We start from the raw sequence: 72,089 nt of genomic DNA, 5'->3' as shown, positions 1-72,089 counted from the left end.
TCGTTCCCACTGAGCAAAACTAGCGGAATTCCTGCTTTGTCCGCGCTGAAGAATGAACATGTTCATTCTTCAGCGCGGACAGGGAAGGAGCGCGCGCCTCCCATAGACTCCCATTATGAGAGGGAGGCTAACGGCATTCCGTGGCGGACAATTCCGCTGCAGAATTCCGCTAGTTTTGCTCAGTGGGAACGGGGCCTTACTGAAGTAGACAGAGGTGGCAGCAGAGAGCACTGTAGCAGACTGGAAAGAATACGCCACTTCCTGCAAGGAGATATGAGATCCAGCACTCCCAATACGTGTAGATGAGAAGGTTAGAAAACTAAAACATAACCTTTAATGATGAAGCTAAAATAATATGTTAAAACCAACGCGTTTCGCGCAGCAGCGAAACACGTTGGTTTTAACATATTATTTTAGCTTCATCATTAAAGGTTATGTTTTAGTTTTCTAACCTTCTCATCTACACGTATTGGGAGTGCTGGATCTCATATCCCCATGATCGTCCCGTAGTGAACACAAGCCTGGCTGTTGCTGCAGGATCCGTGCACCCAACCCCCACCCGAACCATTGGGACATATTTTGTTCACACATGTGTGGTGAGCTGGTCTGAACTTTTTCTTTCTCGTACACTTCCTGCAAGACATACAGCAGCTGATAAACACTGGAATCTGTATAACTCTTTGACGCCATTTGATTTAAAAACATTTTTTTCTCCAAAATACCCCTTTAATTAACCCTTAATGACAATGGATGTAATGTATGCCATGAAAGTCATGGCCCAGATGACACATAGCATACATCATGGTCTGCAGGGGCCCTATGAAGCGAGCTCCCTACGTTTTGGCAAAATTCCTCCACTATTCAATTGCGCACTGGAAAATGACGTAGGATTTTTGCTGAAATGTTGTGATGCTTTGGAGTGTTGATAGATAGATAGATAGATAGATAGATAGATAGATAGGAGATAGATAGATAGATAGATAGATAGATAGATAGATAGATAGATAGATAGATATGAGATAGATAGTAGATAGATAGATAGATAGATAGATAGATAGATAGATAGATAGGAGATAGATAGATAGATAGATAGATAGATAGATAGATAGATAGATAGGAGATAGATAGATAGATAGATAGATAGATAGATAGATAGATAGATAGATAGATAGGAGATAGATAGATAGATAGATAGATAGATAGATAGATAGATAGATAGATAGATAGGAGATATATAGAAGATAGATCATTGATAGATAGGAGATAGATAGATAGATAGATAGATAGATAGATAGTTTTTCAAAATTGTGACCTGTACTGGGTGGGAGGGGGAGTGGAGGAGGGGCATGGTCTGCATAGCGGGGTCTACAGCCCTGTACTCTGACCCAGGAAGTCTCCCTCACCTTCCAAATCATCTGTCCTGCTCATTCCTTCCTGCTCCCTGCAGTCTCTGTCCGCCCTTGTGTTTCCCATCCTCTTTATTACTGTACAGTAACTTATAATACCACATTTTCTGCTGTTTCTGAATGTTTGTTTCACCTGTTTTACATGTTATTGAGAATAATAAATAATTATTTTTGGGGGGTGGAACCAATTGCCTGCATTTCTATGATTTCTTATGGGAAAATTAGCTTTGGCTTAAGAGTGGCTTTGGATTACAAGCACAGTCCCGGAACAAATTATGCCCGTAATCCAAGGCACCACTGTACTACTAGTCACATAAGTTATGCTGTACGCTATATAGGGTACTGCACTTTCTTCATGGGTCATCGAGTCTCTTTCTTGTTCCACATATGGGGTTTGGTTTCAGTATCTGTTCTATATCTATATACATAGAACGTGTCTAACTTCTTGCTCTGCAAACCAAGTTCTTTTTTTCTGTATCTGTTTTAATGCTATAAATGACTGCATGTATAGTTCTATATTCTATATACAATATTGTGACCGGCATAGAGGGGAACCGCTCTCCTTCTTGTTAAAATTGTGAACCCAACTCTTCAGTGCAAACATGTTTGGAGGTCACATAAATGACAAGCAACAGTCTCTTACACAACAGTACTGAGAAACACATGGCTCTATAATTTTGAAGGTTGCACTGCCCCTTGTGGGTACTTTCTGCATCCAGGGCTGGGTATTATATCAGAGGGTGGCTGCCGGGCGTTCTTAGGCCTGTTTAGTTCTAGTAACAGTGTACAGTCTGTAGGGTATATAACAGTCTTGTATACACTAGATACAAAGTTGTGGTTCTCACCACACTCTTGGACGCTGTGCCCACAGATTGCAACATACCTACAGACACACTCCAGTTTTTTGTTTTTTTTTGGTTTTGCTCATGTAATGCACACTGACCATGACTATACCTACAGTGCCATCTGTTTCATCCCAGCACAGCTGCATCCTTACATTGTATTACTATCGCTGTGTCATGTGATCACTGCTCAGACCACCAGAAAATTACATGGCTTCATGTGTCTCAGGTCCTAGGTCAGCTGACTTCCTGTGAACTACAGGATGATGACATCATCACCAACAGACCCCCCCTCTGTGTATGCTGCTGCTATCTCTATATGACCAGGATATATAGTAGTTATACATCTCCCCTAGTAGAGAATCTTAACCCCAAAGGGCACAAGCCAACAAGCACCCAGAAGCATGAACAAAGGCTTGGGCAGCCCTGAAACAGAGAGGCCCGTGTGGCCCCTTAATGCTCCACATGTAATATGTTACAAAGTAATATGATTTATAAAGAAAACTTTTTTTCCTCCGGAGTACCCCTTTAACACTAGCAAATATGCCACATGTGAATGTACTCTAATTCACCAATCACATCAGACCCTAGGGGCCCCTTGCATTATATATATATATATATATATATATATATATATATATATATATATATATATATCCCATTTAAAGCTCCATACAAGTTGCTATGCAGAGTTCCATAGCAAGATCAGTATTTGGTTAAATTAAATCTAAACTGGAAGTATGTAAAATAAAATCTGCAAATAAATTCTACAACCATATAGAGACTATAAGGGACTCTATAATAGGTTTTAAGGTATGTACTACCGAAAATAGAAACATTGCAGAACAATGGTCAGTGAGCCTCCACCCCAGAATCTTAAGTATTTAACTACTAATTACTAACATACCATCAGTAAAACTGTGTGCTGAGCGCCCTCTAGAGGAAGTACATACAAGTTCTCTTATTTGAATTCCACTTTTTTCTGGCCGTCAGCTGTCAGGGGGCAATGGGTCCATCTTGTCCACCCTGATACTCATTTTTTTTTCTATGAATTGAGCTATTAGTCTATTGTCCCTCGCACTGAGCTTCCTGTTGATCTGATCCTGGAATTTCCTGTAAATTTTTTCGGATGGTCATGTGCAAAGGGTTTTGCATGTCGTGCGGACATGTGAATGAACAAAAGTATGTCCCAGGGTAAAAGTGTCAGGCAGCCCAGTGGCACAGCTCTACTCGCAGGGAAGGTCGTGTGGGGAGCAGATAATCTTTGCTTCGCAATCACTTTGTAAGTAATAAAGGCCGCACCTGGAATTTTAGTGTAGCTGTAAATCAAAAATTAAAAAAATAAAATAAAATAAAAAAGCCAAATTTACTGACAATTTATGATGTCTAGCTGTTAAGTCAAGGGCAGTATCGTGATAAATCAGGATTGCTCTACACTGCCACCTACTGGAAGAGGCTACTGCCCACAGGGGGCAGAGGAGAGCTACTTTGTATTCTTTTTTTCCCATGGAGCATTGCTTGTAAGACTCCATAAGCCAGTTTAGTGATCTCCTCAAGAAAGAGGAGGAGACCATGGTTCAGAGAGAATGAGAATGCCAGCTAGACGTGGTATACTACATGGTGGTATATAGACCTATGGGAGTAAAGGGGGGGACTTCCCATACTTAATGTGGCCATTGCATATTCACAGGCTTCAAAGTCTTAAAGGTAGGGTGCATGCCCTGCAGCCTCTTTGTCCTTCTTGGCTATATTTCTCAATTTTGCAGGGACAATTGGGCTCCAAAGGACGAGATGTTTGTGCAACCCCCACCCAGTGGACTGTGTAAGGGTATCACTCTGTCCCAGGGTAGGGGCTTTAGTGCCCTAAATTTCCATTTTCAAATATTGGCAGCTATGGCACGGTTAGGATGGTGGGCATAGCTACAGGGGGTGCAAAGGTAGCACATCAGAGATCTGGTGCCCAATAGGACATAAAGTGTACCTGTCAAGATGTTTGCCGACCTAATCAGTGAGCAGTCGCCCCTGCTACCTGAAGTTCAGGCATGCAGGGATATTAGAATGCAGAGAAGGTTCCATGCACAAGCCCCATTCTCCTCCAGTAGGGCTTGTGCACTGCCCGGTCCAGTTTGCACGCCGATCAGATCAGCAAACGTTCTGAAACATCTTATAGGAAGATTCATATTATAAATGGTGCATGGTAGGTGGCGGCAGCCCTAGAATTATTCCCCAGGAGCTTTCTGTACACCACTGTTTGTTATGTGAGGATATACCCCCGAAGCGATATCATTGTGCCCAGTTCTATGAGTACCTTTATGTCATTACTGTGCCTTATTCTCCAGATACACACACAAAAAAACTCCCCAAAAATTCTATTAAAACTAAAATTTAGAGGCAAATTCAGCACTTACCCCTAATGTTAAAGATTCTGTATTCCCATGCGAAATCTTCCGACAAATAAACCTACATTAACTTGACTTCACATCTCACAGAAAATCAAAGCCTTGTTATCTCCGAGACATTTTCTTTTTACGTTAAAGGCCAATTACAGCCGTCCTAATCCGGTTAAGAAGGGGCCATTACGCTGTTTGAAGTGATGTTTGCTGCAGAGCGGCACATGGCAACCTCTCCGCAGACAACTCATTAGTTATTGAAGTGCCGGGGTCTGTCCCTCCCTGAGAGTTTCCTTACAGCAGATCTGTTCCCATAGTTGTCCTTATGTGCTTCCTGCGGGCTCTTATCTACCACCACACGCTGCATCTTTCTAGGGAACAACCGCAACAAATTGGGGATTAAGAAAGGGAAAAAAAAAGACAACATTTTAAGATCCTGATAAAAGCCATCATAAGCCATTGAAATGTCATTCACCAATGAATGTCTACATTATGGAAGCAAAAAGAATGCTGTTTTTGAAAAAAAAAAAATATAATTTAGAAATTTCAAATTTATAGAAAATAAATTTCAAGTTTATAGAAAAGTATTGAATGTTGAAATTTAGCATGACCAGTAGAGATGAGCGAACCGGGTTCCGGTTTGAGTCGATCCAAACCCGAACGTTCGGTATTTGATTAGCGGGGGCTGCTGAACTTGGATAAAGCTCTAAGGTTGTTTGGAAAACATGGATAGAGCCAATGACTATACCCATGTTTTCCACATAGCCTTAGGGCTTTATCCAAGTTTAGCAGCCACCGCTAATCAAATGCTGAAAGTTCGGGTTCGGATGGACTGGAGCATGCTCCAGGTTTGCTCATCTCTAATGACCAGTTCTGAACCTCCCCAAAAAACCTTTGGGGAAGAGTCAGGAGACCACATAATTAAAGGGGTAGTGCAGCGCTAAGAAATTATTCACAAAATAACACACATTACAAAGTTATGGTCCCGCCCGTGGACCAGGAAGTGTAGTGCATCATACATACCTGATACGTGTCGACCCCCGTCCGCCGTCTTCTGACAGTGATGTAATCTTCGGGGGGCCAGCCGACCCGCTCCTGCCGTCCCTCATGCCCGCCCCCCTCTGCCGCGCCATAACTGTGCTCAGCCGCAATTCGCTGAGCATAATTGTGCTCAGCCAATCATGAAGTGTCAGTGGTGGCTGCAGAGACCACTGGGGGAATGTGATCAGGTGTAAATCATCTTTATTATTTTATTTACACTTTGATCTGCAAATTATTTTATAACATGTTGAAGGACAACAATCAGCTAATCGTGGGGTGATATCTGCCCGATCCTGCCTGATTCAGCAGATAATTGTCCTGTGCGATAGGGTCCTTGTAATAGGACCCTAATAGGGCTTTGGATTTCTCTCTTGCTTCACCTAGCAAGCAATAGCCATGCTACAAAACATAAAGTGATAACATTTCTGGTGGCACTCCCACCATACCCAGACCAAGACAACACCATGACCTGAGCTCCACCATATTTGATAGAAGGCAGCCTACATTGTATGGACCCAACACAGATTTAATATGCCCATACACCTTAGACTAAAGTCAAAAGGAGGCAGGTTTAAGGTATGTGGTGGTCTCCTTACCCTTCACCGAGAGATGATGGTGGTGGAGAGAAGGGTCAGGAGTGTTGGATTTTTACCACCCAACCCTATTGTTCTAGGAGATATAAGCTGCCGCCACAGCTGGCTAAATGTGGCTAAGGGTCCTATTACATGGAGCGATTTTTAACGAGTAACTATAAACAATAGCAAACAAGATTGTTTATCGTTTACCTAAAATTGTTCACTATATTACGCAGAACGATGGTCATTAGTTATGATCGTTACTATGATCGTTATTGCGATCGTTAATATGATTGTTACTCCTTCTGATCCCAGCAAAACAATGAACAACGTGCAATTACACTGAACGATTAGTGAACAAATGCAGAACTTGAGCGAATAAATGTGGAATTACAGTGAATGAATAACAATAACTTTGGGTTCAGATCTATATCAATGATCAACAACATACGAATGATTTTTCGATTGTTGTCTGCAATTGCACAGAACGATTATCGTTCACATTTGAACGATATAACGATTTTTGGCACAATAATCAACTCGTATAATAGGGCCCTTACCCCTGCTCTCTCTATAGAAAATACATTGGCTGTGCTGAACGTTTATATGTATGGGATGGGCTAGAGATATAGCAAAACATTCAGCCAACATTTATCGAAAGTGCCACCTTTTATACATTTTAGATAGCTGTCATTGACCCTTCCTCCCAATCCCCATACACATGTGAGCTCAGCCAAGGTTGCATATGTTACTCATGTCTAGATAAATACAAGCCACTGCCAAATACCAGTAGTGGCAGCTTATCCCCCCTGAGAACAGGAAAACCCACTATGTTGAAACCCAACATTGGGATCCTTCTTACTTGACATCTGCCATTGATGGAGAATTGGGATACCACCATACTTGATACAACCATATTTGATATTATGACCTTTTAAAAAGTCCTGTAAAGTATATGATTAAACTTTAAAGACGATTGGAACGTTAGAGTTTGTCATCTGAACGTTTTTAAGAATTGTTTGGTCAAAAATACAGAAAACTACTATTATATGTGTACTGTTTGGACCCTCCATTCCCCACTGCCGGTCCTCTATTGACCACACATGATGCCTGGTTTGTCATGGTTGCCCAGATGTTCAAGTCATGTGACGACACTTTTTATTACTTTTCTAGTTCCGGCACGTTTATCAGACTCTTCATCTCCCTTTTAAGCTTATAGTACATCGGCACGTGTCTTCTGCCTTCCCGATTGGCCTTGACCTATTTTTACTATAGTCAGATTTAGCTGCTTTCATAGATTATTTTATGTTTTATTGTAAGAGAGACCTGAAAAAGAAGCATATGTGGAGATCTCTATGTAGCTATGGCTTATACTATATTTAGTACAGCATTCCCGAGTGGATTTTAGACAACATAATCTCAGAAGCTTATACAGACTTCATTCAAGTGATTTTGTGTTCTATTTTTATGTCTCGGAATAACCCAAATATCTTTTTCAATAAGCTGACAGCAGCATTACAGGTCTATGCTAACCTGGGCATAGAATAAGTGATGTCACAATTAGGATCAACAATATCAATTCTTGGGGGCTTGTCCGGGACAGCTTGTTTTTAAAGAGGAGTTTTTCAGTTTTTGGGGGACACTAAGAAACTGGACCAATGAGCTAAAGAAAAGTCAATGGATCGGACATAAATTCTGACTGACAGTTATCTTTGTATACATGCTCACTGACTGAGACCGCCCTCTGGACTCCAAAGCCTAAAATAAACAGGGATTTTATTATTTTTATACAATCTTTTCATACAAAACTATATATCAATCAATGCTCAGTTTATCATACGTTATGACATGACCCCAGTAAATTGGACTACACTTTCATAGTGAAAGGCTCCCTTTAACTTACTTTTCAATCAAACATTAATTTCCTATGCTGGAGTATTGGAATTGTTGACTTATCTATGTAAATATTGCCAAACCCTCTTTTCTTTCCCATATGCTGTCATCTATTCTGCCCTGTGTACATGCAATGGTTCTTATAGAGGCAGCCCATGCAGCTGTTATAGGGCCCTTAGAAAGAGGGTCCCAGCTCTGCTTAGTCACTGGGCAGGACTCCAATCTTGAGAGTCAATGCAGTGTTAGGGTGGTATTACACGGGCCGAGCAGGGCCCGATAATACCTGTAAACGAGCAGCGATCTGCTAGATCGTTGCTCGTTTACTGGGCCTATTACACGGACCGATAATCGTTTGACAAGAGCTGCAAGGACATCGTTACCGATGTCCTTGCAGCCCTTGCTAAACTGGCAAACATTACCCATCCACGTTCCAGGGCTGCTCCTGCCGTCCGCTTCTCCCGGGGTCCCGTGTGCGCTCTAGCTTTACAGCGGCCTGTCAGCTGGTAGGCCGCTCAGCCAATCACAGGCCAGGACCACCGCGGCCTATGATTGGCTGAGCGGCCTATCAGCTGACAGGCCTCTGTTAAGCTAGAGCGCGCGCGGGTCCCTGGGAGAAGCGGACGGCAGGAGCAGCCCTGGAACGTGGATGGGTAATGTATATCGTTAGTCGCCGGCCACGCACCGCTATTACACGCAGCGGTGCGCGGTCGGCGCCTAACGAAAATAGGGTCTAACCTATATCAACGATCAGCCGATGATCGTTGTCATCGGCTGATCGTTGCATTTATTACACGGAGCGATAATCGGCCAAATCGAGCCAATTCGGCCGATTATCGTTCTGTGTAATAGTACCCTTAGTGTTAGGATTGTTACCAAAAACGAGATGGAATTTGTTAGATGTGGTACCATTCTTTTAAGGCATCATAATGGGGGACCTATGGGCCCCCACTCTTGTATGTACTCCAGTTATCATAGGCACAGCAACCAGGCAGAGCCCTGGCAACTGTGCAACCAAAGTGCATCTATCAAAATGTTAAAGGGTCATCCAGGAAAAAACATTACCACACATGTCCTCATGTAATTTTGGGTATTACAGTTTGCCTCCTTTAATTCAATCTAACTAAGCTGCCATACCACATGCAACCTGAGAGTGAGAGTAGCGCTGTTTCTGAAAGAAGACAATTATGGTCATTAAATCCTGGATAACCCCTTTAAATTGGAGGTGTCTGTCTAATTTGGCCTAGCACTACAGACAAGGGGAAAAAATTACAGGATAATAAGTAATCTCTAAAAAAAAGTACAGAATTCTAAATTAAACTCTGGATGTGATGATGTATTGAAACCCAGTGATAAATCTGAACCTACTTTTTTATTATTATTTTTTTAAATTACATTTTATGCTTATCTGTAAGGTTTTATTTTTGCATTATCCCCATATACCCAACGCCCCTGTGTAACACACTGATATTCTGCCAACCGTTGAAAGGGCAGAGGACATTGATTTTGCTCTTCTAGCCTTAAACGTCCTGACAACCATAACAAACAGCAATGTATAGAGTCCAGAGCACTAAACAGCCTCCTTGTTTGATAGGAATCAACTATGACCACATGAAACACATAGAAATTAAAGTGTGACAAGTCAACCAGAGAGAAATGCTGCTGAGTAATACAGAGAATGGTTTCTTTGAGAATGCCATCATTTCTTCATGCCGCGCTATGCCCCTCCAGATCTGCACGTGAGGCCCATGACTCAGACTGGAACTGATAAGCCGCGTCTACATTATAGATCTGACACGAGGCCTGTAAAATCTAGAAGGATGATATTGTTCTGAACAGATTGGGCTGAGACACTCCTGTCTATCACTTCTTTCTATCATTCCTGCTTTCCAGTAAATACAGTGGTATATTCTCTCTATTCATAATCAGTCTGGGTGTTTTTTGCCTATATATATATATATATATATATATATATATATATATATATATATATCTTGGATTATGAGCATAATTTGTTCCGGGTTCGTGCTTGTTATCCAAATCACTCTTAAACCGAAGCAAATTTTCTCAGAAGAAATGATTGAATGCAGACAAATGGTTCGACAACACATAACTAATTATTTTATATTCTGAATAACATGTAGAACAGATGAAACAAACAATGAGAAACAGCTGAATATGTGATATAAGTTACTGTACAGTATAACAATCAGCATGGGGAGTATAATGTATAGTAAGAGCATAAACCTGAAAAACAGCAGCAGTTTGTAGATACAGGATGGAACTGTAGATCCCCATAATGTAGTAGTGTAGTACAACAGGCCAGAATAGAGAAGCAGGGCTGCTGTCAGAGGTCTGTGTGGTCACATGACAGCAATGGGGAAGGGGGTGTGTTCATTATGGACCAGGAAGTGAGAATCACAGAGCTGTGCATGAGGACAGTGACAGAAACTTTTCTAAACAGCAGTATGAATGGCTGAGTGTAAGTGCAGGCAGATTATAGCAACAGTGTTTATAGCTGAGTGTCAGTGCAGGCACATTATAGCAGGAATAGAGAGGATGGGAAACACAAGAGCTGACAGAGACTGCAGAGAGCATAAAAGAATGAGTAGGACATATGTGGTCTCATACATACTCTGTCCGGTGAGATTACCTCCACCTCCAGCTATGAAGAGATTACCTCCACAGTCCTGTCCCCTGATGCAAGCCCCAGCCTGAAGTGGATCTTCTATGATTTGGAAGGTGAGGGAAACTTCCTGGGTCAGAGTACAGTGCTGTAGACCCCGCTATGTAGACCATGCCCCTCCCTTACTCCCCCTCCCACCCAGTACAGGGAGCTCTTACACCAAAGCAATGCTCTTAAACCAAGTTGCAATTTTGAAAAACTGTGAGCTTTTCTTGCAAAGCGCTCTCAATCCAAGTTACTCTTAAACCAAGATACCACTGTGTGTGTGTGTGTGTGTGTGTGTGTGTGTGTGTGTGTGTGTGTGTGTATATATATTTTTATTATTTTTTTTTTTTTTTTAATTATTATAATTTTTTTCTATATTTGAGTCCAATTATTATTTTCTAATACTTTGTTGCTAGTTTTTCCATCTGTGACACATACAGGGGGACATTTATGAAGACTAGCATACGAGTACACCAGTCTTAAATAAAGCGCCACCCCTTTGCCCATCTGGATTTACTATGAGGCATACGCCTCTTAGTAAAGCTGGCTGGATCTGCACCTGACGCAGGCATTGCGGGACAAATCTACTTCTCCTCAGCAGCAGATGTAGATTAGTATCATGATTTGCACTTGTAATGGTGCGTTTACACAAAGAGATTTATCTGACAGATCTTTGAAGCCAAAACCAGGAACAGACTACAAACAGGGATCAGGTCAGACTGGGATAGACTGGGATCTATCCTCTTTTCAAATCCATTCCTGGCTTTGGCTTCCAAAATCTGTCAGATAAATCTTTCCGTGTAAACGCACCCTTAGCGGGCCTAAATCATAATAAACCTTGAGGTGAGGGGGGATACAGCTGGCGTATGTCAGGGAGCAGGCAAGAATCTGCGCCATCTCCCTGCCGTAGACCAGGGGCACATCCATGATTAATCTCCCCCTAAGGGCCCTATTCCACCGGACAATTATCATTCAGATTATCGTTAAATCGTTCGAATCTAAACGATAATCGTTCGGTTGAAATGCAGTTAACAATTAACGACCGAACGAGAAATCGTTGATCACTTTATAAGACCTGGACCTATTTTTATCGTTGCTCGTTCGCAAAACGTTTGCAAATCGTTCGCATTGAATAAGACATCGTTCGGTCGTTTGCAATAGATACGAAAGCAATAGCAAAGAAAAACAATCGCAATTACGATCATAAGTAACGATTATTGTTCCATGGAAATGAGTGAACGTTTTCAGGTCTTTCGCAATAGCGGTCGTTTGAGATCGTTAATTGTTAACGATTATGCAAACGATAATCGTCTGGTGGAATAGGGCCCTTAGAGTGTACATGGCCTTCTCCTTAATGGTGCGTTCACACGTACAGGATCTGCAGCTGATTTTCTGCAGCAGATTTCATTTAAATAACTGAACACAGCATCAAATCTGCTGCAGATCTGCTGCAGATCCTGTAGGTGTGAACGCACCCTAAAGGGTTATTCCGGTGAAAGTATTTGTTATCACACCAGCTGGCACCAGAAAGTTATATAGATTTGTAAATTACTTCCATTTAAAGATCTAATGTCTTCCTGTGCTTATCAGCAGCCGCATTGTCTGATCGCTGGAGGTGCTCGCGGCCGCATCTGTTCTGAACACTCGACGGCCACGGTATGACTGCGCATGCTCCCTGGGGATACTGGTGTATTTAAGATTATTTAGGATACTTAAAGGGGTACTCCAGCGGGGGGGGGCTATTTTGGGAACTGGCCGGGGAGGAGATGGCTGAGGGAAATGACGTCCACTCACCTCCCCGGTTAAAGGTGTTTGACGCGGGCTCGAGACGAGATGGGATCTGAGCGAACTTGAAACGGATGCCGCCTCTGTCACTGACTGGATGAGCGGACTTGATACGTCACATCTTGAGCCCGCATCAGACAACAGGAAGCAGTCGGGCACTGGGGACCAGAGCGCCGCGATACGGGACCCGCCGATGGAACCGGGAAGGTGAGTGGACATCGTTTCCCTCAGCCACCTCCTCCCCAGCCAGATCCCAAAATAGCCCCCCCGCCGGAGTACCCCTTTAAGATAAAGGCTACCTTTTAAGCAACTTCTAGTATTTCTTCTATGATTTGTATTGCTGGGCCGCCTTGGATTCAGTTGCAGTGTACTGTATATACATACTTTAATTTGGCCTGAAAATGAAAGGATTGGGGATACTTTAAACAGACATGCCCGATCCAATATCAGGGAAGAACATACATTGGTTAAACAATTCCACTGACATTATAAGGTTTGGCTATATACTGTATATGACCAGCTTTATTTGGCCCTACCCCCCACATGTATAAAATACTGGATTATGCTAAGGATGAACCCCTCAAAAGACATCCATCAGTCACTCCAGTAGCCTCCGCAAATACATACAAATGTTCTACAAATTCACATATAATAACCCAAAGCAACTAGCTCCCCCTAGTGTCAGCCTCAGGCACTCAGAATATTATAATTTAACTATGACATAAGAACATGAACAGTATGGAGGTCCTAGACTAATGTATTGGACCTTGTATTGGTTACTTTCATGCAGTCTAAACCCTTGGTGGTGGTAGAAGACTCTCCTTATCCCAACTCTGTACCCACAAGGTAGAAACACTTTTATAGGCATGCACTTAGGCCACAATGATATCCAGCACAAGTCCACAGCTATAAAAACTGGATGCTCTTCAACACATAATAGCCTCAAACACTCAGTTATTAGCAGAGAATCTTACCGCTTCAATAACCATTACCGAAACAGCCTTGCTAAATTTTTACAAAGCTGGTAAACTCTCACAGGTCATTTGCCAGCGAGCTTAAACTTTATAGAACTGTGAGCCACAGGCTAAAGGAAAAACCAGACTGGAGCCTTTCCAGACCCTCGGAGTCGAGCCTTCCAGAGGGTCTGCAATCAATTAGGACGTGGCTAAGTTTTCAATAACCCTATTGTAGAGGAAGAAAAATTCTATCGCAGCCATGTAACCCAGCTGACAAACTCAACTAAGCTGACTTCACGCTTGTTACAAGAAGACCATTAATGCTTCCAGTGATGAAGAAGCACTTTGTTGTACTCATATTTATGAAGGGAGCCATATATCCGAGGCTTCAAGACGTCACCCATCACCTGTAATAAATAATGTCATGCGGTGGCGTACTCTAATGCCAGGCGGAGAGTGCCAGTAATAATATTGTAATAGAATAAAAAAGATAGAAAAAAGGCAGAGCTCCTGATAGGTAGAGATGAGTGGACCGTTGGACTTTTGGTCCGACGGCATCGGCGCTCTCTCATCATGCCTTTGATCCCGGCCGCATACTTGCGCTCCCGCGAATATGTGGCCAGGATATTCCAGGGAATTCAACAGGAATTCCCTGGAATATCCTGGCCGCATACTCTCGGGAGCGCAACTATGCGGCCGGGATCAAAGGCATGCCGAGAGCGAACTGCTTTCAGACCAAAAGTCTAAGTAGTTCGCTCATCTCTACTCATAGGGTAACACAATGGCAATATTAGGTGAGCCCAAATGTCCTTTATGTTACTGCTTACCTGATCAGGTTGTGCCAAGTCGCAACCCATTGTAAAACCACTCATAAAGTATAACAGTCAGGATGGCGGCGGCGGGGAAACAACCAACTGTGGCATGGTGGGACTGTAAGAGGCAGTTCTATACCTCTGGAGTGGGAATTGGAGTTCAGGTGGAGCTCCTGGTCCAGATACTCCACTGCAGCCTTAGAGCTAATGAGGCTCTGAAACCACCTGGTGGATCTCTATTAGAGACTCCAGAGCTTCCCAGGTGATGGCTCCCAGGATGGGAGAACACAGGCAGTGCTAGGCCTGTGGGAGCTGCAGACAAGAAGTCTGGGTGAGACCAGTGGAGCTGGTAATATTGAGCATTAGGCTCATAAGTGACAGCTAGGGAAGCTGTGGTGTTAGTCAGTGGCTAGACGGCCTAGGTTTTATTTTATTGGCAGTGTTGCCTATGTCTTGTGTTATTTGAACGGATAAATAAAGCTGACTGTGGTCAGTATAAAGCATACAGCACTGACTGGACTGCAATTTGTGATGTGCCAACCGTCTCAGGCCCCAGGAGATGGCGATCCCAGCAAGTGAGTAACCCCCAGATTGTCACACAACATAACACCAATGGGGTACGGATGTGTATCAGAGAATTCAAGGTACGAAGAAAAATCGTTCCTCTATGCAGACCATATGAAATTATGGAAATTTATTTATGTATTCACACGATTCGGGACTCCTCATGTCTCTTTCTGTATTTAATATTATAGTAATAGTATTGGGGTAGATTTATCAAACTGGTGCAGAGTAGAATTGTCTTAGTTACCCCTAGCAACCAATCAGATTCCACTTTTCGTTCCTCACAGAGTCTTTGAAAAATGAAAGGTGGAATCACATTGGTTGCGAGGGGCAACTAAGACAATTCTACTTTACATCAGTTTGATAAATCTCCCCCATTGTTTTGGTTTTTTTTTTTGTTTGTTTGGTTTTAGAACTGGACTCTACCAAACTCTTTACCCAGGACTATGGATTGTCAATGTCAACCATCATTTATCATGAATGAAGACTAGAGATGAGCGCAACTTGAGCATAATCGACTCCGATCATTCGGCATTTGAATACTAGTGGCTAAAGTTGGATGCAGTCCTAAGGAGCCCGGGAAAGCATAGGTACAGCCTATGGCAGTGATGGCTAACATTGACACTCAAGCTGTTGCAAAACTACAATTCCCATTATGCCTGAACAACCAAAGATATGGATTTGTCTGCCCAGGCATGATGGGAGTTGTAGTTTTGCAACAGCTGGAGTGTCAAGGTTAGCCATCACTGGCCTATGGCATACAACTTCTTCAGCTACTGGTATTCAAATGCCGAACAATTGGACCTGAGCATGCTCCAGCTCCGCTGATCTCTAATGAAGACTATGGGGGAGATTTATCAAACATGGTGTAAAGTGAAACTGGCTCTGTTGCCCCTAGCAACCAATCAGATTCCACTTTTCATTCCTATCAGACTCTTTAGAAAATGAAAGGTGGAATATGATTGGTTGCTAGGGGCAACTGGGCCAGTTTCACTTTACACCATGTTTGATAAGTCTCCCCCTATGTATCTAAAAAAAACATTGTATATGCTTTCTATCACTCAAGTGTGCAGGGATGTGTTCCATTTCAAACCCTCTCTAAAAAGAAATGGACCTCCACAAACCTTTCCCGACCATCTGAATAGAAGGCATCTACAAGCGTTGGAGGTCGATGGTCACCTTTCTGACAAAGCTTAGGCAGATCTCTTCTTGGCTTCCACTTTGGCTGCTACCCATGTCCACCAAGGAGCCATAGGCCAAGGCTTCTGCATATGGATCTGGTTTGAGGGTAGTGAGCAACCTAATGGTCACACATCTAAACTAAAGTTTAGAGAACTTACTGAACGTTCGGATTTGACCAAAATATTTTGACTCACAGGCCTGGAGAAGTTGGATTCAGTGGATGCAGCCCTAGGGTATCCTGGAAAATATGGATACAGCCTATAGCCTATGGCTGTATCCATGTTTTCCAGTACTATCTAGGGCTGCATCCAACTTCTCCAGCCACTGGTATTCAAATGCCAAGTGTTCAGGTTTGGATGAACCCAAACATTCAGTAAGTTCGTTCAGCACTACTAGAGATGAGCGAACCTCGAGCATGCTCGAGACCATCCGAACCCGAAGGTTCGGCATTTGATTAGCTGGGGCTGCTGAAGTTGGATCAAGCTCTAAGGTTGTCTGGAAAACATGACTACAGCCAATGACTATATCCATGTTTTCCACATAGCCTTAGGGCTTTATCCAAGTTCAGCAGCCCCCGCTAATTAAATGCCGAACGCTCGGGTTCGGATGGACTCTAGCATGCTCGAGGTTTGCTCATCTCTAATCACTACTTATGACAACCAAAGGTGGACAATGAACACATGAGGGGGGGGGGGGGGGATTTACGAAGACCGGCGTACAAGTATGCCGGTCTTATATTAGGCCCCGCCCCCTTTTCTCTGGCAGGATTCCCTAAGAGGCGTAAGCCTCTTATTGAATCCGGCCGTCCGGGCGCACGAATCTGCACCCGGCGTACCAAATCCACACCTGCTTCCAGCTTCCTGCTTCCAGGCGTAAATCATGATCATTGGGGCGCGGGAGGAGGCCACGCCTCCTCCCCACCTCGCCACGCCCCCGTGAGCTCCGCCAGCCTTCCCATCAGGCGAGCGGGGCATACGAAAGGCGTACGACAGGGAAAAGGGGCGAATCTGCACCTTCTTCCTGGCGTATGCTTCTGGCGTATCCTTTGTAAATCCCCCACATGGTGTATTTACAGCTTGAAAATCCAAATGGAATCATAAAAATTCCCTATATTGCCCAGCCAAATAGCTGAGTTGAATAGAGGTGAGTACACTAAAATGTGCACCTTGGAGGTTTAAACTATTGGACCGCAGTGGCCTTGATTGAGAGGCCCAGGTCCCCTACAGGTAGCCATGGGGCTATCATGCATATACCCAGAGCTCCCTGGGCATTATAGTACCATCCACAATCAGCAGCCCGGATCATTGATAAGAACGGATACTATACTTTGACCTAGCCAACAGGCCAAGAAGCAGAGGGCGGCTACACTGGTACAAATCACTGATACCAGGATAGTTAGATCTTGGGATGAATGTTGAACCACACAACCTGAGGACAGGTAAGACAGTGTTTTTAGACAAAAGCAGTCAAATAACCTTAGATAACCCATTTAAAGAAACCAGCAGAGTACTATTTAACCACCGACAATTTGCAGACGACACTTACCAAGCAAGATGCCAGCACTAAAGCTGTTTTCTTCCCGCCACAGAAAAAACTAATTTGCATAATATTTTCCCAGAGAGCATTGCCTGGCCTATAAGACTCCCTAAGCCAGCTGGAGTCTCTCCACAAGGAAACACTACCCCCAAAGTATGAGAATCAATAAAGTAAAACGTTAGGGCCCTATTACACCAACAGATCTTACGACAGATTATCTGCCAAAGATTTGAAGCCAAACCCAGGAACAGACTATAAACAGAGAACAGGCAATAAAGGAAAGACTGGATTTCTCCTCTTTTCAAATCCACTCCTGGGTTTGGCTTCAAATCTTTGGCAGATAATCTGTCGTCAGATCTGTTGGTGTAATAGGGCCCTTATTGTGATTGTGTGAGGTCAGGCCGAGTTCATACAGGTCAGGGGAGGCAGAGATCCAAAAGCCAATTATCCGATAACTAACACCTTCACAGATTCACAGGATTATAAGAACTTTGTGGCTCAGGTTGTAGTAGTAGGTTTCCATAATCAGAGGTGATCAGCCACAGAATGAGCATAGACCAGCACAGAGAGGACTGCCCCTTTAAGATGTAGCAGAGCTGGAGAAGTAGTGAGACAAATAGAGGTGCGTGACACAGGTATGTACAGTTATATGGGACAAGAAGAAGTCGGCATTGTCATGTAAGACAATCCATAATGATCTCAATGGAGCTTTGTAATTTCCACTTGAATGTCTATGCCAGCTGTGTAGGTGGTATAGACATCTCCTTCTGCTGGACTATTCACATTGCTGGCACCATGCGCACATATATTCCTACTGAGGAGAATCTATAATTTATGAGCTACTTAGAATTTCTGGCCTGGAATCATCATTTACTTCAGAAGATGCATCCCGCCAAACTATACACAAGTGGTTATATTGTGGTAGACATAAAGAGCCTCAGTGCAGCCATTAACCGGAGCTCAGCCATAAGGTACTGGATGTTCTATTACTATTGAGCGTATAATAGGGCCATCAAAGAGAGGAGTCCATTCATCAGTCATTTAGTTACAGGATAGGAAGAGGAAAGTTCATTGTTCTGAGGAACTTCATATCTCACATACCGTCACATATCCTTACCAGAAACGTAAGTAAAGCGGCTGGTAAGATATTAATGGTATGCACTTTGGTAGGAGCAGGCTGTGTCGGGGAGCAGGAGAAGTAGTTCAGCACTAGAGATGAGCGAACCGGGTTCGAGTCCATCTGAACCCGAACGTTCGACATTTGATTAGCGGTGGCTGCTGAAGTTGGATAAAGCTCTAAGGTTGTCTGGAAGACATGGCTACAGCCAATGACTATATCCATGTTTTCCACATAGTCTTAGGGCTTTATCCAACTTCAGCAGCCACCGCTAATCAAATGCCGAACGTTTGGGTTCAGATGGACTCGAGCATGCTCCAGGTTCGCTCATCTCTATTCAGTACCTATCCTCCTCTCACATGTCTGTCTAATGTGTGTAGGAAAACTATCCCCTGACAGATGATCATGTGGGAAAGAAGGATCATGCATATAGGAGTTCAATGCCTAATATTTTTTAAGCTTCCACCAGAGGAGTCTGGTTACCGCTCTCTCCACTCTCCTACATTGTAAACACCTGTATACTCAATGGTACATGTTTGTATACAGAATCTGTAGGAATAGCTTACAGCCACTGAAAGTTATTTATGGGCACCCTTATTTTTTGCCTGTTTTCTATATGGAATATAATGCTCCGTCACTAAGGTCATTTGGTCTTTAGTAACAGCAAAACAAAAGACCAAATGCAGGAAGTGATGTCAGTTGGCCCAGTGAAGATAAATGCTGATTGGCCGGCAGCCGAGCACTGCAGCAGATGAATGCACTAACTGACTAAATGGCCCGCCCACTGGAAACATTAGCAGTACAATGGGGGACTAAATGGAACAACTGTATACATACGGCAAGCATAAACTATATATTTGCTGTCATTTTTACTTTTTATATGTCTTGACAGCTACATTTTACTATAAACGTATTCCTATACTACCCACCAGTTAAAGGAGAAGTCCGGCGAACATTTTTATTAAAGTATTGTATTGCCCCCCCCCCCCCCCCAAAACTTATACAAATCCCCAATATACACTTATTACGGGAAATGCTTATAAAGTGCTATTTTTCCTGCACTTACTACTGCATCAAGGCTTCACTTCCTGGATAACATGGTGATGTCACTTCCTGGATAAAATGGTGATGTCACGACCCGACTCCCAGAGCTGTGGGGACTGTGGCTGCTGGAGAGGATGATGGCAGGGGGATGCTCAGTGTCCCTCCAGTGCCCTGTGTCCCTCAGTGTCCCCCTACCATCATCCTCTCCAGCAGCCATAGCACGCACAGCTCTGGGAGTCGGGTCGTGACATCACCATGTTATCCAGGAAGTGAAGCCTTGATGCAGTAGTAAGTGCAGGGAAAAAACACTTTATAAACATTTCCTGTAATAAGTGTATATTGAAGATTTGTATAACTTTTGGGGGTAATACAATACTTTAATAAAAAATTTTGCCGGACTTCTCCTTTAAGTTGCACCTTGGGACTCCAGGTCCTATGGATTGGTGGACATTTAGTGGCCCTCTTCATTCCCATCCATACATCTATGTATACCCCCTTTAATATAACAGAGTTTCTGTATCGGCCTTCTTGTACCGTCCAGGTCTAGACTTCGTATCAGTCACCACTTCCTCATTGACTTATTGTTATGTTTTTTTTTCTGTTCTTTGAACTTTAAATATGTTAAAAGATAAAAAATTTGAAGACAATGGCAGTGGCTGCGCAGGTTACACGCCAGACGTAGGGAGGGGTCAGAGGTCACAAGGGAAATGTGTAAAGCGCTATCTCCAAGAGCAGGAAACAGGCTCCTATTAATATGGGTTATATGTGGCCCTCAGAGGGTCACCATCCTGCCTGAACTCTGACCTGTCCCTGGCCCAGGACATCATGTGCCTCCAGTTTATAGACGTGTTTTGTAGTTTATCCTTTAGGGAAGAATAACATTGATTCTGCCTTTGTAGTATGTATCGGTACAGGAACTGTGTGCATGTATGCAGGGACAGACGCATAATCTACGATGGTGCTATATTCTTACATCACAGGGCCTACTGGGAACCCTAAGGCACTCAGTGACTGTAACCTCTGACCCCTAAAGGGGTATCCAGCCAATAACACTTATTCCCTAACATCTTGAGAATGAGGTCCTAAGTCTCCCATCGGAATTGAGCGTTGGTTGCACTGTGCTCGCTAATTTCAGGCAGCACCTATAGTCAAGGAATAAAGCAGCGCTGCACGTGTGACCACCAACAGGAGACCCCATACCCCAATCTCGGGAATATGGAAAGCCCTAGCAGTCAGACCACTCCACAATCATATCCTGTAAATAGGGGATAGAAGGTCATGGCTAAAATACCCTTTTGAGACTACATCATAGCGTATTCCTGAGTACTCAGCTGGTGCCATGGGGTGACCACAGAGAGCAAGAGCAACATAGGGGCACTTACTCTAGTAGAGGAACCACCATTAAATGGGTTATTCAGGCTTAGAAAACATGGCCACTTACTTGCAGAAACAGCACTTCTCTTGTTCAAAGGTTGTATGTGGTATTGCAGCTTAGTTCCATTGCAGTGAATATAGCTGACTTGTAATACCACACACATCCTGAAAAAACATCCTCATGAGCTTCATGAATAGAATTCTACAGCTGGAGTGAAGACTGACCCCAGGGCAGTAAAATATATATGTGTATTGACTTATATGTCATTTAGAGTTAGTGACAGCCCCTAGAGGTTTCATAATGGCGGATATTTCGAGGAATGTGTTTTGAAACAATTAATAGTTATGGGAAATGGGCGTGGTCAACTTTTTGGATAACTTGGACTTCAAAGTGTATTGAGGACAAGGGGAAATATAGCAGCTCACTCCCATCATCCATATGACCCTATGGGCCTTTCTGTACAATTTGTAGCCATCACCTCCCCCTTAGTGCCAACAGATGCCACCTGGAGGCCGAGTAATAGAATTACACCCCCGGTAGTAAATCCTTTTATGGCTACCCAGAAGCTGCAGTGACCGGACAGGATTACAATGAGTCATCATGGTTTCCGACTCTTTAATCTGAAGTCTTTCTAATAATAAAATAGGTCGTTGCTATATTTAAGCGGGCGCTCGGCGGCTTCATTCACAAAGATCACAAATCCCGTAAAAGCCGGAGTCGCCGTATAAAAATGGAGGGTTATTTTTAGCTAAGTCAGTAATCCAATTAGTCTGGATTACTATATAAAGCCATGAAACAATCCGTGCGCAGGGGGCGGAGCTTGTCAGCACTTGCTATTACTACAGCTTCTGTCAACAGATCATTCAGGAGTCTGGGAAAGCTGAGTTAGCTTTATAGGGATTATGTAGGATTAGAAAAACATGGCCACTTTCTTCCAGAAACAGCGTCACTCTTGTACACAGTTTAAGGGTGGTCAACGAAGGCAAGTTGTATTACCACACACAACCTAGTGAGAGGGGTGGCGCTGTTTTTTAAAGAAAAAAAGAGTATTTCTAATCCAGGATAACCACATTGAGAAATCCATTTATTATTAATAATAATAATGATAATTATTTGTACAGAACCAACAGCGCTATTTTATTAGGATTTTCTGTGTTATCAGAGGGATAGGATATCAGCTTATCCTCATGGGACCCCACATTAAGGGCAGAAGACCCCTTTACACTTATCCTTAATGCTGGATCTGCTCAAAAATCTGCACCAAAAAGAGCATCAAAACTACAACTCCCAGGATGCCCTGAAAGCCTTTGGTTGGGAGTAGTAACTGGAGAGCAATGATGTTGCATTAACTTAATAGGATTTACTTCATGAAAGAAATCTTGGTAGGGCCTTTCAACCCAGCCATGTGTGCCACTGCACTCTGTAGATAGGGCTTGATGGCCACCAGCAGGTCACTCCTGGTACTGCAGCCTATAACATCACCCAAAAAATTTAGAATTTTAATATATGATCTCCAGTCAGTAATGGGAATAAGAACCCATCCAGCTGTAACAATAATATAAATGTACTTTCCATATAAAAGTGATTTGTTCCTATTTTAATGCCAAAAATATGATTTCCCCCCCCCCCCCAGCCATGTTTTTGCAGTGAATGTAATGCAGTCAGCTTCACATAATTTCATTAAGATTCAGTCACTTCAGTTAATATTAAATCAGAGTGTATTATGTATTTCACGGGGCAGGATGTGTGCAAAGAGCAAGGCTGTAAAATGGGCCCGCAGTGCTCAACCAGGAATGCGCAGCGCTCTGGGGCTCGCTGAGTATTGTTCTGAAAGTTTTTATGGAACCCAGAAGAACAAAAGAGATTGGCGAGTAACATTAGTGAGTAGTCACCACCGCCACGTGTGTGGTCATACAAAGGATTTATGGAAGCCCTGAAAAAAATACTGCAGCTGGTGTGTGTTCTGTGAATGAACTGGCTGGGCAGACGGGGGGCTGACAATCTATAGGGGGATCTGATATTAGACAGAAGGGAAGCAATAATATCTGCCTGTGATAATAACATAGATAGATAGATAGATAGATAGATAGATAGATAGACATAGACAGAGAGGTAGATATTAGATAGATAGATAGATAGATAGATAGATAGATAGATAGATAGATAGATAGATATATGAGAGAGAGAGATGTATTGTCCCAGTGTTCCACTGCTGTATAGCAAGTGTTTAGGTTAGTGGTACTGTATGTACATGCTTTGGGCTGAAGGCTGTATTCTGCACTCCCACCACTAGATGTCACTTTGTATTCTATGCACTACAGGGTTAACAAGGCTTAACACTGGATGTGACTTATGTCATGTATTTTTCTTCGTATCATATTGTCTTGTGAAACTGACTTGAGAACCAATCTGTGAGCTAGGTACCTAACGGTTGTCCCACCTCTGTCCCTCAAGCCTATCAGAGGTTAGATTATGTGTCTCCTAATGTACTTGGCCCCAATCAAAGAGCTCTCTGAGTGATAGTTAATGTGAGGTAGAGCAAGTTTGGGGCACATTAGTAGTATTGTATCTGAGAAAGAGCTGAAAGAGAGTGTCCCCACTGAAGAGACTTCTAAGGGTCTGGCCTGGAGGCAATGACATATCTATGGGGTTCCAAGCTGATTCTTTTTCCTTAAAGTGTCACTGTCGTGAATTTTTTTTTTGCAGAAATCAATAGTCCATGCGATTTTAAGAAACTTTGTAATTGGGTTTATTATCCGAAAAATGCATTTTTATCATTAAAAAGCAGTTTGAAGCTCTCCCCCCTGTCTTCATTGTTCTCCTATGGAGAGAGCTAAAGAAAAGACCAAAACAGGACAACAAAGAGTTAATCTACAAATCCCTCACCCGTTATCTCTTCTGACCATCACCAGTGACCTGTCTGAGCTCGGATTACAGCTGTCACCCAGCTCGGTGCCTGTAATCCTCTGTTATCTGCTTTCTGCTGCCGGCTAACTCCCTCCTTCCTCCTCCCCCCTCCCCTCTCCCTAGAACAGACAGGGGACGTCTCCTGCAACAAGTCACAATTTTCAGATTTTTTGGAGTGGATGAAAAAGAGGAAGGAGGGGGGGACCTGGGAAAAGGCTTTTTACATGCAGATAATGGCAGATTTGGCTAATAAACCCAATTACAAAGTTTCTTAAAATCGCCTGGACTATTGATTTCTGCAAAAAAAAAAAATACGACAGTGACTCTTTAAAGGATAAGTTTGTGAAATTGATAAAAAGAAGGAAGGCAGGGGGTATGGGAAAATAATAAAGTAAACTTATCCGTCCCCATGCCCCGCAGAGCTGCCCAGGGTCCCACTAACAGCCACCAGCCACATGCAGCTCTTCCAACTGCAAGAACATGTACCAAGGTGATCAATTACCCACTCAGCCAATCAGTGACTTCCTCCCATTTTTTACTTTCACAGGACTTCTCCTTTAAGTATTCTCAACCTAGCCATGGCAGGCTAGTGAAACCTGTGGTGAGGCTACTGTAGATGGGGGAACCAAGGCCTATCTACGCTGGGGGACTTTCTTCTTCACGCCTCCTGATAACTCAAACAGATGCCAACAACAGCAGGTAGGTAAGAGACACTAAAGCCAAGAACTCCATGGCAACATGCTAGGTTTTCTTAGGTGTCTCTTTGATGACTAACTATACCCACTAGGTGGGGCCTGTATTCCTGGATCTGTGGTGCCTAGTGCCCATGGACAGCAATAGGCGGATCGTCATAGCTGTGGATGCAGGTACTTTTCAAAGTCTTCACAGCAGAGTACCTAGCAACTAGACAGGAAAACACATCTGGTACCCAGGGAGGTCAAATACCGCTCAGGCTAAGCTCAAGAGGTACATCACCTGCCCTAGCTAACACCACCTAGCTACTCTGGGTTACCGCAGATAGATATGAGAACCACTATTTCCCATGGTTCAAGGAGGCTCGGACCCCATACAACCCCTAAGAGAATTATTAGAAAAACATCATTAGGACAGATGAGATTAGAGCGACTCCAAATGGGCTAGAGGTGTGGGCACATTGCTGGGTCAGTAACGGGCACAGGGCACTAGTTGGGGTGGGGGGAGGCTGTTATTGGGGTCATATCATACTATTACATGACTAGTTCCTTCAGCTAATGATATAAATGCGAATAATAATCATTATTAAAAAAATAAAATGCACAAAAAGCTTATATGTGCACCTATCCCCCGCCAATTGGGTGAAACCTTTCTCACTTGTCTATGTAGTGTCCCAGTACAGGTGGTTCACTGAAAGTACAGTGGTTCCTTGGATTACGAGCATAATTTGTTCCAGGACTGTGCTTGTAATCCAAATCCACTCTTAAACCAAAGCAAATTTTCCCATAAGAAATCATAGAAATGCAGACAATTGGTTTCACACCCAGAAATAATGATTTATTATTCTGAATAAGATGTAAAACAAATTAAACAAACATTCAGAAACAGCAGAATATATGATTTTATAAGTTACTGTACAGGAGAGGATGGGAAACACAAGGGCTGAAAGAGACTGTAGGGGGCATAGCCATAGGCTGTATCCCAGTTTTCCAGGCAGTCCTCAGGCTGTATCCACCCTCTCCACGGAGCGGGCAGACAGCGGGAATCAGAAGCCGAGAGTTCAGGTTCATACGAACCCGTACCTCGGCCGGTTCGCTCATCTCTAACAGGAAGGAATGAGCAGGACATATGTGGGCACATAAATGCAGCACTCTCTGTCCGGGGAGAGAGGGGTTACAGCTATGAAGAGATTACCTCCACAGTCCTGTCCTCTGATGCAAGCCCCAGCCTGACTTGGATATGCTATGATTTGGAAGGTGAGGGAGACTTCCTGGGTCACAGTACAGTGCTGTAGACCCCGCTATGCAGACCATGTCCCTCCCCCCTCCCCCTCCCACCCAGTACAGGGAGCTCTTAAACCAAAGCAATGCTCTTAAACCAAGTTGCAGTTTTGAAAAACCGTGAGCTCTTAAACCAAAACGCTCTTAAACCAAGTTACTCTTAAGCCAAGGTACCACTGTACCTCTGTTAGGTACCACACCAAGAGCTAGGAGCTGTGACTTTCACTCCAACCACTAGGTGTCTCACTTCTCCCCCACAGCTGCAGTATGTAAAGGTTTAGTCTTACTGTTTTAACCAATCAAAGGTGCAGACTTTCTACCCACTCAAGCACTCTTCCACTTCTGTCACTCACCCCTATTTAAGGTGAGATAGCTTCCTGTTCTGAATTCTTTAGTCAGTCTGTATGATGAGAGAGACAGACATGCCAGAAGTACCTGCTTCTTAGGCCAGAGCCCTTAATGGGGACTGAGACTGACTTTCTTCAAGAGAAACTGAGACCACACTATGCCGTGCTAGACCCTTAGAAGTGGGGTAACCGTGAGCTGCGTCAACCCTTGTCTACGCCTGGGATCCTTCTTAACATCAGGACAGTCACCCTTAAAGAAAGGGAAGAGGGACTGATCCCCATTAGAACAAAGTCGCTACATGCCAAAGTATTCTACTGTCTACGCTTGAATACCTGGGGAAACCTTCAGGAGTTAGCTTTACCTAGAGACAGAGACCTAGGACTCATACCACCCCTTCCTGGCGGTCTCTGAGCTGGTGGAGCAGAAGGACGTCATATATGGAAAGCCCATATATATATATATATAAGTAAGTACAAGTACTACTTCTTTCAAGTATTCAAGCTACTAATGGCCCCTATACAGACCCTACACTACCCTTTCTCCTTCTCCTCAACCTAAAGCCTACCTCAAGTACTGTTGTTTTGCACTACCACCTGTGAGCGGTCCCTTGGTATGCTTTTGTACTGCACTGAAGGTTTCATCAGTAAAGATTTAACTTCTGGATACGTGCTGGACTTTGTTTACTTCCTTCCCTCGCACCTGCACCCTCACATCACCCTACTGCCCTTTCTTAAGCCTAGTGTACGTGTGTCCGAGGGTGAGTACTAACATTCCTGACCCCCGTGACAAGGTTACCCCAGAACACCAGAGCCCACCAGCTATTGCAATACCAGCATCCAGCAACCCGGGCCACTGCATCTACGCTGTCCCTAGCCCCAAATTCCATAAACTACATCTCCCAGCATGCATTGCACCTTAGAGCCAACTGCCAGATACCCGCCCCTGTCTTTTAGTATCCTCCCACCACTGGCTCAATCTGCTTCTAGTTTGCACAGTAAACACAGTATCTATCTATCTATCTATCTATCTATCTATCTGTCTATTCATCTTCATAGATAGATTAGAGAGAGATATGAAACAACAGAAGAGACAGAGGTCACAGAAGGGAGGGGAGGACAGAGGAGTGGAGACAGAGTGGACCAGGCAGTAAGGATTTTCAGCAGCTTCAGTATGAGCTGCAGACAAACGGCCCAATTCATGTAATAGAAACCTATTATACTCAATCTTAGATTATGGGTGGGGATTGAACAGGGTTAAATCTTTCTTATTCAGTTTCCCTTTAACTTTCCTTCGTGTTTTAGGTTTGCCCCCTAATATTTTCCTCTAGTTCACTTCCTGTCAGTAGATTAGCCGGTAATAATGTCACACGGGTATTATATAAGATATACACTAAATTATAGTCCCTACACTAGTGTACACTACGAAAGTGTCCTCTTTATGGAGGGTCCCAGTAGCCTAGAGCCAGCCCTGCATACTCACACACACACACACACATATATATATATATATATATATAAGGCTTCTACACAGATATTTCCTATTCCATTGAATCATTACTAAACAATTGGAGAGGAGCCCACAATGGCGCCGTCCTTCACAGCAGAACTCCGCGTCTCAGTGACACATTGTGTAGGATGCGGGTCTCACCTTGAGATTTCATCATTTAACAATTGCAGTCTACAGAATAATAGCGACATAAAGGACTTCCTGCCAGCGTGAATGGAAGCTGCAGTGCGCCCTCTACAGGCTAGAGCCGGACATCATCACAACTGTGAAAATTATTCAGAATATTGTAAAATCTTTCAGTTATGTTCATTTTCATTAAATATTATATTAATGTGAATTATAAAAATGACCCTTCCTCTTTGGCACAATTTCCCTGTAGCGCCTCCACAGGTGAAAGGAAGAATTAGGATCCTGCTAAATGAAGGACTGAAGCGGAAAGCCTAACAGCCATAAAACTTCCATAAAGGAGAAGGTGATCTTTGGCCTTGTCTACTGATAGGTCACTTCACCTTCAGGACAGGTCTCTGGCTTGGCTTATAGAAGGCAATAAGACAATAAGGTGATAACAAATGTCCTCCTGTTGCAACCCACAGTGATCAGTGATTTGTTGGGAAATTTTTAAAGGGAATCTGTGAGCACCTGGGCTGGTCCCGAGGTGCTGACAGTGCAGTGAAGGTGCATGTTCCTTAATGTATGCAGCACCTTTCTTTTAGTCTTTTTTTATTCTTGCCTGTAATGTAGTGGTGAGGTGTTCGTGACGCACTTAGGCACGCCTCACCACCTCTTCCTCCTCCCTCTTTTCTGCCTGGCCCGGCCTCCTGCTATCTGATGACGTTGCTAGCAAGGGCCGCACGCCGACTTGCCAGTATGCACATGCGCCCTGGATCCAGGGCCGGCCTTTGGGGTGTGCGAGCTGTGCACTCCCGGCCAGCTAGGGGGCGCTCTGGCAGATAGAGAGCTGCACTGCACATCTATGGACGTTAGATGTGCTGCCTGTCTGCTGGAGCGCCCTTCCAGCTGGCCGCCCGCCCTCTTTCATGCCTGGTGGGCTTGCTGAGGGCCCCTGCTGGATTGAGGAGGATCCAGCAGTTGCCAGACATAGGGAAGAGACCGGCTCCATCCCCCCTCCCCCTCCTGCACTCTCCGTGGATGCCCCCCCTCCCTCTCAGCAGCTCCCAGGCTGGACATACCACAGAAGATCCAGTGAAGAGCTGTGGCCCCCTCTTCTCTGTCCTGGTCCCCTTCCCCCTGCAGTGATGTCTGCCCCCTCCTTTATACAGCTCTGCAGTCGGTGCAGAAGGTAAGGGGGAAGGCCTGCAGAGTCATGAGGAGAGGAAGATGGAGATAAGTGCAGGCCTGGAGCCTGGAGGCCAGCATGAAAAGTAAGTGTCTGTGAATGTCTGTGTGATGGGCCTGTCTGTGTGCGTACATAGCTCTGTCATGTGTCTGTGTGTGTACATAGCTCTGTCGTGTGTGAGTGTGTGTGTACATAGCTCTGGTGTGTGTGTGTGTGTGTACATAGCTCTGTCGTGTGTGAGTGTGTGTGTACATAGCTCTGGCGTGTGTGTGTGTACATAGCTCTGTCATGTGTCTGTGTGTGTGTGTGTACATAGCTCTGTCGTGTGTAAGTGTGTGTGTACATAGCTCTGGCGTGTGTGTGTGTACATAGCTCTGTCATGTGTCTGTGAGTGTGTGTGTACATAGCTCTGTCGTGTGTGAGTGTGTGTGTACATAGCTCTGTCGTGTGTGAGTGTGTGTGTACATAGCTCTGGCGTGTGTGTGTGTGTGTACATAGCTCTGTCATGTGTGTGTGTGTGTGTGTACATAGCTCTGTCATGTGTGTGTGTGTACATAGCTCTGTCATGTGTCTGTGTGTGTGTACATAGCTCTGTCATGTGTCTGTGTGTGTGTACATAGCTCTGTCATGTGTCTGTGTGTGTGTACATAGCTCTGTCATGTGTCTGTGTGTGTGTGTGTGTGTGTACATAGCTCTGTCGTGTGTGTGTGTGTGTGTGTACATAGCTCTGGCGTGTGTGTGTGTGTGTACATAGCTCTGTCATGTGTGTGTGTGTACATAGCTCTGTCATGTGTGTGTGTGTGTATGTGTGTACATAGCTCTGGCGTGTGTGTGTGTGTGTGTGTGTGTGTGTGTACATAGCTCTGGCGTGTGTGTGTGTACATAGCTCTGTCGTGTGTGAGTGTGTGTGTACATAGCTCTGGCGTGTGTGTGTGTGTGTGTACATAACTCTGTCATGTGTCTGTGTGTATGTGTGTACATAGCTCTGTCATGTGTGTGTGTGTGTACATAGCTCTGGCGTGTGTGTGTGTGTGTACATAGCTCTGGCGTGTGTGTGTGTGTGTACATTTCTCTGTCATGTGTCTACATTTCTCTGTCATGTGTCTGTGTGTACATAGAAGAAGACATTTAAAGAGAACCAATTAGCCCAACTGGGCTGATATGGTTCCCAGGAGCGCTGTATGAAGCTCCTGCAGCAGCCGCAGGACATACCGGCCGCAGTTGCTGCAGAATATTTATACTGGAGAAAAATGAGTTCTATTCCCCAGGCGCACAGGCAGAAGCGGGAAGGTAGTCATCTGGGCGGAGGCCATAGAGGCCAGTAACATACCTCTCTTCCTGTCAATCATCCCTCCGAGCGTGCTGACAGGCAGAGAGTGGTGACTAGACACAGATGGTGAGCCACCCAGATGACTACCTCCCTGCCTCTGCCTGTCACGCACCAAGAGAATAAAACGTGTTTTTCTCTGGTATAAAGCTTTTGCAGCAGCCGCGGCTGGTACGTGCCGCGGCTGCTGCAGGAGCTTTATACAGCGCTCTTGGGAACCATATCAGCCCAATTGGGCTGATTGTTTCCCTTTAAGTTTCATTTCCACTTTGCTGATAGACTGCAGATTTTCTGCACTCAAACCTGCAGAAAATCCTTAGTGTACCTGCCCTTGTATGAATAGACCCTTGGCGTGGAGGCTTATGTGTGTGTCTGCATGTACTGTGTGTGTCTGTGTGTATTTGTGGGTAGCTGTGTGGGGGGCTGGGGTGGTAGTTTGGGGAGCTGAGGGTGGTAGTTGTTTGGGGGCTGGGGGTGGTGATTGTGTGTATGGCTGGAGGGGTTGGTTGTTGTGTATATGGCTGGAGGGGGTAGATGTGTGAATGGCGGAGGGGTAGTTGCATTTATGGCTGGGGGGCAGAGTAGTTGTGTGTATGGCTGAGGGGTAAGGTAGTTGTGTGTTTGGCGTGGGTAGTTGTGTGCATGGCAGGGGGGTCGGGTGATGGGTGTTGCCTGGGGGGCAGGAAGCTTTATGTTACTTTAAAGGTGTCGGGGGGGGGGGGCGCCGAAAGAAAGGTTTCGCACAGGGCGCCATTTACCCTAAGGCCGGCCCTGCCTGGATCTCTCATGTATTGCACGCTCCTGCATCCCGAATCGTGCATGCGCCATAGCGCTGATGAGCGGCGCAACTGTGGGCATACTGGCAAGTCATCGCGCGGCCCTTGCCAGCAACGTCATCAGGAGGCTGGGCCGGGCAGCAAAGAGGGTGCAGCCTAAGTGCGGCAGGAACTCCTCACCACTACAAGTTACAGGCAAGAAAAAAAAACAAAAAAAAAAATACTGCACCGAAGGCTAAAAGAAAAGTACTGCATACATTAAGGAACATGCACCTTCACTACACTGTCAGCACCTCAGGACCAGCCCAGGTGCTGACAGATTCCCGTCAAGTAACTGGTTGATTTCTCTACAGCACCACCACAGGGGACATGAAGTATTACACAGTTTCCATTTAAATCAATGGGCTGTCTTGGTCAATCAGGAAAGAAAAGGTCCGCCAAAGGAAGAGACACTCTTTGTATCTAAACATAAGGATTCTGCATACAGAATCCCCTTTATCACTTCAGAATTTACTAAAAACTGATATGAATATGGATTTTCTAGACCAAACAACCCCTTAAAGAATGGTGGTTTGCCGACCCATGAGATGGTGTATCATTGCTGGACCTCAGGTGCAAAAAACTTTACATTATGCCTTGAATAGTTTCTCCTTCATCTCATGTTAACCAGATTTGCCTGCAGTCCTATGTAAAACCCTATTTCGGAATACTTTACCGGACGACAAACACAGCCCTGCTGTATCCGTGCTTCAGCATTAGGCACTTATATGGCCACTAATAAAATTAATTGGTTGACTGATTGATCACTGACTGTAATAGGATCCAGTAGACTCCATATATACCTCCACATCACCGGTGACACATAAAATATCCAGCTAATAGTCGGAAAGTGCAGAACAGGCAATTTTACCAATTTCCTCCTCCGTTCCGTTTCCTATATTAGATCAGGTTGCATGAATGGCTCGGTAAGTAAGAGATTTAGCATAACTCGGAACAGTAGTCTGGACTCATTCATGGACTCACACACAGGTCTTACGAGGGATTCAGGAACATAAACTGTCGAGACTGCGCAGATCCCTGCGGGTTCATTGCTGGGTGCCAAGTCCGCAGTCATTGGTTTCTATGTGAATGATGGGATTATTATAGCACCCAAGACTTTCTAAAAATGCCAGACACCCTGACCACAACCATTAAGCTGTCTACCATGTGGAGAGCACTTGGCCGGCAAACCCTGCTCTAAAATAAGTATTTCCGAGGGGCCTTTTAAGACATTGCGCTGCTCTCTGCAGGCACTGGTTAATAGTATGGAGCTGTACTCAACACCGCAAAGTGTTTGCATTGGAACCAGTGCTGGAGTTTTACTATTATTGGACTTGGGGAATCACATTAAATTTATTTCTTCCTTCTTTTATAAGCCATGAATGATTTCTTTAGTTCAGTCCAACCTGGGAAGAAAAGTGAATCTACAATTGTGGTGTGCAACCCGGATAGTGTGGAGACGCTACCTGGTAGCGGTGATGTTAGTAATTGTAGTTGTAGTAAATGGGGCGCCCATGGCATTTAAAGTGCATTGACGTAGCCAGACACAGCTTTTTTACAGTAGAAATTGTCTTGTATACAGTAATGCAAAACTGCATGGAGGTACCACTGGTGGGTGATACATGTAGGACTGTATGAAGATGTGACATGAAAGCAACACAGCCTTAGACCCGGCCTGTAGCCCTTGCAGGTCTCAAATAAGCAAAGAGGCCTTTGTGAAATTTATCCTCTCTCATTAGTATTCATCCCCATTCTCAAAAGAATCCCTTTGGCTAGGGCTGGAAAGTTCACCTAAAAGTCTGTGAATTATACAATGTAGAATTAGTGTAGTAAAACACAATGACAGAACTGCAATCCTACAACAACCAGTAACTATTGGGAAAGAAGGATCTGTACCAGGACACTGCACACATTTTACCAGATTCTGCAATATTTCAACAATAAGGGGTTTGTCTGGAATAGTTTTCAATTTCTTTGTTTTTGTGGATAATGTTCTCATGCCAACCATTAGTAGATCCACCCTCTCTTATTACTCCCCTTTTATCTCCAATGCGGACACAGACGTAAGATATTATAGGAACATGGTTGTCTGTATGAAAGTAGCATGGTCTATCTCAGTAGCGAAACTAGAGGGGGGCAAAGGGGGCGGTCGCCCCCGGGCCCACCAAGGCTGGGGGCCCCCCGGGCCAGTCCCCCCCAGTACACTTAAGGGCCGCAAAGGCCGGATGTTAATTAGGCTGCTCTGCCACTTTAAGGCTGCCCGGAAGTAGTGGCCGCTGCACTCAGGGCAGACACTGCAGCTTCCTGTCTGTGTGTCTGCTCACTCTATACCAGGGCAGAAGAGACACAGACAGGACCCCCTCCTCACAGCCCGGGCCCCTCCCCCACTCCCTCACTACCTCCTCCGGCTGCTTCCTGCTCTCCTGGATGTCGGGACAGAAGAAGAGGAGGGGCCCAGAGTCCGACTGTGAGGAGAAGATCAGAGAACTGCACCACATGGCCCCCTCAGAGCTTCCCTGCAATTACAGTAAGTGCTGTGTGTCCTGGGTGCATGGGATGTGTGTGTGTCCTGGGTGCATGGGATGTGTGTGTCCCTGGGTGCATGGGATGTGTGTGTCCTGGGTGCATGGGATGTGTGTGGTCCTGGGTGCATGGGATGTGTGTGTCCCTGGGTGCATGGGATGTGTGTGTCCTGGGTGCATGGGATGTGTGTGTCCTGGGTGCATGGGATGTGTGTGTCCTGGGTGCATGGGATGTGTGTGTCCTGGGTGCATGGGATGTGTGTGTCCTGGGTGCATGGGATGTGTGTGTCCTGGGTGCATGGGATGTGTGTGTCCTGGGTGCATGGGATGTGCGTGTCCCTGGGTGCATGGGATGTGCGTGTCCTGGGTGCATGAGATGTGTGTGTGTGTGTGTGTGTGTGTCCTGTGTGTGTGTGTGTCCTGGGTGCATGGGATGTGTGTGTGTCCTGGGTGCATGAGATGTGTGTGTCCTGGGTGCATGAGATGTGTGTGTGTGTGTGTGTCCTGGGTGCATGTGATGTGTGTGCCCTGGGTGCATGGCATGTGTGTGTGTGTCCTGGGTGCATGAGATGTGTGTGTGTGTCCTGGGTGCATGAGATGTGTGTGTGTGTCCTGGGTGCATGAGATGTGTGTGTGTGTCCTGGGTGCATGAGATGTGTGTGTGTGTCCTGGGTGCATGAGATGTGTGTGTGTGTCCTGGGTGCATGAGATGTGTGTGTGTGTCCTGGGTGCATGAGATGTGTGTGTGTGTCCTGGGTGCATGAGATGTGTGTGTGTGTCCTGGGTGCATGAGATGTGTGTGTGTGTCCTGGGTGCATGAGATGTGTGTGTGTGTCCTGGGTGCATGAGATGTGTGTGTGTGTGTCCTGGGTGCATGAGATGTGTGTGTGTGTGTCCTGGGTGCATGAGATGTGTGTGTGTGTCCTGGGTGCATGAGATGTGTGTGTGTGTCCTGGGTGCATGAGATGTGTGTGTGTGTCCTGGGTGCATGAGATGTGTGTGTGTGTCCTGGGTGCATGAGATGTGTGTGTGTCCTGGGTGCATGAGATGTGTGTGTGTCCTGGGTGCATGGGATGTGTGTGTCCCTGGGTGCATGGGATGTGTGTGTCCTGGGTGCATGAGATGTGTGTGTGTCCTGGGTGCATGAGATGTGTGTGTGTCCTGGGTGCATGAGATGTGTGTGTGTCCTGGGTGCATGAGATGTGTGTGTGTCCCTGGGTGCATGGGATGTGTGTGTGTGTGTCCCTGGGTGTATGTAATGTGATGTAAGAAGAGATAAGTAAAACTTAGTGTTTAAGGCTATGTTCACACTACATACAGTAAGTTCCGTAGTAATCATGGCCGTTGTAACAATGGCCGTGATTTCTACGGAACTTATGTAGTACTGCCTTCTGAGGAATCCCGGCTGGAATGTATACACATAGGTAGAGTTTATTTAGTAGTGTTCTCAAACCTGTGACAAAACTACAGCTCCCATCATGCCCTTCTGGCAGGAGATAGTGGGGATTGTAGTTTAGGAACAGCAGGAGGGTCACATGTTGGAGAATACTTTACTAAATAAACTGTACCCCTAAATGATTGCTTCCTAACAGTGGCTCCTGAGCTGTTACCAAACTAAAACTCTCATTATGTCCTGCCACCAGGGTACAATGGGAGTTGTAGTTTTGCCACTGGTAGGCAAACCATAATTTAGGAGGGAGGTTTATTTAGTATAGTGTTCTCCAACATGTGACCCTTCAGTCGCTACAAGACTAGAACTCCCATCATGTCCTGACATAATGGAGGTTGTAGTTAAGGAACAGCTGAGGAGACACTGGTTGGAAAACAATGATTTAGGAGGTCAGTAGTAAAGTACATTAGAGGGGACAGTGGTACAGTACATTAGAGGGGACAGTGGTACAGTACATTAGAGGACAGTGGTACAGTACATTAGAGGACAGTGGTACAGTACATTAGAGGACAGTGGTACAGTACATTAGAGGACAGTGGTACAGTACATTAGAGAGGACAGTGGTACAGTACATTAGAGAGGTCAGTAGTAAAGTACATTAGAGGGGGCAGTGGCACAGTACATTAGAGGGGACAGTGGTACAGTACATTAGAGGACAGTGGTACAGCACATTAGAGGACAGTGGTACAGCACATTAGAGGACAGTGGTACAGTACATTAGAGGACAGTGGTACAGTACATTAGAGGACAGTGGTACAGTACATGAGAGAGGACAGTGGTACAGTACATTAGAGGACAGTGGTACAGTACATTAGAGGACAGTGGTACAGTACATTAGAGGACAGTGGTACAGTACATGAGAGAGGACAGTGGTACGGCACATTACAGGGGGCAGTGGTACAGTACATTGGAGGGCAGTAGTAATATAGTTTATTAGGTAGGCAGTGGCAAACTACATTGTGGGCACAGTATAATACGGGGACAGTGGCACTATTTAATATAAAAACAGTTCATAAGAGGCACAGTTTATACAGGGGGGCGGTGGTACAGTTCATTAGGACAAAGGGGTACCATTTATTTAGCACAAAGGGGGGGGGCTAACTGCAGATGGAGGCACAAAGTGGGGGCCCAACTAGTGTTGAGGGCATAAGGGGGGGGGCTAACTACAGAGGGCAAAGAGAGGGAACACAACTACAGATGGGGCATGAAGAGGATGTCTTACTACAGATGAGGACACAATGATGGATCCTAACTACAGATACAGGCATAAAGAAGGGATCTAAGTATAGAAAGAAGCACAGAAAAGGAAAAATGACTACAGATTGGTCTTCAAAGAAGTCTCTGTTACTGTTTAAGGGCACTATGATGGAGAGTTTGTATAGAGGTGGTTAAAGGTGCTGTAAAAGTAAGGTGCTGAAGATGTTTGTCTGGCAGATACTGCTGTGATGATTTGTGGTTAGAAGAGTCTTCACAATGAAAAAGAAAAGGAAACCTGACCCGCTCTCATCAGAGAAGACGTCACCTGTGAGTCACTGGATGTGTCTGCACTTTACTTACACCTCTATTTGTTTGGGGTCTACTGAGGTTCCCTATGGGTAACATAATAGGTTGGGGGCCCACTCAGACTCACTCGCCCCCCCTAGGCTGAACCCCTAGCTACGCCCCTGGTCTATCTAAAAGTTTATATGGAGATTCCATCTTAGTGTAGCTGTGGAATACAGGATGTAACTCAGGATCAGTACAGGATAAGTAATGTAATATATGTACATAGTGACCCCACCGGCAGAATAGTGAGTGCAGCTCTGGAGTATAATACAGGATGTAACTCAGGATCAGTACAGGATAGATAATGTAATGTATATATACAGTGACCCCACCAGCAGAATAGTACCAGAACATTTTACCACCCCCTGCATGACCGCACAATCTACCACATGAAGTGCAATGCTTATTCCACCTCATGGCAGAAGCAGCCCTGGTCACTGATCGGCTCAGCGTGTAGTTCCTGTGGGGCCACAATGATTCAGGAGGGCGAACAGGAAGCTGATAAATCTGGGCCTATGTGTGACCTCTATATCACAGGTATCTGGCAATGTTAGCAGTTTTTGAGTAATGAGTTGTTCAGGACATGGAGGCTGGAAACTGGCTGCATCCACTACACACACAGGAGAAGCTGCTTTATGTCTTGTCCTCATTCCCTCAGAAGTCGCCCCAGGATCATGTAGGACATTAGGAAGAAGCTTCTGAGCCAGATCTACTGTACTCCAGTGTGATAAGTACTCCAGTATGACCGGGGACTTGTCCCTGATAAAATTGGAGTTGGAGTCAGAGCTGCGGCTTACCAACTCCATAGCCCTGGCTGGGGGCTGTGGTTTGCAGCTTATATCATTGTTACCTATGAAAACGTTTCAGGCTTCCTCATTTTAGCAGAATCTTAAAACCTGCAGGATACCAGCTGCTTCTGATTCTATCAGGATTTCTATAAAATGGAAAAGGATTAAGCCAGGTTCTCATACTGCGGTTGCAACATCTGCTTGAAATCATTCAGTGGGCAATGGTCACACAAATTTGCTGGAAGAACTGTGGTATTATTTGCTAAATTAAACGCCCAATGGCATAGTATCATTCACAAGCAGCAACCGCAGTGGGACAGCCCAGCCTAGGAGTGGGAGTACTGTACCGACACAGCGTGGAGTTAGTGTAGGGACCCATGTAAACCAGGAGACCGCCACGTGGTACATGGTGCAATATGGTTTGATCAAATTATATACCAACATCCTGGTGTTGGTTTTTAAATGTGGCCAAGAGGCATTAGTGTCAGCCATAGGTGTGAGGTGCAGCAGCTCCTTTCTCTCCATGTTGTATTATAGTAGTTATATTCTTGTATATATGAGGCAGTATTATAGTAGTTATATTCTTGTGTATAGGAGCAGTATTATAGTAGATATATTCTTGTACATGGGAGCAGTATTATAGTAGTTATATTCTTGTATATAGGACTAGTATTATAGTAGTTATATTCTTGTATATAGGAGCAGTATTATAGTAGTTATATTCCTGTATATAGGAGGCAGTATTATAGTAGTTATATTCTGGTATATAGTACTAGTATTATAGTAGTTATATTCTTGTATATAGGAGCAGTATTATAGTAGTTATATTCTTTTATATAGGAGCAGTATTATAGTAGATATATTCTTGTACATAGGAGCAGTATTATAGTAGTTATATTCTTGTATATAGGAGCAGTATTATAGTAGTTATATTCTTGTACATAGGAGCAGTATTATAGTAGTTATATTCTTGTATATAGGAGCAGTATTATAGTAGATGGGATGTGCAGCGGTTCCATTCTCTCCAGTTCGTGTTTTACAATTCTCCCTCTCTGAACAGCTAGCACTCCTTTATAAGACCCACATGACCAAAATTAGCAGGAGATGCCTGTGCTCACATGTCTGGACCCTATGTCTTCCCCATTCTGTGAGAGCAGCAATGGTAAGTGTAATACCATATCCATGCTTGTGTCGTTTGGGGGCAGCCTTCCCCGCCGGTGGTGCTGGCTGGGTTTTGGTGGGGCTTTTTGGGTCTGGTCCTGTGACATTGGGGTTGCAGGGCCGTTCCATGGCCTCCCTTCCCTGCATGTGCACGCTTTGCGGGGTTGGCGGTCGCTGACCGACACGGTGTGGAGTTAGCGTAGGGACCTGTGTGGACCAGAGGACCTGCGCGGTGGTACACGGGGCAATATGGCTTGATCAATTCATATACAGACACTCTGGTGTTGATTTTTAATATAGGCCTAGCGGCATTAGTATCAGCCATAGATGGGATGTGCAGCGGTTCCATTCTCTCCAGTTCGTATTATAGTAGTTATATTCTTGTATATAGGAGGCAGTATTATAGTAGTTATATTCTTGTGTATAGGAGCAGTATTATAGTAGTTATATTCTTGTATATAGGAGGCAGTATTATAGTAGTTATATTCTTGTATATAGGAGGCAGTATTATAGTAGTTATATTCTTGTGTATAGGAGCAGTATTATAGTAGTTATATTCTTGTATATAGGAGGCAGTATTATAGTAGTTATATTCTTGTATATAGGAGGCAGTATTATAGTAGTTATATTCTTGTATATAGGAGCAGTATTATAGTAGTTATATTCTTGTATATAGGAGGCAGTATTATAGTAGTTATGTTCCGGTATATAGGAGGCAGTATTATAGTAGTTATATTCTTGTATATAGGAGGCAGTATTATAGTAGTTATACTTTATATATACAGGATTGCAATAGATCCTGAAACCTCCTGCTTATAAGAGTTTGCAGGAAGATATATTATGACAACAGCTCAGTAGCCACATGAGATTGTACAGAGTATGAAACAGCAGAAAAGAAAACATAGTCCTTGAGAATCTTCCAGTGAAAGTGATTGATTCATAGTGTTTGATAGAACGCATTGTGACAGCTGACAATGCTGCGGCCTTCAGAAGTACAAGTACTGACATCACTACGTGGAGTGCTCTGTGTTACACAATGACTTCACCTGCAACTCTTGGATGTGAATAGAAGATGGTTCTCACACAGACTGTCAGGTTGTACAGCACAGGAGCGAGAACTGATGAAAGGTAATGGGATGATACAGATCGGTAATAGTCTACTTAAGACCTCCCCCCCCTTCCTTAAAGAACGCACTATAAGGCTATGTTCACACTACGAAAGTTCCATGTTAATCACAGCCGTTGTTACCGATCTGCAGCAACGGGCGTAATTAATACAAAACTTACATACAGCTGCCGTCTATGGAATCACGGCCGGCGTGTTTACACTCCGGCCGGGATTGCTAGCAGCACCACACGAAACTTACATGTCATTCATTAAATAGTGACCGCAGAGAACCTGTCAGTGCACACAATGGTGCGTGCGGCTCCAGCTACACGCTCCATTGTGTGCAGCGGGGAATTCGGATGCGGGTGCCCACGGCCGGTGCTACAGTACAGGCTAGGATGATCATCAGTAACACCGGCCGTTCTGTGATCCGGCTGGGTCACAGAACGGCCGGTGTTTTACTAAATGTGAACACCAGGTGATCGGAGCCCTTTAGTTCCATAAAAGCATCAATAATCCTGTCTAATAACTTTTAAATTGTATTAAAACATTTTTAAACAATTCCTCAAGGTGCAATATAGTTGCCTCCTTAAAGGAATTTTCTGAGACTCATCAGCTGTTTGCAGTACTCTCATACACACCAAACATAAACCAGTAGTAGACAGTGTCATGCATTATGTAGTGGCTATTCTGTGTGATTTCAGCTTAGTTCCCATTCACTTCAATAGAAGACATGCAGTAACAAAGCACAGCCACTACATACCATACAGAGCTGCCTTCTCCAGACTCTGTTCTGTGTATATGTGGGCCCAGCAGCTATGGCAAACAGCTGTTCTAGGGGTTGCCTGGTGTTGTATCCCACCAATCAGATATTGATAGTTAATCCCGATTATAAACCACCAGTGAAAGTCCCAGAAAATCCCTTTGAATGGGTTGCCAAGGTTTGGACAAATATGGCTGCTTTTTTCCAAAAACAGTGCCACTCCTGTCCACAGGTTGTACGTGTTATTGCAGCGCAGCCCCATTCACTTCAATGAAGTTGAACTGCAATACAATACATAACCTGTGAACAGGGGTGGAGCTGTTTTTAGAAAAGAGTAGCCCTGTATTTCTAATCCAGCAGAGCTGGTGGTAAACATGCTCACACCAATGATGACAGATGGAGAGATCTCCCCCTTCACACAGGTTGCAGAGCATGCCCACTACACTCTCCTATAGCAACCACCAATGAGTCATTTTCTGAGGTTTCTTCTCTCCAGGTGCCTGCAGTAAAGCAGAACTCTGCAGCTGCTGTATACACTGTATTTTGGCAGTGACAGCTCAGTAATTTACGAAAAGGAAGAAAAGATCTACGTGGTGGGAGACCATTAACCGTGAAACTTTACAGCCAGATACTAAATGGCCAAAGCACACTTGGCCGCAACCTAACCAAGGTGTGGGAGGACTGGCCGTCAGCCCGAGTATAGTCTTATGTGTCTCCTAGCTAAAATAAACTATCCATCCAAACTACTTATCCCATCACATCCCACAGATGGACTGCACTGAAGGCCTGAATGCTGCCATTGATTAAGAGCCAAAAACCTTTTGAAAGCTTCAATAAATGTTGTTTAAGGGGATCCTATGGATAAAACAGCGCCACATCTGTCCACAGGTCATGTGCTGTAGTGCAGCTCAGCTCTATAGAATTGAATAGGTCTGAGCTGTAATACCATGTACTACCATGGCGCTGTTTTTGGGAAACAAAGCAGTCATTCTTTCGGATTCCTTTAATCCTCAATAAAGTGGCACTATCCTCATTCACACCACTGATTATATTTACCTCTACAGTTCCTTATTCAGATGTCATTATGGCAACACTTGCTGTCAAGTGTTCTTGCACTTCATTGTTGTTATAGGGACATTGTATGTGGCTTTAAATTAACATCAATAGAACTAAGCTGCAATACCACACACAACCTGAGGACAAGAGTGGTGCTGTTTCTGGAAGAAGGCAGACAGGTTTTTCCAATCCTGAATAACCCCTTGAACAAACAAGATTGGATTCTTTTTTTTTTTTTTTAATTGTATTTTTATTAAAGTTTTGTTTTTCGTTTTTTTTTTTCTAGCATAAAAGCAGATAGAGAAAGATAAGAAACAGGAACATAATACCAAAAGTTAAGGCAGTCCAACAGAAAGCGCGGATCGCAGCCGCGATTATTGACATATCACCATATAAAGCTTAATACAAGTAGATATAGGGAACTTCACTCATCCTAGCAGCAGTAATCATAGGCAACATCCCATGTTGCTGTGTAAACAACAAAAAAATGGGGTAGGGGGGGACAAACAAAGACTAGACAAGACAAACACGAGGAGGGGGGGGAGTGCGACAGAGGGGAATCAGGAACGGAGGGGGGATAGTCTTCTGATTGTTAAGGCTGATGTCTCCGGGGCGGTGGTGGATGGGTAATATTTCTCTCTTCCCAGTATACCTCCCATAGGCGCCAGACCTTTTTAAAGTGGTCCATTTTGTTATCAAGCATAGCCGTCAGCTGTTCCATGTTTCTCACATCTAGAATGCGTGCGCAAAGGTCCTCCCTAGTCGGAGGGGCAGTGCGTTTCCAATATTTTGCAATTAAACATCTGGCAGCTGTGAGGACATGGAGCAGGAGTTTTAAGGTAGTACGACCAACTTTAAGCGTGGTTACATTAAACAGGTAAAAGACTGGATCTAACGGGATATCCAGTCCCGAGATCTCACCAAGTAATCCCTTGACCATCGTCCAGTAGGGGGTAATAGACGGACAGGCCCAGTAAATGTGTGGAAGAGAGCCCGGAGATCGTTGGCACCTCCAACATATGTTGGGAATTGTTGGGTTCATGGCATGCAAAATTTCTGGAGTATAATACCAGAAGTACATTATTTTATATTGGTTCTCTTTATATGTGACACATATAGACGTTTTAGCCGCCCTGTCCCAGATTATCCCCCACACATTCGAGGGTAGCTGTCGTCAAAAAAGATTTTCCCATTTATCCATATAGGGATACCTCACTTCGGTATCCGGTAAGGGTTGTTTAAGAATTCTATATATGTCAGAGATAAGGCCCTTGGTAGACACACCTGCCCTACAAAGTCTCTCAAAATCTGTTGGGAGTGATACCGTAGCAGAAGAGAATAATGACAACATGTAATGTTTTATCTGAAGGTATTGGTACTGGGCTGCAAGAGGGAGGTTAAAATCAGACGAAAGACTCACAAAGGATCGCAAGGTGCGGTCTGCCGGATTCACAATGTCTGCAAATCGGAATAGCTCGTTAGCGTACCAATGCTTTGTCAGTCCACTGGTGAGGCTGTCCGGGAATTTCGGATGGAATAGGAATGAGGTAATTGGGGAGTGTTGGGAGGTTAGGGAAAACTTGCGCATGCAGGTATTCCAGATCCGTTTAGTGTGGGCGATCGGGCCCAAGACAGGGCCTGAAAGGGTGGTGTCTGAGGTAGCCCACAGAAAGGAGTTGGGATGAGTGGGAGCTAGCCAAAGTTTCTCAATGTTCATCCACTTTGAGTAAGCTCGCAGTGCGGACCAGGCTGGAATATGGCGCAAGTGTGCTGCCCAGTAATAGCAGAGTATATCCGGAAGGGCTAACCCCCCGAAAGATTTGGGCGCCAACAGTATAGTTTTGGCCACTATGTGCCGTCTACGAGCCCAAACAAAGCGGAGTATGGCTGCTTGCAATGATTTAAGCGCAGTAAGAGGGACCTGGATTGGCAAAGTCTCAAAGTAGTAATTGAGTTTGGGTAGCAGTGTCATCTTAACTGCTGCTATTCTTCCTAGTAGCGAGAGAGGCAGCGTGTGCCATCTATCCAACAAGGTTCGTATGTCAGAGAAGAGTTTGGGAAAGTTGTGCGTGTATAGCGAGGAGTAGGAATTGGAGATCTGTATTCCTAGATATTTGAGGGAGTGTTCCTTCCAATTATACTTGTAATTGGATTTCAGGTTGGTCAACAAGGGTTCCGGCAAGTTAATGGGCAGGGCTTCTGTTTTAAGGGTGTTGACTTTGTACCCTGAGAGATGGCCAAAGCGGGTCAAAAGAGTATGTAGATTGGGCAGAGAGATGTGCGGTTGAGTGATCGACAGTAGGACATCATCCGCAAACAAGGAGAGCTTAAAGTCAACTCCCCTGATTTGAATACCATGGATATCCGGGTGGTGACGTATCGCTGCCGCCAGGGGTTCAATACATAGGACAAATATCAGGGGTGAGAGTGGGCAACCTTGTCTTGTGCCATTATGTATCGGGAAGGAGGCGGATAGTGCATGGGGGAGCTTAATTGCTGCAGATGGAGAAGTATACAGGCCCCTGATCGCTGTGAGGAAGGCCCCCCCTATACCAAACGTTTCCAACACTCTAAGCATGAAGGACCACCCCAGGCGATCAAAGGCCTTTTCTGCGTCAAGGCTCAATAACAGGGCCGATCCCTTCTCCTGGTTCACTGCATCTACTAGGTTGATCACCCGTCTAGTGTTGTCTCCCCCCTGCCGGCAGGTCACGAAGCCCACTTGATCCTTGTCAATGAGTTGGGGAAGCCACAGAGATAGTCGCGTGGCAAGGATCTTAGTGTACAATTTCAAATCAGTGTTAAGGAGCGCAATAGGGCGGTAGCTACCGCAGTTTAGAGGGTCTTTCCCTGGCTTGGGGATCAGTGTGATAAAAGCATGGGACATAGATGTGGGGATAGGTTCTCCCTGGAGGAACTTATTAAACACTGTTAGGAGGTGGGGGATGAGGGTGGGGGCAAAAGATTTGTAATAAAGGTAGGTCAGCCCGTCAGGTCCCGGGGATTTACCGTTGGGCAGGTTTTTCAAGATTTCTCCTAATTCCTCGGCTGTAATTTCTGAGTTTAATGTCTCATGGGCTTCTGTAGGCAGGGTGGGGAGCTTACAGTCTGATAGAAAAGCGTCAATTAGCTGTGTACGATCAGTCGGGGACTGCGGTAAGGCGTCCGGGAGAGTGTAGAGATGGGCAAAGTATTCCCTGAAGGCTTCTGTTATAGCAGAGGGGTCATGGAGAAGAGAACCATTTTGCCCTCTAATGATATGTGGCGTTCGCTGCTCAGCATCGTCCCTTAATTGTTTAGCTAAGAGAGTGTGGGCTTTATTGCCTCTTTCATAGTACCTCTGCTTCGTATACATGAGAAGTTTTTCAACTTTATGTAGGGCTAGGTTTTTTATCTTGGCTCTAACACTCATCACCTTCCGCAGCAGTGCCACCGAAGGGGAGGCAACCAATCTAGCTTCTAGAGATCGCAGCTGAGCAGTAAACTTATCCATCATATGGTTCCTATCTTTTTTTAATTTAGTACTCAGGGAAATACAGTGGCCTCTCATCACCGCCTTGTGGGCTTCCCAAAGCGTTACCGGGGACCCCACCGAGCCTGTATTAATGGTGAAATATTCCGTCAAGGAAGTAGTTAGGCTATCCTTCAGATGAGGAGTTTTTAGGAGTGTTTCATTAAGACGCCAATGACACGTCTTAGTGAACATGGCAGAGTCTTTGAGATCTAAAATCACCGGCGCGTGATCCGACCATGTGATGAGACCCATGTGGGCATCTTTCATAATCCGCACCGCTGGGACATTTCCAAAGAAATAATCTATGCGTGTGAATGTCCCATGTGGCGAGGAGTAGAAAGAATAAGACTTGTCCGAGGGATGGTTAATCCTCCACAAGTCGTATAGGGAGAATTTGCGAATCACCTTGCCAAACTCTCTGGCCAAGGTAATTACCGCGGGCGGGGTTTGCGTATTAGTCGGAGAGAAACGGTCAGTGCGTTCAGAGAAAATGGCATTAAAGTCGCCTCCAAGAACAAGGGTGGAGGGGGGTAGCCGGGAGAGTTTGAGTAGTAGTCTATTTAGGAATCGTATCTGGTGGGAGTTGGGGACATACATGTTACAGAGAGTTATAGGCAGGCCTCTATAGGTACCTTGAAGAATAATGTATCTACCTCCAGCATCTAATGTCGAGGACTGAATCTGAATGGGGCATGTACGAGAGATGAGGATGGCCACTCCCGCTCGCTTGCGATCACAGGAGGCCGAATATGAGGTCGGATATCGGTGCTTAGCAAAATTAAAATTCCCGGAAGTATCAAAGTGGGTTTCTTGGAGAAACACTATCTCCGCCCCAGTTTTAGTGAATTCCGTCAGAGCGAGTTTGCGTTTGGCGTTAGAGTGGAGGCCATGGACATTTAAAGACATTAATCTCACCATCATTAAGTATCCCAATAGGTTAAGCACTAAAGAGGTAATGTGTAGATCTACTCACCAGCTCCACGGAATATGAACAGTCTAGTAGGTGAGATGGGTCACACAAGGGGAGAAGAAGCACAGAAGACAACACAGATAGACAAGACAACGAAAAAGGGAGGATAGGATAAAAACAATGTGACAAAACAATCCAAACAATATATAAATAGTCAATACCAAGTGACACCCGGAATGTCGTACAAGACACCCCAGGAAACCTTGGGTTGGGGTAGTCGTGTAATAGTAGACAATTAGGTCCTCCTTTAAGGGGGGCCCTGTGTCTCCGTCCACCCAGCAGGCTGGGAGGGAGGAGAGTAGGGGAGCCCGATATCAACCCCAACTGGTGTGGAGGCGTACCAGCCCAATGGGGGTCAGGGTAATCAGTTACAACAGAAAACAATTATTAGAACAGTCAGAGAGCTCTGTATGCTCAACCGCCCTTAGGCTTATAACCTAGATCATGGCACAGAGAAGCTGCGCCAGGTACCAAACTTAAACCAGTCCCGCTTAAGTCCACGTAGCACGTTATGTGCGCCGTATTGTTAGAGGACCCCTCTTCTAATTATTCTTTAGCGGTGCGATCATCCGGTGAGGGGACAAGAGGGAGAATTAGTTAAAAGGGCAAAGGTGAAAGGGGGGTAGTAAGGAAGGAGGGAAAGAGGAGGGGGGGGGGGGGGGGGGAGGGGGGAGGGAGGGGGGGGGGGAAAGGGGACCATAGGGAAGTGCTGTTCAACTCAGGGATTCCTAGCTCGTCCCATGGAGGGGGAGCGAAAGTTCCATCAAGGCCCATGCGTAATGGGTTGGGAGGTATCCAAGTCAGGTTGGGGAGGATCCAGCTGAACCTCTAGGAGGGGGATGTTTCCTCTTCTGGGAGTCCCCATGAAGCCGTTCTGTTGGGAGAATCCGCGGGGGTAGGGGGAGTTCCCAATCGGTGATATCTGGGTGTGGGATATCCAGGATAGCACAGAAATCATCCATATCAGCGTGTGTGGATAGCGTAGCTACTTGGCCGTTCTTTCGGGCGATCAGAGCAAAAGGAAATCCCCACCTGTAAGGGATGTTGTGATCTTTTAGTGTACTCAGCAGCGGTTTCAGGTGGCGTCTTTTTTGTAAGGTTAGCCAGGAGAGGTCCGCAAAGAGTTGAACTGGGGTGCCATTGTAGGCCACATTATCAGCTCGTCTGGCTGCAGACATAACGAGCTCTTTGGTAGTGAAGTCAGTCACGCAGCAAATGACATCTCGGGGTTGCGTACCAGGACCCCTCGGTCGCAAGGCGCGATGTGCTCTGTCCAATTGTAGTGGAGTGTCGGCTGGGCGCTCAAGTATAGAATTAAACAGTGACTGGAGGACCGCTTTAAGATCCTCTGAGGGGTCTTCTGGGAGACCCCGCACTCGAATGTTATGTCTCCGGCCCCTATTATCCAGGTCCTCCAGGTGCCTGGTAGTCTCTTGAAGGTGTTTGGTAGTCAGAACGGTATGTTTTTGGGAGACAGAGAAATGCTTTCTGAGATCAATATGGTCTTGTTCCAATGAGTCCACCCTATCAGTCACTTGTTTAAGGTCTTTACGGAGGTGAGCGATTTCCGCTCGGCATGTTTCTTTTACCTCTGATACTAGTGTCTGAAAGTCTGCTTTAGTAGGGAGGGCTTGAAGTAGTGTATGCCATTCTGGTGGGTTTTGGAGCGCAGGGGTTTGGTCAGCCGTGTCTTCCACTATTGATTCTGTAGAAGAGCGCCAGTTTTTCCGTTGGGCTAATAAAGTTGGGGTGGCCTCATAGTCCTCGTCCCGGGAAGAATGCCACTCCGCCAGTCCCTGTGATGGTCTTACGGGGCCCTTTTTTGCGGAAGAAGTGGAACGAGTACTTTTAAAAGGCATAGTGGTTTCCTGAGTATTCAAGTCTGCTAAATGGGAAGCGCCTGCTGTAGTGTAAAGTAATGGGGTGGGATGGTTCCCTTGGCAGAGGGGGGGTGGGGTAGCAATCAGTCTCTGCGGGGATTGGGGTGTCTGTATAATAGGGAAAAATTGGCGCAGAGTCCTCTGTATGAGTTGAGGAGGAGTAATGCCAGTTACCTTGGTTCCAGCAGAGTCCTTGTCCCTAAGAGAGGGTTCAGAGTGGGGATCTGATGGCTCCAGCCCTCTGTATATTCTCCCTCTGGTGGATTGAGGCTGTGGCAGCACCAGGGGCGTAGCTAGGGGTTCAGCCTAGGGGGGGCGAGTGAGTCTGAGTGGGCCCCCAACCTATTATGTTACCCATAGGGAACCTCAGTAGACCCCAAACAAATAGAGGTGTAAGTAAAGTGCAGACACATCCAGTGACTCACAGGTGACGTCTTCTCTGATGAGAGCGGGTCAGGTTTCCTTTTCTTTTTCATTGTGAAGACTCTTCTAACCACAAATCATCACAGCAGTATCTGCCAGACAAACATCTTCAGCACCTTACTTTTACAGCACCTTTAACCACCTCTATACAAACTCTCCATCATAGTGCCCTTAAACAGTAACAGAGACTTCTTTGAAGACCAATCTGTAGTCATTTTTCCTTTTCTGTGCTTCTTTCTATACTTAGATCCCTTCTTTATGCCTGTATCTGTAGTTAGGATCCATCATTGTGTCCTCATCTGTAGTAAGACATCCTCTTCATGCCCCATCTGTAGTTGTGTTCCCTCTCTTTGCCCTCTGTAGTTAGCCCCCCCCCCTTATGCCCTCAACACTAGTTGGGCCCCCACTTTGTGCCTCCATCTGCAGTTAGCCCCCCCCCCCTTTGTGCTAAATAAATGGTACCCCTTTGTCCTAATGAACTGTACCACCGCCCCCCTGTATAAACTGTGCCTCTTATGAACTGTTTTTATATTAAATAGTGCCACTGTCCCCGTATTATACTGTGCCCACAATGTAGTTTGCCACTGCCTACCTAATAAACTATATTACTACTGCCCTCCAATGTACTGTACCACTGCCCCCTGTAATGTGCCGTACCACTGTCCTCTCTCATGTACTGTACCACTGTCCTCTAATGTACTGTACCACTGTCCTCTAATGTACTGTACCACTGTTCTCTCTCATGTACTGTACCACTGTCCTCTAATGTACTGTACCACTGTCCTCTAATGTGCTGTACCACTGTCCTCTAATGTGCTGTACCACTGTCCTCTAATGTACTGTACCACTGTCCCCTCTAATGTACTGTGCCACTGCCCCCTCTAATGTACTTTACTACTGACCTCTCTAATGTACTGTACCACTGTCCTCTAATGTACTGTACCACTGTCCTCTAATGTACTGTACCACTGTCCCCTCTAATGTACTGTACCACTGTCCCCTCTAATGTACTTTACTACTGACCTCCTAAATCATTGTTTTCCAACCAGTGTCTCCTCAGCTGTTCCTTAACTACAACCTCCATTATGTCAGGACATGATGGGAGTTCTAGTCTTGTAGCGACTGAAGGGTCACATGTTGGAGAACACTATACTAAATAAACCTCCCTCCTAAATTATGGTTTGCCTACCAGTGGCAAAACTACAACTCCCATTGTACCCTGGTGGCAGGACATGATGAGAGTTTTAGTTTGGTAACAGCTCAGGAGCCACTGTTAGGAAGCAATCATTTAGGGGTACAGTTTATTTAGTAAAGTATTCTCCAACATGTGACCCTCCTGCTGTTCCTAAACTACAATCCCCACTATCTCCTGCCAGAAGGGCATGATGGGAGCTGTAGTTTTGTCACAGGTTTGAGAACACTACTAAATAAACTCTACCTATGTGTATACATTCCAGCCGGGATTCCTCAGAAGGCAGTACTACATAAGTTCCGTAGAAATCACGGCCATTGTTACAACGGCCATGATTGCTACGGAACTTACTGTATGTAGTGTGAACATAGCCTTAAACACTAAGTTTTACTTATCTCTTCTTACATCACATTACATACACCCAGGGACACACACACACACATCCCATGCACCCAGGACACACACACACATCTCATGCACCCAGGACACACACACACACATCTCATGCACCCAGGACACACACACACATCTCATGCACCCAGGACACACACACACATCTCATGCACCCAGGACACACACACACATCTCATGCACCCAGGACACACACACACATCTCATGCACCCAGGACACACACACACATCTCATGCACCCAGGACACACACACACATCTCATGCACCCAGGACACACACACACATCTCATGCACCCAGGACACACACACACATCTCATGCACCCAGGACACACACACACATCTCATGCACCCAGGACACACACACACATGCCATGCACCCAGGGCACACACACACATCTCATGCACCCAGGACACACACACACATGCCATGCACCCAGGGCACACACATCACATGCACCCAGGACACACACACACACACACACACACACACACACACACATCTCATGCACCCAGGACACACACACATCTCATGCACCCAGGACACACACACATCCCATGCACCCAGGACACACACACACACACACAGGACACACACACACACACACACACACATCTCATGCACCCAGGACACACACATCCCATGCACCCAGGGACACGCACATCCCATGCACCCAGGACACACACATCCCATGCACCCAGGACACACACATCCCATGCACCCAGGACACACACATCCCATGCACCCAGGACACACACATCCCATGCACCCAGGACACACAGCACTTACTGTAATTGCAGGGAAGCTCTGAGGGGGCCATGTGGTGCAGTTCTCTGATCTTCTCCTCACAGTCGGACTCTGGGCCCCTCCTCTTCTTCTGTCCCGACATCCAGGAGAGCAGGAAGCAGCCGGAGGAGGTAGTGAGGGAGTGGGGGAGGGGCCCGGGCTGTGAGGAGGGGGTCCTGTCTGTGTCTCTTCTGCCCTGGTATAGAGTGAGCAGACACACAGACAGGAAGCTGCAGTGTCTGCCCTGAGTGCAGCGGCCACTACTTCCGGGCAGCCTTAAAGTGGCAGAGCAGCCTAATTAACATCCGGCCTTTGCGGCCCTTAAGTGTACTGGGGGGGACTGGCCCGGGGGGCCCCCAGCCTTGGTGGGCCCGGGGGCGACCGCCCCCTTTGCCCCCCTCTAGTTTCGCTACTGGGCAGCACTCTTCAGTGCTATAGCGTTGTAGTCTCTGCAGTAGCTTATAGAGGCCCAGAGATAGTAGGAGCCGGGGCCCGTTGTTAGGTCCCAGGCGCCGGTCTTTATATGCTGCGTCTCCGCCGGGAGCCGCAAGATGGCGGCGGTCACGTGGGACGGAGTGGGGGGGATCGTTGCTTTAGGCCCGCGTGGAGCGCCCGGAGTCTGCCAGGGAGAAGAACCCGCTCGGGTAGGAGCTGTAGGTACCGGAGGGGTCTCCCCACCACGCGGAGCTCGGGTAAGTGCGTTCCGAGGCGGCTTCTCAATGCCGTATACAGCACCTCACAGGCTCCCGCGCGGCTAAGATGGCGGGGGTCACGTGTAGTCCGCGGAGCGGGGACTCAGCCGCGTCCGGGTGGCAGGAGCCGCAATAGGTGGGTGCAAAGGTAGCACTGTACCCTCCGGTCTGTCGCTGGGGGTTGTGAGCGCAGCGGCGCTCAGATCTGGGAAAGTGCTCACCCGGTCTTCTCGCCCAAGATGGCGCTGAGGGCTCTGTGTGCGCGGGGCTGCCGGTCAGTGTCCTCTCCTCCGCTTCGTCCCGGGGTTCGGAAGCCTCAATACCGCTGCCGGGCGATCTCTGAGGCCTTGGGAAGAGGTCAGCAAGCAGGGGGACGGCTATAAGTGGGTTTTTGCTAATGTAGCAGGCGGCTAGTGAGCGGAGCTCCTTGTTCAAGCGGCCATCTTCCCCAGCGGCTAGCCACGCCTCCTCGATTGGATTCTTTTTAACGTAAATAAGATATTTTTTTAATGAGAGTAAATGAGTCTATGACAAGTAGTGTTGTCATGGGGCAGAGATGTTTGGGGAATTTGACCCATTGTGTCTTGTGCATGATCTAGGGCAGCATTCTCCAACCTGAGGCTACCCGGCTGTTGCAAAACTACAACACCCTTCATACCCTGACAGCCATGATGGGTGATATTTTGCAACAGCCGGGCAACCACAGGTTGGGGGACAGCGATCTAGGGAATGGGGAATGCCACTAGTATTCTCCTATATTATTTGCATGATGAGCACATTTTGGAGATGTAGCAGAGCTGAGCTCGTCACATGACATCCCTAATCATATTGCAATATGCAATCTGTAGGTTTTACATAGAACTGCATGATCAGACAATGATAACAATCCATCGACCACTAAACGTTCCAACAGTTATAGGACAAACTCACCTCTGCTACATCGGCTTCACAACAAATGCCGTTCCTCAACACTCTTCTACTATGAAAACTCATATTCTATCCAGGCAACTCAGAATAGAACAACATTTATCACCCAGAACCTGGAACAGCCATGGACGTGTAGAGCCGAGCAGACGTGGGACATCTGCAGCACATCAATGACTCCCGCTCGCTATTTCTGGATGAGTGCGACGTTCTGCAGGTGGCCCAATTATTGGGATATGGTTTGTATTTAGGGCCCCCAGATTTTCATAAAATGTAGCAGCTTTAAAAGTTTTATGGAGAAAGAATCAGAGTCTGGTAGCCATATGTCATCACCTCCAAGGAGGGGGCCGGCGGCTCCGAATGCAGACTAACTGAGAGCTTCTATGTCTATTATTATTATTATTAACTTCACTTCTATGTCTATTAGTATTACACAGTGAATCACATTATTATGACCGGCAGCTAATATCCAGAGTACCCACAGAGGCTCAGTTGGGTTCAGGTCTCCAGTGTAGTACCTGGAAGTCATGGTCATGCTCTTCCAACTAATGTCTGACATTTCTAGCTGTGTGACATTCACATTATCTCATCTGCCCCAGGGGAGACATCGGAATATACCCCATCGGAATATACCAATCAGCAGAGAAGACAACAATTTACCAACCAGCGGAGCCCAATCCCATTACTGCCTGGAAGACAGAAGCTTTCTCGCACGCTTAGGTTCATCCCAGCTCAATCACGCAGCATTTGATTACCGGTGGCTGAAGAAGTTGGATGCAGCCCTAGGGAGTCCTGGAAAACATGGATACAGCCATAGGCTAAAGGGCGTATCTATGTTTCCCAGAAAGACTTAACGCTGCATCCAACTTCTTCAGCCACCGGTAATCAAATGTCACACGATTGCGCTAGGATGAACCCGCGCGTGCTTGAGATTCGCTCATCTCTAATACCAACATGACGGAGAAGCAGTGACCATTCGTCTGCTCCAGAGCCCCATACACATTTACATAATACAAGTCTGGTATCCCCCTGGGTCATCACGGTGGTGATCTGCTCCACCCTGCCGACATTCACCCCTGACATCAATGGCACATGGCGCTCTGCAGTTTCCATCTTACTTCTCCACTGTGGTGACATATACCCACTCACCGTTTCTATTTTATAATCAGCTTTTATGTTCTTGGCTATGTCTCTTTGATGTCTTACATTTTACTGCAGCAATCGGCAACTGTTGTAAAGCTCAATACTGCCACCTACTGTCAATAATGGGAATTACCAAAGTGTACTAATAGGAATGGAGCCAATAAGACACTCATACAAAACACCATCTCCAAAATGGCTACTTCTAAGACGACTAGGACATCACCAGGACACCACTGTTTTTAACCTAGTTGCCATATAAATAGAAGAACTTCCCTGCTGCAGGTTTTAAAACATACATCCTTGTTCAGGCATCAAGTCATTGTACAAAAAGTGTGTCCCTGCTGCAGTGGCATCATACATGCATGGTACGATACATCACTACAGTGGGGAAACACACTCTATACAATGCACAAACTGGGAGAGGGGGACATCATGTACGGACCAGATTTCCCCTTATTGTTCCCTGGTGGTGGCGGCTGCTGCTCTTACCATTGCTGTTTATGATACTTGTGTCTTCTTAAATCAGAAATGTGGGACCAGGGGGGTTGTGTACAGGATGAACACTTACAGCATCAAAATAAACAATTTATTACCTAATATTAACTAAATAATATAATGTATATAAAAAACCAGATCTATCCCAGTACAATGAGTCCATACAGGGATTCTAGGGGCTCCCGTATACTCCTATATGTACAGGTTGCTTTGGATTTCGTTGGTTGTCACCGTTTTCTTCAGAGATTCTTTAATTTTTTCAGATTTCTGAAAATAAAATGTCAGCAGTGAGTCATGTCAGTCTTTACTTAGGGCTGTATAGTAACAAATGCCACATACATGTCTCCCATTCACTCTCCCCATTGGGCTTATCGTCTATGTCTGGGATGAAGAACTTTCAGCCCTCCGGATGTTGCAAAACTACAACTACTGTCATGCCTGGACAGCCAAAGCTTTAGCAATCACTAGAATGAGCCTGGAGAAGAGCACAGCTATGTACTTCCCTCCCCAGCTCACAGCGTTGTCCATCCAGAGGCAACTCCATAGACTTACGGCCCCATCATAAACTTGTTTACTGAGTTATTACACTGGCCGACTATGGGGCAGCAAGGGCTGTATATATATCGTTACCGATGTCTGTGCAGACCTTGCCTTTTGTGTAAAATAATTAAGTATTAACTTACCTTACCACGTTCACTGATGTCCGCGGCCCCGACTTCTGTTCCGGTCTTTGCACTGACAGGCCGTGGCCGCTCAGCCAATCACTGGCCACAGCCTGTCTCAGTCATTGCAAAGACCGGAACAGAAGGCAGAGCTGCATACACTGGGAAGCCTTTCCAAGGACACCGGAGAACATGGTAAGGCGAGTTAATACTTTATTATTTTATATTACAATCATCAGCTGTTGGCTGTGCAACGCCATTACACATAGCAATTTATGCCCGATGCCCAATGATTTTAGGTCTGGACCTAAAAAAAAGGATCATCGGATGATGGTTTCATCAGCCGATCGTTCTCTCTATTACACGGAGGGATAATCGGATATTTATCACTTTGTGTAATAGGGCCCTTATAAAGGAGCCCATATGGTGCAACTGAATGAATAACAAAGCAAAGTGGCTGTAATGATCGGTGGGGTCTGAACACTCAGAAGTTCTGGTCAGTTGGGGTCTGTCTCTTTTCTTTAATGACCGGGACCCTTTAAAGTGACTCTGTACCCACAATCTTACCCCCCCCCCCCCCCCCAAACCGCTTGTACCGTCGCATAGGTGCTTTTAATCCAAGATCTGTCCTGCGGTCTGTTCGGCAGGTGATGCAGTTATTGTCCTAAAAAACAACTTTTAAACTTGCAGCCCTGTGTCCAACGGGCGTGGCTTAGATTGTGTATGCATTAGGCTGGCACACCCTCTCTGTCCCTCCTCCTCATCATTAGGAATGCTCCAGGAAGATTGTCTCCTATTCCTCAGCTGTGTGAATACTGAACATGGGCTGGATCGTTAAGCAGCTGTGCAATGTTCAGACAGGAGAAAATGTTCCAGTGGCATTCCTAATGATGAAGAGGGTGGGGAGGAGGGACGGAGGGGTGGTGCAAAGTTAGGGCACAGATACTCCTGTTTGGCACAGGGCTGCAAGTTTAAAAGTTGTTTTTTAGGACAATAACTGCATCACCTGCCGAACGGACCACAGGACAGATCTTGGATTAAAAGCAGCTAAGTGGTTTGGGGGGTGGCAGATTGTGGGTTCAGAGTTGCATTAAGTTCTGTACATCTTACCGCAGCCAGACAGCTCATGTTCTGGCAGGACAGCAGGGGACGAAAAGCTTCAATGGTGACCGAGTCCAGTTTGGTGATATCAGTGAAGCACTGGTAGAAAGCCGCTGGGATCCCCCACACCTGACAGTGCGCCATCACTGCAAAAGGCAAGGGAAGGGTCAATAGTCTGATACCACCATAGCACATGGGAGAGTCTAAAGGTGACGTATAACAGCAGAATCGGCCAAACCTGGACCGGCTGACTATCTCATGTTAAACATGTCCGATCTTTTGTTCTCTAGGAGATAACCAGGCCTAGAGGAGTCTGGCAGCAGTCCACTCACATTACCCCACAGAGAACACATTCAAACAAGCCAAACAGCTGCTATTTTATTGCTCCATAGGACATGATGCCGACCACATGGCCATTACAATACATAGGAGGGGTCACTACCTACAAAGTGGCCCCCAGATAGAAGATTTATTGTATCCGGCAAGCAGGAAACTACATGAGTGAAGCCAACTTCTTGCACCCTTGGGCTGGGTTCACACTACATATATTTCAGTCAGTATTGTGGTCCTCATATTGCAACCAAAACCAGGAGTGGATTAAAAACATAGAAAGGATCTGTTCACACAATGGTGAAATTGAGTGGATGGCCGCCATATAACAGTAAATAACGGCCATTATTTCAATATAACAGTCGTTGTTTTAAAATAACAGCAAATATTTGCCATTAAATGGCGGCCATCCACTCAACTCATTTCAACATTGTGTGAACAGATCCTTTCTGTGTTTTCACTCCACTCCTGGTTTTGGTTGCAATATGAGGACCACAATACTGACTGAAATATACGTAGTGTGAACCCAGCCTAATAGATCAGGACGCTACCAGAGTGCCTTGTCCCTATGAATACTGATCCATATTACCTGCAGCAGGCAGCCCGTCCACAATATTCGGTTGCTCCAGGTAACTGCAGGGGGCGCTGTCTGTGTACTGCTTTGTTGTAACCACTCTGAGAAATGGGACCGGTAAGTTATGTGTGGACTCTGTGGTCTTGTAGTCAGTGACTGGACAGGTGGAGAGGACGGTCACCTTAAGACCAGACTTCCGTAGACAGCTGAATACCTGGAAGAGACCGCTAAGCAAATCAGCTCATATAGTTCTGATGGGTGACAACCTGTGTGACCATCAATGTGAGGGGCTCACCCAACTTTCTTAAGTCTGTCTAGTTATCTAGGCATCCCTCTCCAGTGTCACTTTTTGGGAGGTGCCTATAAGTTGCCATGGTAGCCAGTGGTTTCCTAAAGGCCTCCATGGCTGCAATGTTAGATCCACTATTACAGCCTGCCATAGACATAGGCATTACTAGAAGATAATCATATCAATTATCAATATCTGCATCTGACACCCACCTTCAGCATTCAACATCACAGATCAATCTGATGCAAGTAGTTTAGCCCCCTAGATGCCATGATCAATAGCATGTCAGGATCCAGTCCCCCGTGGCTGCCATGTTAAATCTACTATTGTAACCTGCCATAGGAAGGCATTACTAGGAGATCATACAGTACACTGCAATACAAACTGAAGCATCACTGTCGTTTGTAAAAGGTTTTGACATGACATAGAGTGCCACACCTGTCTATAGGTTGTGTTGGATATTGCAACTAAGAAGTGAATGAGGATGAACCATACATCTCCTGCGGACAGGTGTGGCGCTGTTTTTGGAAGAAAGTAGAAAGGTTTTTCTTGTCCGGTACAAATCCTGGAGTCTCTACAATATACTCTGATTTTTTTCTGAATACTACAAGTGCCAGCAGCACCTGTACACTACAAGTACACAGCATCCCTGGTTTGGTCTCTCACCTTCTCACACCACTGGAACTGCTGATCTTCAGCCACATAGGACTTACACAGGCAGAGCATCACCTGCAAGAGGAACCACATTAAATTATGACAACTACTGAGAAAGTTTCAGGAACTAAAAAAGGTGTTCAATTTTATTATTAAAGGAATTAGAAAAACACAGCTACTTTTTTTCCCAAAACAGCGCTACCCCAGTCCTTAGGTTGAATGTGGTACTACTGCTCTGTTCTATAGCAGTGAATAGAGCTGGAGCAAAGAGCAGGGGTGATGGGTTTTGTCAGAAATGAATTATCTTTTACTATTCCTGGATAACCCCTTTATCTCCTGTTCTCAGTTTTGGAGTTTTGTAGCTCAGTTACATTGAAGTAAATGGAGCTGAATTGTAATATCACACACATCCTGAGCACAGAGGTGGCGCTGTTTTTGCAAAAAAGTAGCTGTGCTTTTGCTCATCCTGGACCACCCCTTTAGTATGAGTGACTCCATCTCAGCTGCACTGTCTATTGGGGTCTGAAATCCAGATTATGTGCACAGGCTGCAATGCAGCCACATTTTTCCCATTAAACAACAGATACTGCACTAAAATGGGACAGACCCCACTATAAGTCATTGGGGTCCACCAGGAACCCTTGTTATCCATCTCTTGAAGGGTCAGGCACAGCCGTCATGGCCTCCATTGTACCAGAAGCCATGATGGCGGTATGTCTAGAGCAGTGATGGCTAACCTTGACACTCCAGTTGTTGTCAAACTACATTTCCCATCATGCCTGAACAACCAAAGATATGGCTTTGGTTGCCCTTGCATGATGGGAGTTGTAGTTTTGCAACAGCTGAAGTGTCAAGGTTAGCCATCACTGGTCTAGAGCTTAGCTAGCCTCTTGCATTATCTATGAAGGTAGATTGACGCCAACACTTACTGAGGGATCTGTGACTGATTGGTAGAAGACGCAGGATGATGGGGAAGTTGTGGCATCACTACTTGCCAAGTGGTCTTGACATCTCTCATTCCATAACCTGATGTAGCCGGCCACCTCCCAGCTGCCGGAGCTCAGAATATAGGCTGCCAGAAACCCTGGAGACACAGATAGATGTCACTTACTGTCCGGGATATATAACCGAAGCATAGTACACAGGCACATCCATAGTACAAAGTCCAAGCCGAACACAGATACAATGATCTGAACTGAAAGCATCTTAGGGATATAGAGTTATCAGCACAGAACTGATAAATCTCCTGCTAATTCCTATAAAGAAGAGAATTCGACATGTAGTTCAGCCATCATGGGGGTATTCGGTGATCACTGACCACATACAAGCATTTATGAAGCTCTATACCCTGTTTCACAAAAAATAAGCCCAACCCTAATTATAAGCCCTACCCTAAATATAAGCCTGACTCAAATTATAAGCCCAACCCTAAATATAGGAAAAAGCTCCTCCATGGATTACAAGAAAGGAATCCAGCATACTATGTGATTGTTGTTCATGGAAACAATAACACCTACCCCAAATATAAGCCTGTTTTTTTAAGGAGAAAAAAATATTAATATAAAACCCTGTACCATGGAGAAACACGGGTAGTACTGTTGTATGGACAGACACCTGCAGAATCTTATAAAGGACCATTATATACTGAATGTATCCATAAGACCCAATATAGTCAATAGTGACGACTTGGCAGCTTTATGTCAGTGGTCTGCTGCTTGTGGAAGCCTATAGGTGACATATATCACATGTCTTACGTGGTTGATATAGATTCCTGATATAACTCAAGAGCACATGGAGATCTGAGTGAGTCGGTGTTCACACTACTGTAGCTGTATATGCTTAAAATAGAACAAATGTAGTCACTGGTGGACTATGCTCAGTCCATCAAACTCAATGGCACAGGTATGCCTCGATATACACTGGCATACTATTCTGCCACTCTGCTTATGTATACCATGAATGCAGACTTTTATCTGATATGAACCTAAACTTAAAGGGAACCCGTCACCATGAAAATGCTAACTTCCCAGAGCCGCTGCTGTAGCTTCAGAGCCGGTCTCTGAACTGAAAGGCTGCACAGCCAATCACTGGCTGGGACCACTGTGGCCATGGCCAGTGATTAAGTTAGCGACCTGTCAGTTTGGAGACCCGCTCTGAAGCTACAGCGGCGGCTCCGGGAAGCGAGCGGAGGGTGGAAGAACACAGAGTGTGGAGAGGTAGTGTATGCAGTTTATTTTTTTTTTTTACACAGCCCTCAGCTGTTGGCCACACATCACTATTATACGTAGGGATGCGCTCACAGTGGCCAATTGTAGGTCAGGACCAAAAGACACAAACAGCCATTGTCATCGGCTGATTGTAGTCTCTATTACATAGAGTGATAATCGTCCTGATTCGGCCAATTATCGCTCTGTGTAATAGGGCCCTTAGGGTCCATTTACACAAAAAGATTATCTGACAGATTATCTGCCAAAGATTTGAAGCCAAAGCCAGAAACAGACTATAAACAGAGAACAGGTAATAAAGGAAAGCCTGAGATTTCTCCTCTTTTCAAATCCATTCCTGGCTTTGGCTTCAAATCTTTGGCAGATAATCTTTCTGTGTAAACGGACCCTTAGTAAAACTTGTAATTAATTGATTGAAATTAATGTTTCCATGCTAAAGAGTCCAGTCCATTGAGTGACACCGCCTACTGGACTCTAACACAGAATGAACAAGTTATAATGAATATTTTCCCAGAGAGTTATATATTAATCTTCTCAGTTCTTCCTGCTCTATAACATGATGCTGATAGATTACATAGCATTATCTTGCTGACAGGTTCCCTTTAAAAGGGAAGTCCCATCAAATATAAATAAAAAAAATTCAGACAGGCAGGAGGGTGCGGGAAAATAATAAACAACCTAAATTCACCTGTCCCTGTGCCTCCGTTGCACCGCTCCTGTGTTCCACTGACCGCCACCAGAAGTCATTTTCTGATGGAAACTGGGTACGTTTATGTTGTTTATTATTACTTTCCTTTAAAACAATAAAGGACGATTGCAGAGGGGGCCACGGGGAGCTGCCCGGGTGATCACTAAATTGTCCAGGCAGCCCATAGCAGATAGCGGCGGTCTGCTGCCGCCGCTCCTATTTCACGGTGTGACGGCAGTATATCTCTGCTGTTTGTGTTTCAACATGTTAAAGGCCCTATTACACGAAACGATTATCGCCCGTTCCAGCCGATAATAGTCTTGTGTAATAGAAGACAACGATCACCCGACATGAACGATGACGGCTCATCATTGTCTTCTATTACACAGGACGATTATCAGCCGATAATCGTTTTGTGTAAAAGGGCCTTAAGACATTGTACTAATGTAAGGTAATGTGCCCGAGTGTAGTGTTTCTCCTTGAGGAGATCTGCCTATGTAAAGATGGCCATACACCTGTCAGCTCTATAGTTATCCCTCCCGACCTGCCCATACACATAAACATTTGGCAATTCATCATAAAAAGGCAGTTGAAGACAAGTGATACACAGCAGATTGGTATTAGGTAGGGGAAGGAACTGGGCTCCCAGCAGCACAGAGTATTTCAGGAAAGGAGATGTTTGCTTATCATATGAAGGTGTTAGCAGAGAGCAGAACCACGGGGTGAGAAAGAGATCACACATAGACAGAGTTATATAGGGAAAGGAGCAGCACAGAGGATTTCAGGAGAGACGATTTGTACAGTGTATATAAGGGCTGCTGTCCTACCTGAAGCGTTGTCCCCCACAGCTAGGATCAGGCTGGAGCAGGGCAGTGTGCGCTCCGCTGAGCTCTCCATGGCCGAGCTGGATTCACCACTCCATGTGAGCGTCACTTCCCTGCGGAGAGGTCACAGGATGTCAGGCGCCATCATCGCTAGTACCATAGATCCCATATATAGCCATTCTGTATCAGAACCCCTGTAGCTTTTGCAAAACTACAACTCCCAGCATGCACAGACAGCCAACAGCTGTCAGGGCATGATGGGAGTTGTAGTTTTGCAACAGCTAGAGAGACAGATTAGTGAACAGTGCATTGAAAGAAAAATTACAGATTACAAAAACTTTTTGACAAAGTTACAAAAATCTCGACACCATGTGACTACTGCATGCGACTCACTGCGGAGAGTTTATTCTATATTAAATGCAGCCAATCCCCTGCATCCTCCATAAGCCTCCCATACAACACTGCAGCATCTGATGATGTCATACCATGTCACAGTGTAGCCCCAGCCTCACAGCCCTGACTCACTGTGGTTATAACATAGCATGCATGTTACCTTTTCTTTTCTAATTCCCTCCTGATCTCCTTGTCCTCTTCATCCAGCTCTTCTGCTCTTTCTTCATCTTCCTCTTCCTCATCTTCATCCACAGCCCTGGAAAATACAGATACAACCTCCCCAAAGAAGGTGGCCATGTCTATTGTGTGCGGCAGTGGAGCAGCAGGAAGTAGTTGTGCAGCATGACACAGGCTCAATGGGGGAGGGATCAGTTCTTCGCTCACACCACTAGAGGGAGTGAGAGGGAGATTCATGTATGTGAGCTCAGCAACTGTAGTGATCAATAAATGGCACCAGAGGGTGCTAGCAACTGTAGTGACCAGTGAATGGCACTAGAGGGAGCCAGAACACCAACTTTAACAGGTTTATCCCTTTGTAGCCAGTTTTAGCAGCAACATTTTCATTTTTTAATTGCCTGCTGTCACAAATTTTTAAGCTGCCACAGCCAACCTAATTTTGGGGATGACGGTTTCCTTTTTATTTGTTTATTTTTTTCTTTTTTAAGGGTGAGTGATAAAATATTAGGACTAAAGCAATTTTTTTGCTTTTACATCATTTGTTGAGTGATGTGAATGCGGTTGTCTTTATTCTGCAGGTGAGCACAATCACAACTATACCACATTAAGAGTTTTTTTTATTTTATTAAAAGCTATTTCATTTAAAGGGGTTATGGTGCGTTTACACAGACAGATTTATCTGACAGATCTTTGAAGCCCAAACCAGGAACAGACTATAAACAGGGAACAGGTCATAAAGGAAAGACTGGGATCTATCCTCTTTTCAAATCCATTCCTGGCTTTGGCTTCCAAAATCCGTCAGAATAATGCTGCGTTTACACAGACAGATTTATCTGACGGATTTTGGAAGCCAAAGCCAGGAATGGATTTGAAAAGAGGATAGATCCCGGTCTTTGCTTTATGACCTGATCCCTGTTTAGTCTGTTCCTGGTTTTGGCTTCAAAGATAAATCTGTCTGTGTAAACGCACCCTTAATCTTAGAATAATGCTGCGTTTATAAAGACAGATTTATCTAAGATTAAGGGTGCGTTTACACAGACAGATTTATCTTTGAAGCCAAAACCAGGAACAGACTAAACAGGGATCAGGTCATAAAGCAAAGACCGGGATCTATCCTCTTTTCAAATCCATTCCTGGCTTTGGCTTCCAAAATCTGTCAGATAAATCTTTCTGTGTAAACACACCCTAAAAGGTGTCCCTAGAAGTAATTCTACATAATGGGGTATAACTAGCTGATCACTGGGGTGGGAGGAGGGAGATCTGACCCACAGTGCCACTTTAGATCACAGTGTACATGCTTATCAGCCTGCTGCTTTTTAAACTGGCTCTGTACCCACAATCTGACCCCCCCCCCCCCCCCCCCCAAAAAAAAAAAAAAAAAAAAAAAACAACCTTCAGATAGCTGCTTTTACTCCAAGATCTGTCCTGGAGTCCGTTCAGCAGGTGATGCAGTTATTGTCCTAAAAACAACTTTAAAACTTGCCTATGCATTGGACTGGCACAACCTCTCTGTCCCTCTTCCCCGCCCTCCTCATCATTAGGAATGCTCCAGGCAGATTGTCTCCTATTCATCAGCTGTGTAAATACTGAACATGGGCTGGATTGTTAAGGCACCTGTGCAATGTTCAGACAAGAGAAAATGTTCTAAGGGCATTCCTAATGATGATGAGAGGGGGGAGGAGGGACAGAGAGGTTGTGCCAGCCTAATGCATACACAATCTAGGCCACGGCCGTTAGGCACAGGGCTGCCAGTTTAAAAGTTGTTTTTTAGGACAATAACTGCATCACCTGCCAAACGGACCCCAGGACAGATCTTGGATTAAAAGTAGCTATCTGATGGTACAAGCGGTTTGGGGGGGTCAGATCAGTGTTGGACTGGCCCACCAGAGGATCCTCCGGTGGGCCCCAAGCTTTAGAATCTGCACTAACACTGACTGACATGTCTTTTCTCACTGGTTCGTCATTGGTGGGCCCCAGATACCCCAGTCCGACACTGGGTCAGATTGTGGGTACAGAGTCGTTTTAAGTCTGTACCACTCCACCCCGGAAAAAATGGATCCAGTCATGTGAAACTTCTACCAGGACTGGATCCAGCTTTTCCAGGCACCCGGGGTTGAGCAGCATGGACCTAAAAAGCAGCAAAGCTAAGGGTCCATTTACACAGAAAGATTATCTGATAGCCTTCAGCTATATAGTATACACAGTAAATGAAGTGGGGGAACACTACTCACTCCAAGGACAATTGACCACCTCCATTCTAGTTATCAGGGAAGGTCCCACCACACCTTATCACCTATCCCATACATATAACATAGTTGTTATCCCAACAACTCCCCACTGCCCCCCCCCCCCCCCCCCCCAAAAAAAAAAAAAAAAAAATCACATATGGCTTTGTGTCCCTCCTTTGGACCCTTGCAAAAAAATTTAAAATGGAAATCCTTGACCACAGAATGCAGGTGTATGGAAAGTGTCTGTCCGTCTTGAAGTTCTCTATTAATGATCATGAATTATGGACCTAACACTTCCTCTGGAAATATTCAGTCTTTACCATCTTCCAGAATCATGGATGGCAGCTATGATTTCACTACTGGAGGACTCATCCTTAGTGCTGGTGGCCATTTAGTCTGTTGGAATATACAATATAATACAGGGGGGGGAATTGATTACAAGTACTAACTTACCTCTCCCTGTGCCTGCGGTGAGTGGTGGGACCAGCCGCAGGATGGCATTCTCCCCGAGTTGTGACATCACATGGGAAAAGGCCTATCTCGGCTGCTCAACAGCCCACTCAACCAGTGACTAGAGCGGTGTCCAGCCACTGACTGGCTGAGCAGCCAATCCATCACTTAGGTTGTGATATGGCAGCTCCAGCGATCCCGAAGCCTGGCAAGAGTCCCACGGGCATGGGGAGAGGTAAGTTAATACTTGTAACCAATTTCCCCCCCTGCCACCTTTTATAATCCACCAGACTTAAAATTTATTTTGGATGACTGACTCTTTAGAGGGAACCAAATCAGCCTAGTTGGGCTGATTTGGTTCCCTGCAGCAGAGATGGGCAGCTCCCCACCCATGTGTAGTCACTGCTCTCTAGCTGTCAGCACGCTAGGCGATGAGTGACAGGTCACTAGACACAGGTGGGGAGCTGCTCAGGTGACTATCTGCCCACCCCAGGGTTTAAACTTTTTTTTTAGGGTACAAACACACACAGCAAATACGCAGCAGATTTGATACTGTGTTCAGTTATTTAGATCTAATCTGCTGCGTATCGCAGCAGTAAATACGCAGCGTATAAGCTGTGTGTTTGTACCGTAAGGGTACAAACATACACACCGTATACGCAGCAGATATACAGCAGATTTGATGATGCAGATTTGATGCTGTGTACAGTTATTTAGATCTAATCTGCTGCGTATTTGCTGCGTATCGCAGCAGTAAATACGCTGCGTATACGGTGTGTGTGTTTGTAGCCTAAGGGTGCGTTCACACCTACAGGATCTGCAGCAGATTTGATGCTGTGTTCAGTTATTTAACTGAAATCTGCTGCAGAAAATCAGCTGCAGATCCTGTAGGTGTGAACGCACCCTAAGGGTATAAAGTTTCTGCTGCACAGGAGCTTTATACATTGCTCCAGAGAACCATATCAGCTCAATTAGGCCGATTAGTATCTTTTAAGAATTAAACACAAGATCATGCTAAAAAATTTTAAATGTCATGACAAGAATTAAGCTGTCAAATGGTAAACTCATCATTGATGAGAAAGTTACATAACAATGATCTAACACCCTGTCATATGGGAGCCTAACCTAGTGGTACCTTGACAGACTGGTTGTGACAGCTGCAAGAAACACCAGCATTGGTGCTTGCTCTAGAAGCATCTGTGTAGTTTTTCTCCTTTCCCCTTAAAGGAAACTTCTTTGGGGCAGCATGTAACTAGAGCCCTCAGTAAACTAATTTTTACTACATGTGGCAGTAAAGGGAATCTATCATCACTTTTTCTGGTTCTAAGGTGCTGACATTGTGAGGAAGGTGTGTCTGTTTCCTTCCTTTTTCCGCTCACTGCTATACTTTTTCCCCAATCTGGTTCATAACTTTCTGCACAAGTGTCAAAGAGGCGTAATACTGCCACACTTCGGCATGCCTCACCACTACTTCCTCCTCCTGGCTTCACTTGAATATTCATTGCAGCCTCCATCTGGCTTCCTGCCGACATAATCTGTCGCTGCACTGTGCCCTGGCTCTATGCTAAGCACGCGCTCCTGCAGAACAATTTGCGCATGTGCCATAGTGCGCAGGCACACTGTGCAAAACTACTGAGGGCATAGGCTCCAGCCCTCAGTGCACGCACGCGCAAATTGTTCTGCAGGTGCACGGCCCTTGCAGTCAACGGTTCATGCACAGCGACGGATTATGTTGGCAGGAAGCCAGAGGGAAGCCACAATGAATATTCAAGAGAAGCTAGGAGGAGGAAGTAGTGGTGAGGCATGCCGAAGTGCAGCACCATTACTCCTCTGACACTTGGGCAGAAAATTACGGACCAGATTGAGGACAAAGTACAGCAGCGAGCGGAAAAAGGAAGGAAACACACTGACAGACACACACCTTCCTCACAATGTCAGCACCTTAGAACCAGAAAAAGTGATGACAGATTCCCTTTAAAAGCAGTTAAAGGGATCTCTCAGCTCTCCTCCATGTCCTTTTACTAACTAAACTACTTGAAAAATCTATGCACCCATGATGCTGGAGCATCTCTGTAGTTGCTTAAACCTGGGAATGTACAATTCTTCATACCCTGTATACAGTCAGTAGTGATGGGCCAGCATCACACCGTATAGGAAACACTTTATTGACAAGGAGAAGGGGAACACCCAAATTGTCAATTTATTCTCACACTTCCTGCATAGGGATACAAGTATTTAAAGGGTAACTCCAAAGAAGAAAATTGTTTTCAAGTTAGAAATCTATACAGATTTCAAATAACTTCTCTAGCCTTCCAAGTAGTTATCAGCTGCTGTATGTTCTGCAGGAAGTGGTGTATTCTTTTCAGTCTGGCACAGTGCTCTCTGCTACCACCTCTGTCAGTGACAGGGACATTTTGCGCCTAGGTGTGTTGCCCCGACTACAGATATCTTAATGGTCTTGCGCATGGGTCTCCAAACTGCGGCCCTCCAGCTGTTGCAAAACGACATTTCCCATCATGCCTGGACAGCCAAATCCAAAGCTCAAGTCGCCCAAGCATGATGGGAGTTGTAGGTTTCGCAACAGCTGGAGGGCCGCAGTTTGGCGACCCATGGGACTCTTGCGTCTCCAATAGAGGGGTTAGTGACAATTTAAACCTAGAGAGAAATTGCAGCACAACACCAACTATAATGTCAGCACCTTAGAACCAGAAAAAGTGACGACAGATTCCCTTTAAAAGCAGTTTAAAGGGATTTCTCAGCTCTCCTCCATGTCCTTTTTACTAACTACTTGAAAAATATATGCACCCACGATGCTATAGTAAAACTTAGTCTTTATCTATATAATAAAAATGGTGTCTGTCCTCTATAGACTTCCAAACGCCTAAACCGTCTGACCCCAAATTTGGCAGGCAGATACATTGGATACCCAGGAAGGTTACAGCACAGGAGGGGAGGGGGATGGGAAACCCTTGGAACAAATCTAACACACTGACACGTTATACCCGGGAAGTACTGGGTACATTTTCTAGTTTATCACAATTTACATAAAAGCACCACAAGTGGAAAAGGTATTGAGGAAATGGTCCTTACACGGCAGGAACTGTCCAGAGCAGGAGAGTTTTTTTTATGGGGATTTGCTACTGCTCTGGACAGTTCCTGACATGAACAGAGGTGGCAGCAGAAAGCACTGTGTCAGTACTGTGGCGATTTTTAAATCAAAGTAATTTTAAAGATCTGTGTAAATTTCTGGCATGAGTTGATTTAAAAAAATTTTGAAAGAGGCACCAGGTTGTCACACACATGCTTTTTAATCCCCACCTGTCAGGGTTGTACCTTATGAATGTGAGTGTGTTCACTACCACTACATCTATTATTGTGAATTATACAAATGAAACCCGTACAACGTTTCTTTATTCAAAATAAAGCAAAGGTCTCAAAATTGCACATAAACGTTTAATCTCTAGCAGAAAATACTTTAATATAGAATAAGATGTCAAAAGTTTATTGTTAATACCTCCATTTTGGTAGCACCCCCACGCTTACACACATACAGATATGATCCAAACCGCAAACCGTGGGAAAAGGGAAAAAAAAAAAAAAGCCATTCCGATCCAACACAATACACATAGTGCTGTTGCAGCAACAATAAAAAGTTGAGCACCGCACGCACTGGCCCTTTAAAACAAGGGTAAATGGTGTAAGTATTGGCTATAGGAGCTCTATATGTGTCTTATCTATAGGCAATAGAGAGGAGCGAACCTCGAGCATGCGAGTGTGACATTTGATTACCGATGGCTGAAGTTGGAGTCTGGGAAAACATGGATACAGCCTATGGCTCTATCCATGTTTTCCAGACAGCCTAAGGTTAGAGATAAGCTAACCTGGAGCATGCTCGAGTCCAACCGAACTTTAGGCATTTGATTAGCAGTGGCTGCTGAAGTTGGATAAAGCCCTAAGGCTATGTGGAAATCATGGATATAGTCATTGGCTGTATCCATGTTTTCCAGACAACCTTAGAGCTTTATCCAAGTTCAGCAGCCACCGCTAATCAAATGCCGAACGATCGGGTTCGGATGGACTCGAACCCTGTTCGCTCATCTCTACCTAAGGCTACATTCATACCTCCGTTGTTCTGTCCGCAATTGCGGGCATGCAAATTGTGGACAGAACATAGAACAAATGGTATTCAATGGCCCCGTTCACATGTCTATGTGCGTACGGGGCAGCAATCCGTGGCGCAAAAAAAAGAAGGACATGTTGTAATGTGGACCGCATTTTGCGTCACGGACCACAATGGTAATGATGTGGAAATGTAGAGCTCCGTGAAGCACAGAGCACTACAGATGGACATTCGGAGTTTGGCCGCGGGTCCGCGGTCTTCACTACGGATGTGTGAATATAGCCTTAGGGTTGCATCCAACTTCAGCTACTGATAACGAAATGCCGCACTCACGTGTTTGAGAGGTTCACCCATCTCTTATAGGCAACAGTCTAAGCTGATCTTCCTGCAGCAACAAGGAGGCTGCCTGCAGCATTTTCTGCACTCTGCCTCCAACAGAAGACATTTCGTTGCGAATCGGACTGAATGAATAAAGGGATGGACAGGTTTTCATACAGAAGAACTCCACCCAAAACTAAATTATACCTTAGGTGGAGTTTTCCCAGCAGTCTACAGCTCATCATCCCTTCTCCAGACACCCTGTTTGGCCAAGCATGTATATATTCTGAACAGGGAAAGAGTCGCTGCCAGACACCAGAAGCTAACTGGTCACTCTATTTCTTCTCATGGCAGATTAGGAAGTGGCTATAAAAGCTATTTTTTAATGGGTTATCCAGGATTCGAGAAACTACTGCTTTCTTCCAAAAAAGAGGATTTTTTGTACTCACCGTAAAATCCCTTTCTTGTGGCTTCATTGGGGGACACAGCACCAGTGGGTATAGGCTACTGCCACTAGGAGGCGACACTAGACAGAAGAAGAAGTGACTCCGCCTGGCAGGCTATACCCCTCCTACAGGCACCAGGCTAACTCAGTTTAGTCACAAGCAGTAGAAAATAGTAACAAAAAACAGACTGGTCCCGGGAACGAAAACCCCAAGAACAGAACAAGCCCCGGGAGCACAACCTCAAACAGGGTGGGAGCTGTGTCCCCCAATGAAGCCACAAGAAAGGGATTTTACGGTGAGTACAAAAAAATCCTCTTTTCTTGTGCCTGTCATTGGGGGACACAGCACCAGTGGGACGTACAAAAGCAGTCCCAGAGGGTGGGGAAAGAAGATTACAATCCCCATGCGGCCTGCCTAACGCACAGCGGCCTGCAGAACCTTGCGGCCCAGACTGGCGTCAGAGGAAGCCAGGATATGGACCTGATAAAACTTTGAAAAAGTGTGTACTGAAGACCAGGTGGCGGCCTTGCAGACCTGGGACACTGAAGCCTGATGGCGGACCGCCCAAGAGGCCCCCACAGCCCGAGTAGAATGAGCGGTGACCCGAAAGGGAGGAGCCCTGCCACGAACGCGGTAGGCCTCTGCGATGGCTGCCCTGATCCAACGCCCAATGGTGGTCTTGGAAGCCGCCAGTCCCTTGCGCGGACCCGACGGGACCACGAACAAGGAATCCGAGCGGCGAAAGGAAGCAGTGACGGACAAGTAGATCCGTATGGCCCGGACAAGGTCCAAACAATGCAGGGACCGTTCACTAGGATGGGAGGGCGCAGGGCAAAAAGAGGGGAGAATGATGTCCTCATTAAGGTGGAATGCAGACACGACCTTCGGCAGGAAGGAAGGAAGAGGACGAAGCACCACCTTGTCCTCGTGAAGGACCAGATAAGGGGAGCGACAAGAGAGCGCTGCCAGTTCAGACACCCTACGGATGGAGGTAATCGCCACCAGGAAGGCGACTTTCCAAGAAAGGAAACAAAGAGACACCTCACGAAGAGGCTCAAAGGGAGGACCTTGTAGAACCTCGAGGACTAAATTAAGATCCCAGGGCTCTAAAGGCTGTCGAAAAGGAGGGGCCAAATGGACCACCCCCTGAAGAAAGGTCTTCACCTGAGGGCGGAAAGCCAGAGCCCGCTGAAAAAGAACAGACAGGGCGGAAATCTGTGAACGCAAGGTGGAATGACTGAGGCCTTTATCCAGCCCGGATTGTAAAAAGGAAAGAATCTTGGGCGTGGAACACACCAAGGGGTGAAAATTATTCTGTTCGCACCAAGAAAAGAAGGCCTTCCACACGCGATGGTAGATCCGAGCTGACTGAGGCTTACGGGCCTTAAGCATGGTTTGGATGACTGGTTCCGAGAACCCACGAAACCTCAATACCGCGGCTTCAACAGCCACGCCGTTAAACTCAGCTGAGGTAAATTGGGGTGGAATATTGGCCCTTGTGAAAGGAGGTCGGCCCGCAGGGGAAGTCGCCAGGGGGCGTCGGCCAGGAGGTGCACTACGTCGGCGTACCAGGACCGGCGCGGCCAGTCTGGAGCGACAAGAATGGCGGAAACGCCGAGTGCCTTGAAGCGCTTCAGGACTCGAGGGAGAATGGGCAGAGGAGGAAAGGCGTAAACCAGGGAGAACTGCTCCCATGGGGTCACCAAGGCGTCGACCGCGAACGCGCAAGGATCCCGGGCTCGAGTCACATAGATGGGGAGTTTGTGGTTCAGCCTGGAGGCGAAGAGATCTACGTCTGGGAATCCCCACCGCCGGCAGATTTGAAGAAACACCTCGGGATGTAGAGCCCATTCGCCCTGATCCAGTCTTTCGCGGCTGAGGTAGTCCGCCGCCCAATTGTCCACCCCGGGAATGTGGACTGCCGAGAGGGCTGGAACAAAACGCTCCGCCCAATGGAGAATGCGAGCGGCCTCGGTCATGACAGAGCGGCTCCTGGTGCCGCCTTGACGGTTCAGATAAGCAACGGCGGTGACGTTGTCGGTCTGAACACGGACCGGGTAACCCCTCAGGAGATCGGTCCACTGAGACAGGGCGAGAAAGATGGCCCGGAGCTCCAGGATATTGATGTGAAGCCGAGCCTCCCCCGGCGACCAAGAGCCCTGAGCTGTGTGGCTCCCGAAGACAGCCCCCCACCCGGACAGGCTGGCATCCGTAGAGACGACCAGCCAATTGAGGGGGAGGAACGAGCGGCCAAGGAGGACCACCGGAGACGTCAACCACCAAAGAAGCTCCCTGCGAACAGCAGGGGACAGGAGGATCTTCTTGTGGAGAGACAGAGGGGACCTGTCCCATTGAGACAGAATCGCCCCCTGCAGAGGGCGCGAATGAAACTGAGCGAAGGGGATCGCCTCGAAGGAGGAGACCATCT

The 72,089-nt window shown here is 45.7% G+C and overlaps 1 protein-coding gene across 1 annotated transcript; it reads right to left on the bottom strand.

The window, feature by feature from the left end:
• Positions 1–54,251: 54,251 nt before the first annotated feature.
• On the bottom strand, positions 54,252–62,276 carry PSMG1 (proteasome assembly chaperone 1). The gene is made up of 7 exons (XM_069945042.1): positions 62,083–62,276; positions 61,533–61,642; positions 58,722–58,876; positions 57,805–57,867; positions 56,865–57,063; positions 55,955–56,091; positions 54,252–54,449 (listed from the first exon to the last, which is right to left on the bottom strand). Exons 1-7 carry the CDS (start codon positions 62,217–62,219, stop codon positions 54,375–54,377), a joined length of 876 nt encoding a protein of 291 aa, XP_069801143.1. The 5' UTR covers positions 62,220–62,276; the 3' UTR covers positions 54,252–54,374.
• Between the last annotated feature and the right edge of the window lie 9,813 nt (positions 62,277–72,089).

This window comes from Dendropsophus ebraccatus, chromosome 11 (genome assembly GCF_027789765.1).
Source record: "Dendropsophus ebraccatus isolate aDenEbr1 chromosome 11, aDenEbr1.pat, whole genome shotgun sequence".
NCBI classification, from domain to species: domain Eukaryota; kingdom Metazoa; phylum Chordata; class Amphibia; order Anura; family Hylidae; genus Dendropsophus; species Dendropsophus ebraccatus.
The sequence above is the reverse complement of the archived record's forward strand: the minus strand, read 5'-3'. Positions and strand labels throughout refer to the sequence as shown.

What these genes read in the sequence shown, in the direction of transcription:
- PSMG1 (XM_069945042.1), bottom strand. Translation starts at nt 62,219, where the DNA reads ATGGCCACCTTCTTTGGGGAGGTTGTATCTGTATTTTCCAGGGCTGTG. An exon ending in GGACGGGCTGCCTGCTGCAG is followed by an intron (nt 56,092 to 56,864) that starts GTAATATGGATC and finishes TGCCTTTTGCAG; the next exon opens with TGATGGCGCACTGTCAGGTG. An exon ending in ACATGAGCTGTCTGGCTGCG is followed by an intron (nt 54,450 to 55,954) that starts GTAAGATGTACA and finishes TTTTATTTTCAG; the next exon opens with AAATCTGAAAAAATTAAAGA.